This window comes from Rhinatrema bivittatum, chromosome 6 (genome assembly GCF_901001135.1).
Source record: "Rhinatrema bivittatum chromosome 6, aRhiBiv1.1, whole genome shotgun sequence".
In the NCBI taxonomy this organism is placed as follows: domain Eukaryota; kingdom Metazoa; phylum Chordata; class Amphibia; order Gymnophiona; family Rhinatrematidae; genus Rhinatrema; species Rhinatrema bivittatum.
This window is the reverse complement of record NC_042620.1, coordinates 270408855-270480943: the sequence shown is the minus strand read 5'-3', so window position 1 is coordinate 270480943 and position 72089 is coordinate 270408855. Positions and strand designations below refer to the sequence as shown.

The 72089-nt window shown below is 44.6% G+C and overlaps 1 protein-coding gene across 1 annotated transcript; it reads left to right on the top strand.

Annotated features, from left to right (window-relative positions):
• The first annotated feature begins 13597 nt into the window (after nucleotides 1-13597).
• LOC115094284 (interleukin-20 receptor subunit alpha-like) lies at nucleotides 13598-50400 on the top strand. Its single transcript, XM_029607186.1, has 7 exons — nucleotides 13598-13779; nucleotides 29789-29894; nucleotides 30664-30866; nucleotides 32038-32213; nucleotides 33675-33816; nucleotides 37829-37959; nucleotides 49111-50400. Exons 1-7 carry the CDS (start codon nucleotides 13719-13721, stop codon nucleotides 49939-49941), a joined length of 1650 nt encoding a protein of 549 aa, XP_029463046.1. The 5' UTR covers nucleotides 13598-13718; the 3' UTR covers nucleotides 49942-50400.
• Nucleotides 50401-72089: the final 21689 nt, after the last annotated feature.

Below are 72089 nucleotides of genomic sequence, written 5' to 3'. Positions count from 1 at the left end.
AGGCCCAGCTGAGCCCATTGAGAGAACATCGAGTACTCCCAACTTGGGGAGAACAATGGCAGTCCTTGAATAGTCGCAAAATATAGCGTCCTCCATGAGACAGGAATTTGAGAGCATAATCTTTTCCAAACTATCCGACAGGCCACAATATACAGGAAAGACCTCAGGTGTGGAGGTAGAGCAGTTCTTGGGGCTATGAGAAGATTGCCAATGGCTATAGGTTTACACCAGTCTCGAAGTAGCTCCCTTGGAATAAAAATACTCGTACCCCGGAGCCAATCCCGAAGGTGACACAGCAAATTGGCCACATTGTACAGATGAATGTTTGGACACGCAAGGCCCCCTTCCGGAGTAGAATGCATGAGTGTCGTCAAACCAATCCTCGCCTTTTTGTTCCTCCAAATAAAATGGCAGAGCGTTGCATGTAAGTCCGAGATGTGGGGTTTCTGAATCCAAAGTGGCAGCATGTGCATAACATATAACCATTTGGGTAATTTGATCATTTTGAATAGCTGAATCCTCCCCGAAAGCGACAAGGGCAAGGTCATCCATTCAGACAATTTTTGTTTTGTTTTCGCAAGTAAAGGCAAAATATTAACATCATACAAATGATTAATATCAACTGGTATCCATATACCCAGATATTTCATCTTGGAGGTAACCCATTGCAATGGGAAAACTCCTGGCCAGAGTGCCTTGGCTGTGCCCAAGATATCAATAGCTTCAAATTTATCCCTGTTAATTTTTAAGCCCGAAAACGCCCAAATTGGGCTTGCAGCTCAAGGACTCTGCGCAAGGAAACAGTTGGGTTTACAACAAAAATTAACACATTGTCAGCGAACGCTACAATTTTAAACTGGGTTTGTCCCACCCGTAGCCCCTCTACTGCAGAATCCTCATTAATAACTCTTAACAGGGGATCTAATGATAAAATATAAAGCAATGGGGATAGGGGGCACCCCTGGCACACTCCCCTAGAAAGTCCAAATGGTGCGGACATCAGCCCGTTTGCAACGATCATGGACTGGGGGTGTTGATAAAGTGCAGAGATGCTATTCAGAACAGTACCTTCGAAGCCGAAGCGATGTAGAACAGAAAATAGATAATCCCAGGCCACCCGATCAAAGGCCTTTTCGGCATCGAATCCTACAACTAATGCTGGGATGTGCTTAGCAGTGCAGTGTGTCATCGCTATCCAAAGACTAAGAAGGTGTTTACTTGCTTTCCTCCCTTTCACAAATCCCACCTGGCTATCCGATATTAGAGTTGGCAATACCCCGCTCATTCTGTTGGCCACAATCCTGGCGAATAATTTGATATCATAATTCAATAGAGAGATGGGTCGGTATGAGGCTGGGTGAAGTGGGTCCTTGCCACCCTTTGGGAGAATGGTTATATAGGCCATTGTAGCTTCCTTGGTTAACACCTCCCTTGGGATATCGGAAAAGTAAAGCTGTACGGGGTCCCCTACCTCCGTTTTTAGTAATTTGTAGAAATCAGCATTAAGCCCATCCGGGCCTGGTACCTTATAAGATTTACTTGCCCCAATATTATCCCATATTTCCTGCTTTGTAATAGGGCATTCAGCTGTTGTAATTGGGCATCACTTAGTTTAGGTAAGACCAGGTTCTGAAAAAAATTAGACTCAGCAATATGCGCCTGTGGAGAGAGATCATGCATATATAGGCTTTCATAAAATTTCCAGAAAATTGCACATATTTGGGTACCTGATGTGTGACGAGTTCCCCCAGCATCTTTTAACGCTGGAATGAAGTTCGTTCCCCTTTGAGCCCTTACTTGGTTTGCTAGAAGTTTCCCCATTTTGTTACTGTACCTGTATAAATTGTGAAAGTAATACAAGAGATCCTTCTGTGTACGTTGATGAATATAGCAATTCAGGGTGCATAGAAGGTCCCTGTAATTTCTTTTGGTATGTGTAGAAGGGTGGGCTATAAGTTGCCTTTTTGCCTTAGCGACCTCTCTACTCAATTCAATGATTTGTCTATTGGCTAGTTTTCGCTGCCTGATAACATAAGCGATGATCTCTCCACACATAGCCACCTTTCCCGCCTCCCAGAACAGAGCTGGTTGAGCTACATGTTGTGCATTATGTTGGGCATATTACTTCCACTTGCCCTGCAGATAAGTACGTAACCCCGCATCATCCGAGAGATGGGCCGGGAACCTCCAGCATGGCTGATTTGGTTTGGGGCCCCCTAGTTTTACATCTATCCAAATCATGGTATGGTCGGAGCATTCCTCCGGTCCTATCTCAGCCTGCTCATTGAAGCATTGAGGAGAGACAAAAATATAGTCGTCTAGCCATGGAAAGATGTGCCCTAGCTATATGGGTGTAATTGCACAGCTCTGGATGGAGGACTCTCCACAGGTCCACAAGTTGCAATTGCTGACATAGGTATGGCAGACCCTTATTTCGCCCCTGTCTGCGTCCTGCACAACTTCCTGTTCTATCCAGACTCACATCCATCACTTGGTTAAAGTCTCCAGCTAAAATCAACAAACCTTTTTGGTGAAGGTGTGATTTCTTCTTAAATAGCTCCTATAAGGGCTTAGGTTAAGTAATTAAGACTTAAGTACCAATCTAACAACTTGTATATTAGTCAGTATTAACAGAATGTCTTTAATTCAGTGTAACAATTGCAGTGCTTATGTCCCAAGGCCTGACTTTTTGAGACTTAAGGGATGTTCAATTTGCTTTCAGCTTTCTGCAATGAAAAAGCAGCTGACTCAATTGAAAGTGGAATTGCTCTGGTTTCAGAAAACCTTCCCTCCCTGGCAGCATTCAAAATATCTCCCCCACAACCCACAGAGGATTCAGAAACCCAAGAATAAATGGTTTACAGTGTGCTCTGATAGAGCAAGACATGTGACTACTAGATACCCAATTTCCCCAATTGTGCTGCTTCCTGAATATCTATCCACAGTCCCACAGAGAAGTCAAACATCCAGGATTCAGAAACCCAGGAATAAATGGATTACAGTGGGCTCTGGCGAAATAAGACCTCTGATGAAAAGACACCAACTCTCCCCACCGTTACCTTATATAATTCCTTTTCATTGGATAATTCCTTTTCATTGGATAATGAAGAAGCTGACAGAAATGGAAAATGAGGTGATGTCTGAAAGGGATGTAGTCACCCAGTGTACCCAGAATCCCTTAAACATGATCAAAATTCATAAAAGGAAGCTGTTTCTGCTAGAGCAGGGGTCGGGAACCCATGGCTCGCGAGCCAGATATGGCTCTTTTGAGGGCTGCATCTGGCTCACAGACAAGTGTCGCCACACTTTCCAGTCCCCCGCTGACCCAGCTGCTCCCCGGTCCTCCTCTGCCCGGGCATAAAATGCTGTCAGCCCGGGCGGAACGAGGCAGGACAGCTGGAGTCAGCGGCACCGGCGTGCTCTCTTCTTCCTGCTCCGCCCCCCCCCCCCGCGGCCCGGAAGAGGAAGTGGAGAGTATCGGGTGCGTGCGCGGGAAGAAGAGGCCACGCTAGTGCGCTCGGCATCGGCCCGAAGAAAAGAAGACTGCAGCGCGGCTCGGAGGAAAATGAAGAGGTTCAACTGCGGCCGATGAGACTCCGCCTCCGCGAGGGCTGAAAATGAAGAGGTTAGCGTTGGGAGGAGGCTGCTGCTGCCGCGAGTTCCCGGGGTGGGAGAGAGAGAGAGCAAGCTCACTCTCTCTCGCGGCAGCAGCAGCCTCCTCCCAACGCTAACCTCTTCATTTTCAGCCCTCGCGGAGGCGGAGTCCCATCGGCCACGGTTGAACCTCTTCATTTTCCTCTGAGCCGCGCTGCAGTCTTCTTTTCTTCGGGCCGATGCCGAGCGCACTAGCGTGGCCTCTTCTTGTCGTGCAGGCACGCGATACTCTCCACTTCCTCTTCCGGGCCGCGGGGGGGGGGGGGGGGGGGGGAGGGGCCGGGCGTGTGTGTGTGTGTGAGAGATTGCATGTATGTGAATGATTGAGAGCCTGTACATGTGAAAGAGAGTATGTCTGTGATTGAGAGCCTGCCTGTGAGAGAGAGAGAGAGCATGAATGTAAGTTTACCATTGGGAACCTGTATGTGTAAGTTTGTGATTGAAAACCTGTTTGTGTGAAAGAGTATGTGTGTATGATTGAGATCCTTTGTGTGTGAGAGAAATCATGTGTATGTATGATTAAGAGCCTGTGTGTATAAGTAAGAGAGAGATCATGTGTGTCTGTGTGTGACTGAGAGCTGGTTTAGGTGATGGAGCATGTGAGTATGTGATTGAGAGCCTGTGTTTAAATGAGAGAGAGAGACCATGTGTGTCTGTGTGTGACTGAGAGCTGATTTAGGTGAGGGAGCATGTGAGTATGTGATTGAGAGCCTGTGTGTGTGTGTAAGCGTGAAAAGATAGACAGCATGTGTGTAAATGTGTAATTAAGAGCCTATATAAGTGAGAGAGAAAAAACATGTGTATATGTGAGTACTGAGAGCATGTGTGTATAGGTGTGTCATTGAGAGCCAGTGTGAGAGAGAGCGCTGGTATGTGACAGAGAGGAGAAAGTTCCAAGCAAACCACCCCGCCTCCTGCTAATTCAGAACAATCTCAGGCCACCTGGATATCAAACGTTCCCAGGTATGCAGAGCAAAAACATTTTTGTATCCTTATTATTTTTCATTACTGGGTCTTTGTGTCTGCTATTTTGAAATATTTTGTTGGTATCTGGAAATGTTTTATATGAGTTTTTAATTATTGGATATTCCACTCATCAGCTGTTTCAAAATATGTTCTTTTTGTTAGTACAGTTTTACTGCTGATGATTTTATATTTCTTGATTTGTTTTATAAGGATGGGTGATGTTTCTTTTTTCCTTTGTTACACTGCATACAGAGACTCTGGCTTGTTGCAGTTTCCAATTCAGTTTTTTCTGCATGCTTCTTGTTATGCGTTTTGGTCTCTTTATTCTATGTTAGGTGAGGGACAGCACGTGATTCAGGTGAGGTTTTCTGCTGGCGTGTAGTTTCTGTGTAGGACTCTATAGCAGCCTGACTTGGTCCGTTTTCCTAATAGGAGATGTATTGGTGTCTTAAGGCCTGGTGTAATATTTTCAGAGACTTATTGTACTTTAAAAGTGTGATCTTACATAAAATGCACACATTTACTTGTATTTAATCAAATCAAATCAAAAAAAAAAATAATTAAAAATCAAATACCCAGCCTTATACCTATCACCTATTTCCTTAGCCAACATTTGGCTCCGTAGCATTTACGTTATGTTATTAACCCCATATATCTGTATCCAAGTTCCTGCTACCTGTTCATTGTAAGACATTAACTTGTCAATGTTTCTGTTTAGAATGTAAACCGAATTGATCAGTAACTCTGTTATTGGAAAGTCGGTATATAAAAGTGCTAAATAAATAAATAAATAAATATTTAGTTTTAAACATATTGTATGGCTCTCATGGAATTACATTTTAAAATATGTGGCGTTCATGGCTTTCTCAGCCAAAAAGGTTCCTGACCCCTGTGCTAGAGACTCGGTCATCAGAGGAACCAATTTGGGAAATAATTTTGATGGGGACACAACAGTTAAATGCCTTCCAGGATCCTTAGCCAATAGAAATACCAACCAGATAGTCAACCCAATTACAGAAGAGAGACTCCAGCATCAATATTATCATCCATCTGGGGACTAATGATGTTGCTAGACATGGTATCCTTGAAATACAGAAAAATTTCCAAAATCTAGGGAAGGAGATTAGACACATGGCAAAGACCAATGGCTTTTCAGAAGTATTACTTGTTCATGAAAAGCAGAAGGAAAGGCTCTGCCATATTGATAACTTCAATGTCTGGCTCAAAACAAGGTGTAAAGTAAGTAGTTTTGGTTACATTAGTGGCTGAGTCTATGTATGGAGCAGTAAGAGGTTATATTGTAAGGATGGTCTACATTTGTCCTTGGCCAGAAAGAGGATGCTAAGTGAGAAATTCAGAACATATATTATCAGGCATTTAAACTAGAGGGCAGGGGTGGCAGGAGGTGACCAAAGAAATTGCCATGTCATCCCCAAGAGATACAGGAATTGGAAGGAGAAAACAATGAAATCAATTAGATCAAAATAGTAGAAAAGATGATTAGAAAGAGCAGTAATCCTAGGGAGAAATGTTGGAAAGCTATGACCACAAAAGCTTGTAGTCTGGGCAATAAAATACCAGACCTGCAGGCTTTAATGATGGAAGTAGACTTGGATACTGAGTCTTATGATTGGGATAGGGCCATCCCGGGCTATAACTTGAAAAGGAAGGCCAGAGAAGACAGAAAAGGGGGAGGAGTAGCTCTTTATGTCAAAAACAATATCCAAGCAAGGGACATGAGAGAGAGAAGAAACATTATGGAGAGTCCTAAAAAAAATAAGATGGTGCTTCTGTTTTTACTGGTTTGGTCTACAGGCCTCCAACTCAAACAGAAGAACTAGACAGAGATTTGGTTGAAGACATCCAAAAGGTGGGAAAGAAGAAAGGAGAGTTGCTTGTTGGAGATTTAAATCTGCCAGCCGTAGACTGGAGAATCTCTTCTGCAGAATCTATGAGAAGTAGAGAGATAGTGGATGCCCTGAAAGGGGCTCTGCTCAAACAAATGGTAATGGATTCCCAGAGGGAGTGAGTTATACTCGACCTAGTTCTCACAGGGATAATGTCTCTAATGTCTGGGTAGGTGCCCACCTGAGCACCAGTGATTATTAAATGGTATGGTTTGATATCGCAGATAGAATACAGAGAAGTCACACGAAGACCTAAGATTTGAATTTCAAAAATATGTATTTTGTCAAAATGGGGATGTACTTAGAGGAAGAACTAGAAGACTGAGAGGTGGAATAACAGTGGGCCAAACTAAAAGGAACAATTACAAAGACAGCTATTCTATGTGTTACAAAAGTATGAGGAAAAAGAAACCAATTTGGTTCTCAAAGAAAGTGGCTGAAAAGATAAAGGCAAAAAGTACAGCATTCAGAAAGTAAAAAGGATCCCAAAAAGAGGAACACAGGGAAGAATATCTGGTGAAACTGAGGGAGATGAAGAAAGAAATGAAAGCAAAAGGTCAGATTGAAGAAAGGATTACCAAAGAGGTAAAACGAGATGACAAAACGTTTTTCAGATACAGAAAGTTGAAAAGTCCTAAGTGGGATAGTAATCTTGAAGGGTGACAAAAATCAATGTGTGGGAGAGACGAAGAAATGGCAGAAATATTAAACAAATACTTCGGTTCGGTGTTCATTAATGTAGACCCTGGAGAAGGACTGTCGCTGGTTGACAAGACCGTAGATGGGGTTGGAGTAGACTAAACTCTGTTTACACAACAGAATGTATGTGAAGAACTAGGAAAACAGTGGACAAGGCCATGGAACAGGATGAGGTACATCTACTCCTGGGGGAATTCTGCACAAAAAAATGTAAAATTCTACGTACAAAAACTTAAAATTCTGCAAACTTTATATTGGTCAAAATACAATTTTCATGACAGTCTTTAAGTAATTACATTTTAAATTAATACAGAAAAAAGTTATTACATGCAGAATTTTAAATATTTTGAGCAGGGGCCGACCAGTGGCACCGGTAGCCGCTGTGACATAGTAAGGGCAAAGGCTATCGGCCCCATTTTGAATACTGGCAGTTGATGGCCCGAGTGCAAAAGATCGCTCTAGGACCCCCGTTGGCCCACCAGGGACTTTTGGCAAGGCTTGGGTGGGGGGAGGGGGGATGGGACACTCCTGACCTCCCTAAAGGCTGAAAGACAGAAATGAAGAAAAAAATGCATGGGGGTAACCTGCTCGTTGGTGGTTATTACCCTTAACAATACGCATGGGGATTACTATCCTTACCAATAAGTCTTGATGTTTTTTACATAACTGCGCTCCACTTTGACAATGTGGGGGGAAAAAGGGAATTGGATTCAGAGGACAACCAACATGGGCCCCGACCTTTATGGTCTGGGGAACTGATTTGCAGACATAAGGGAGAAAGTTCAGATTGCTTCTATGTCTAAGTTCAAAAGCAAAGCATGTCAAGCAGCATTGTCTATCTGAATTTCCAAGTCTGCTCCTCAACCAGTAGAAATCTCGCTTTGTAAGGTTTGGGGGCAACTTGCACGGAGAGGCAGTTACTATTCTTAACAGAAACATGGGGGTGACAGTACGGAGTAGCAGTTGCTACCATAGGAAACTTGCTGGGCTGACTAGATGGACCATTTGGTCTTTTTCTGCCATCAATTGTATGTTACCATGTAAACAAATGTGCACGGTGGCATATATGCACGTATATGGCTGCAAACAGATTTACACATTTTTTATAACCCCCAAGTATGATATACACACATTTTATAAAATACACATATCCCTATCCTGTAACATATGCGCGTATGTAGGCTTATGTGTGAATACATGCAATGCATTGCACGTGCATACTTTTCCTCCAGTTTAAAAATATATGTGCATATGTGAAAGTAAAGTAGGGCTTATGTAGTTCCTGAATTAGACACATAAGTTGACCAGTCTTAAAACACGTGTGTGTGTCAATGAAACTAAACAGTTTGTTTATTTATTTATTTATTTATTTATTTATTTATTTATTTATTTAAAGGCTTTTATATACCGGAGTTCATGCACTAGTGCATACCACTTCGGTTAACACGGAACAAGGAACAGAAAATTACATCAAACAGATTGAACAATTAAACAAATATACAATTACATCCAACAATTGGGTATAAATAACATGGCTAACTTAGTAGGAACTTAGAGTTAGAGGTGAAGGAGAGAAATAGTACCAAGTGGTAATAGAACAATGTTAATAGCTGAATAATAAATATAAATAGTAAATACAAGTTCTTATAATAAATACAGGTGTTTACAGATTACAGTCTTCATGAAAAGTTTACGTCTACAGAATAGGGTTAAGTAAATAAGAACTGGCGGTTATTTCTATAGGAATGAAGACTTCAAAAACCAGTTTGCCCAGACCTTCCTAAATCTTCAGCCTGAACTCTCCTCAGTTCATCCAGACCTCCCAACCAGTCAATATTACACAATAAACATTTTTTTTCACTTATACCAGATAGTAGGTGTAAAGATACACAAAAGGTTGGCAAATGTCAGTGCATGTGTCTTTTAAAATAGCAATTTATGCATGTGTTAACCCCGCCCCATTTTTATACATGTATATGTGCGCGTGAAAGTGAAAATATGTGCATATTTTTACTTTTATGAAATATGGAATGCATGACTAGATGCAATTTACGCGCATATGTGCTAATTCTCATGTGTAACATTTTTCTGTTTCACCCCTTTCACTGTAGTTTTACTTTTTTTGTATTTTGGCTGCTGTAACTCACCTTGAACACAGCTGCAGAAATGCGTGCACTAACTAAAATTATTATGTTCCTATCCTGCTTCCGGATGCTGAAACAGCTGTCGCCTAATATGGGCCTCAGAGAAACTTTATTTAAATTTAACCATAGGGTGCATATTCCCCCTGCGTTGGCCTTCAAGGCGGGACTTTCCCTCGGGGGGGGGGGGGGGGGGGTGTCCCAAGTGTGCGGATCAAGAAGGATCTTTAACCCATATGTTCTGGACCTGTAGATTGGTAAACTCGTTTTGGGCAAGATACTAAGGTACCTGGGTACTGTTGTTCAGGTCCACCTACCCTTAAGTATAGAGATGTTACTGTTTGGAGTGGGACTCCCATCTACAGTAAGGCGAGAGGGCGATAAACTCTTTTTATGGAAAGCTCTGTTGCAAGGTAAAAAAGTTATTTTAGCCGCCATCTTTTTGGCAGTGGCGGAATGCGCTTCACAATATGGCATATATGGAATCCCGTATAGTGGTTAAATTGCCACTAGCTAAAAAGAAATTTCTTGCTGTCTGGGATAGCTATGTTCAAAGTTTTTCAGGGAGGGCCAGAAGCCTACTGTTAAATCATCTATAAAGTTCCTCTATATACACGTGGTTAAATCTCTAGAACTTATATCACGTTCCTGATATATAGGGTATCCTTGATGCATCTCAAGGGATTGGGGGGGGGGGGGAATGGTGCCAACATTATTGTTATTCCTTTATGATAAATGCTCTGGCTCCTCAGAGCTTTGATGGTCGTGGCTGGACCAGAACAAGACAGCCAGGCCCTGCAACTCTATAGGGATGAAGTATATCTATTCGTTGACTCGGAACGTCACTCACAGCACATCTTGGAACTCTGACCATCATGGGGAGGGGAGAAAAGTTTCTCATCTAGTTATACAAAGTTATACATATGTCTACATATTATTGGACGCCTGATATACGGTATTGGATGTACCCATGACATAAAGAGTTTATTTGTACTCAGTGTTTGCAATTGTAATTGTTTGTGATAATGTATCTTTCATTGTACTTTTATCTCTGTTTAATAAACAAATCATTACTAAAATTATTATGTTAGGCCTAGTCCCCATTTTCATTGAAACCTCGTGGGCATCAGCTATCTAGTTTAAGAATAGAGTTGTTTCCTAAGAAGGTGGTACATAGTTTTGGAGTATTACTAGATGGCTCAAATTTTTGTGTTGTACAAGCTACTTTTGGCAGAAAATTAGAAAGTTATGGCTATCTTCTGAAGACAGAATAGGATACCATTATCCATGCAGTGATAACTAGTAGTCTGGAATACTGTAAATCATTTTACCCTTAATCCAATGACTATTTATATATAGACATTTGATATTCCGCCTTTCACCAAGACTGGCCTCAAGGTGGATTACAATGAATTTAAAACAAACAATTGCATTTGAAATAATTAAAAGTGGTGATCAACTTCACAGCAGGGAATATAACTTAAGAGTTCTTGACCAAAATTATAGGGAGTTAGGTCAGGGGAAATGGGGGTCTCAGCAGGGAAGACCTGGCAACAAGTAGTGCAACAGTTATTGCTCCTTCAGAATACTGCAGGTAGGGTTCTTATTTGGGGGGGGGGGGGGCGGCGGGGGTGAAGCCAGAGATCATGTGACTCTCATGTTGAAGGAATTATCTGGAGCATCAAGTTTAAAATTCAGTTTGTCTACAGATGTTTGAATTTGTCTTCCCTTTTATATTTGCAGGAACTGTTCTCTTCGTACAGGCTTTCAAGAACTTTGAGGTAGATTTTAAAAAAACTAAGCCCACGCGTACTTTTGTTTGCACACCTGGCGCAAACAAGAGTACGCCGGATTTTAATAGATATGCGCGTAGCAGCGCATATCTTTTAAAATCCGGGGCCAGTGCGCGCAAGGCTGCGCAAAATCGGCAGCCTGCGTGCGCCGAGCCGCGCAGCCTGCCTCCGTTTCCTCCGAGGCCGCTCCGAAATCGGAGCGGCCTCGGAGGGAACTTTCCTTCCACCCCCCCGCACCTTCCCCTCCCTTCCCCTACCTAATCCACCCCCCCATCCCTATCTAACCCCCCCCCCCACCTTTGTTTGAAAAGTTACGCCTGCCCAAGGCAGGTGTAACTTGTGCGCACCGGGCCGGCTGCCGGCGCGCCATGTTCCGGTCCGGGGGCTGGTCCGGAGGCCACGGCCACGCCCCGGAACTCCCCTGGGCCGGAACCACGGCCGCGGCCCCGCCTCTGGAACGCCCCCGATGAGTAGGTGGCTGCTGGGTCGCCCCTGAACCTGTGGCACCCTAGGCGATCGCCTAGTGCTTCCACCAGCCCTATCCTGCTCGTGCTGCAGGGCTCGTCACTGCGAAACAGCCACGTGGTGCCCCCAATGGAGCAGAGGAGGCCACGTGATCAGCTAGACCGGCCCACCAGTCCCCCTATCCCCCAATAGGCCAATCCACCCCTGGATCCCGCGATGGCCTTGCAGGTCCAAATTGGGTGGGCAGCTGCCCACCCTTGGCTACACCCGTGGCTACACCTCTGACTTCTGGTGATTTCTCTTGTGAAAAAAATCAGGGACCAGGCTGTTATTCCTGCGCTGAAATCCCAGTGGGGAAGGGGGATCCAAAAAACCTCCCCACTCCTCTGTAGCTCCAAAAAAAAAACCACTTTAAGTCTTAATCTGGATACCTTCTCTGCCCTCACTGTCTCTTGCAGCAGGATCCATCACTGGTGCTTGCCTACCTAGGGGCTGATGCAAAAAGAAAAAGCGCTGAAAGCGGGTGCTGAATACTCAGCGCCCGCTCTCCTAATGTGCCCCTAGGCACCTCTCCTATGCAATATTTAAATTAGGGGTCACATTGTCAAGGAGGCGCTAGGGTCGATTGTGTGCCCCTAGTGCCTCCTTGACAACTGGCGCCCGCAGATTTATCCGCGTCCATTTTCCCAATCGATGCACAGCCACGGGTTTTGGAAATGGACGCTGGTGAACTGAGCGTCCGTTTCTCGAACTTGACCACCAGCACTTAAAAACATTTTTTTTTAAATATTTCCTTCCTCCAACTTAATATCGCCATGATATAGTCAGAGGATGTACAGAAAAGCAGTATTTTCTGCTTTTCTATACAACTTTTTGGGGTGCTCAGAAATTAACCCCTGCTCTGGGCAGGGGTTAATTTCTGCACGCAAAAATGTGCATATTGGACGCACATTTTTTTTTTTGCATTGGGAGTGAATAACTAATAGCCTCATCCACATGCATTTGCATGTGATGAGCGTTATTAGTTTCCTGGCGCATTGGATGCGCATTGTGGAGGCGCTAATCCCCTTATAGCATAAGGGGCTGTGCACACGCCTACACAACCCGTGTCCAACTGCATGTTAAACAGTGCCCTGAGCATACTGTATTGCTTCAGCCCCCTAGTGAGTACAGCAGGCTCACAGGTCTTTGGTCCCCTGATACCCAAAGGGTATCAGGCTTTAAAAGTCTATCTCACTGTAAATTATAAGAAGGAGCCTCTGGCAGGGAGTGCACGTGAGCTGTGTCTTTCAAAAGAAAACTCCTTTGGGCAAAGCCAGGAGGCTCTACCAGAGTGTGGATGAATGATGGGTTGTTGGGTTCAATTAGGTTGGAAGGTCTTTGGATTATTTATTTATTGCTATTTTTTACAATTTATGTGGGATCAGTGAGGAAGCGAGTTTTATAGTGATTTTAATTTTATTGTAATTGCTTTGTGTTGTTGATAAAAGTGGATAATCAAGTCTAAATACATAAATACAACTTGTGATCAAAATATTTCACTCTGAGACACGTCGGGCATTTTGTTGTCTAAAGTCACAGACTCTATCTCCCAATCAAGAGAAGCAATCATAGGGCAGAAGTCCCCTGTCCAAAAAAAAAAAACCTCCCCAAAACTGGACACAATATTCTAGTCTTTTTTCAAAAAGCATGACTGTATTAAGATTGCATCAGATAGATAAGTCACTGGCTAAAACCACCGGCGAGAGTTTGTGATTCAGAATGTACTTAATGGGTTAATAAGACCCACGGATCATGAATCACTCTGCCTTTTTTTTTTTTTTTTTGTTTTGTTTTGTATCTATCCTTGGAGGTAAATGCACATGAAATATAACCACAGACGTGTGCGTCATGTGACACAGCTATGTTTTCTCCACCCTTCCTATGGTTTTTGAAGAACTGGTTTTAAACCGTGTCATCACCATCACCTGCAAGTAACTACGTGGTTTCTGAGTTTCTTCTCTCCTTTCTCTGTGTTGAGTCTCGATGGCTATGATTTACAGTAGAATGGGACAGATTGATGGGACCGCTTCATCAGCTATGTGGAGGTGTACATGATGTTGAGCATTGCACTGGCCATAGTACTGTTTTCTATTGATCAGGTCCTAGTACTGGGTAAGTCTGCCTCAAATTGTTCTAAACGTGATCTATTAGGTTCATAGCTGCATAGCTTTTTTTTTTTTTTTTTAAACTTCACTTTATTGTACTTTCAGTAGGAAGTTGTCAGTATTTGTCTGCAGAGTTGAGGAGCACTGGGGCTACTCTTTGATAAAGGAAGTAGTTGTGAATAATCCACGATGTTTATGGAGGCGATTCTAAACTGCATATGTTGCAGCAAATTTTTTTAAAGGGAATCCAACCGTGTTGTTTCCCTTTGAAAATTAACATTTGTAAAGTGTGTGTATTATAAATCCCCACAAACTTTGCAGCTGTATTTTGGGCAGCGACCTAGCAGGGGCAAAATAGCGTGTGTACAATTTGTAAACCACATGTCTGCACACCCCATACTTGAGCACACCCCTGGGCTGAAAGTATGCGCATGGTGAAAGCCTTGGGTACTTTGAGCTGAGCAGAGGAGGTCAGTTTTCGGCCAGGGCATTTGACTCGGGTAAATGGCTTTGAAATGTGACCTCAAAGTATCTCTGTGGATGTTGGATGCAACAGTAAATTTTAGAACTAGGGAGCATGATGGAGATTTTTTTGTGATGACCGAGTAGGTGGGCTCTGCCTACGAATGGCCTGAATCTGCAGAGCAGCAAGGTATTGGGAATGTCATATACCAAGAGGCTGGGGGAGGGTGCCATGCTGCCCTTTTGAGACAGTCTGCAAGACTGTGAGCACACGAGCCTGAAAGGATGGAGGTATCAAAAGCAATCCTTGCCTGAGGCAACATTTTGTTGAGCAACTGCCCTTCTGGTCACTGGTAAGAAAGTCAGGAGAAGAGATGGCATAAAATGAAAGTGTATGTGTGTGTGTGTGTATATATATATATATATATATATATATATATATATATATATATATATATATATAAAATATGTGTGTGTGTGTTGGGGAAGGTAGCATTTATTTATTTAAAACATTTCTATTTGCTTTTATTTGATAATGGAAAAGCAGAATATTAAATTTGATAAAGTAAACTAAAATTGTTCAAAGTAGATTACAAGATAATGTTAAATATGGATATAGTAGCAATAGGTCAAGACATACAATAAATTCAAATTAATTAATACAATAAATTAAAATTAAGGTAAAAAAATTAAAATGAGCAAAGAATTAAAATATACCCAGAAACCATCAGGCCCTCCTAACAAGGAATTTATTAAAATGAGTTTTCAGTTTCTTCCTAAATTATAACAAACCTGTTTTCTGTCTCAAGGCTGAAGGTAATGCATTCCAAGTTTGTAGGCAGGTAAAAGAAAAGGCATGACTCTGAGTTGTCTGTTAAAAATAATCTTTAAGAGAAGGGTGAGCTGATGTTTATCAGCAGCACAATCAGGAGCAAAGAAAGTTAATAATGATTTTAGGCACGCATGATCCTCATTCTGAAATTCTTTAAATATTAAAATAAGAAGCTTAAACTTAGCGTGCAAGGCGACGGGGAGCCAGAGCAATTCAGTCAGTCTGGGGATGGGGGGGTGGGGGGTCACGTGTTCGTATTTTCTAGAACCAGTAATAAATCGTGCCGCAGAGTTCTGAACTACTTGTAGGACCTTTAATTATTTTTTTTTTTTGGGGGGGGGGAGGGCAAAATAAATTACATTGCAGTCATTTAATGAAGTTAGAAGAAAAACTTGGACAACTGGTCTGAAATCTTCTGTGCATAAAATATATCAGAGGCACCAAAGTTTAAAAAAGGCAGCTTTTAAAACTGGCTTTAATTGTTATTAATGGTTATTAATGGTTATTGTCTTTAATGGCTTTAATGGTTATTGTCTAGAAGGATATCCAGGTGACAAACTTCGGCTAAACATGAGAAAACCTGCCCTTTAAATTGTACTGCTCTCGACCTTCGAGGGTAAGGAATAGACTAATACCCAAAAAATCTGTCTTGGATGAATTTCAAAGAAGCTTATTAGTGGCCATCAGGGGGTCCACACCATTTAGACGAGACAACATCTTTAATGTGATCTATGAAAACGTTTCTGTGGGAAGGTATGTCATTGCATATAGTTTGTAGTATCCCATGAGATGCAATAAGATTTTGAAGTGGGAGCAGGTACAGATTAAATAATATCATGGATAGGGCTGATCCTTCTGCGACACCAGTGGTAATTATTTGTACAGAAGAGAGAAAATCTCCTTCACTCTGACCTGCTGAGTGTGGAAGGATCAAAAAGAATTCACTTTAAAAACAGTGCCACTAACTCCAGTCTCTACTAGCCTAGTTAAATAATCTCGTGGCTAAGGGTATCAAAGGCAAACAACATACTAAGAATGCTAGTAGAGCTGCCCTGCCTTTGTCCACTTCGTGCGAAAGAATATAAGCAACTGATGTTAGTAAGGTCTTTGTGCTATGGTTTGACCTGAACCCCCATTGATGGGAGTCTAAGATATTGTTATTGCCTATAAAATCCTGAAGCTAAGTATACATTTTTCTGTAATGTGTTAAACTTAAGAAATATTTGAGATAGGCCTATAGTTCCCTGGCTCAAAGGGTCCAAAGCTACTTTTAAAATACTTTTTTCGATAAAACTCAATAACATATCTTCTGATAGAGAGACGTTAACAATCCCCTTATATAGCTTCTGAAAAGACTTAGGGCCCTGGATGAGCCAGAATAAGCAAGAATGTTAGATACATCCTGTTGTTTTATGGAAATTAACATTTCTTCTATGTCTTTATTAGTCACCCTATAAATAGAGCGCCATCTGTACCTTCTAACGAAGGGCTAATGGTAGGGCACATGATAGGGGCAAAGGCCAGTCAATGCCATTTTGAAAGATGGTGTCTATCGGCCTGGATCCAGGGGGCACTTTGGGCTGTCACTGTCCCCTTTGAGGTAGGGGAGGTACAAGGACTTTCTGGACCACCAGGAGGCAGTGGGGGACCCCAGTAGACACCAGGGATTGGGGGGAGGGGTGTCTTTGGTAGGGAGAGGAGGAATTTTGTTCAAAGAGGAGGAATTTGGGAAGGAGGCGGGGCATCACCTTGCGAGTAATTTTTCTATTTTTAAACTTTGGTTAGGCTGCTCTGCCTTTAGTGACAGCGGGTGGGGGGATTTTGAAACTTTGCGGGAGGAATTACTTTTGGGCCGTGTTTCCCTTTAAGAGGCATTTCAGGGACATCGGGATTCGCATTAGCATCCCAATATCCCTGGAAAAAAATAAATACAACTCCTTGAAATGCGATAAAATAATGCAGCTGTTTTTTTTTTTTGGAAGGCAGCCCCATTATTTTATTTGCATTAGATTGGCTAGGCATTAGCTGCTCTGCATGCTTTAGTTACTTGTATGCATGCAAATACATGCAAAACAACTAATTTCAATAAAGGGTGGAATTAAAAAAAAAAAACGTGCAATATCATGAATATTGTGCGGTATCGGTGCAATATAGGCTATATTGCATAATAAACAGCATTTATTGTGCGATTAACACTGTTTTGCACGTTCTAGTCTTATTGCAGTTTGGTAAATCCAGAGCAATCTAGCCACATTAAAAGAGGTGAACCCATCTAGATTGCTTTGTTTGAAAAGTTCTGCCCTCAGAGTGGCTAAAAGTTCAGCCTTCCACAATGTGTATACACTTAGCCAGATTATGAGGAGTTATTCCTGGGACTGGATTTAGATTGAGGAAGAAAATCAATGCACATACATGACAGTTTAAAAGTTCATGTGCCATTTTACCCCTCTTGGCTGCCTACCCAAAATAGTAGGTGCAAAGCTTGCGGACAGTGTTAGCAAATTGCATTACGCTAATTTCCAAAGAGTCGCTCCCGGGACCCCCACTGGACCACCAGGTACCTGTAAAAAGTTTTTTAGGGGGGGTTGGGAGGGTGGGGGAAGCTAAGGGATTAGTTTTAAAGGGTTGGGGTGGGTTTAGGGGTTATTTTTGTGTGCCGTTTTTCCCACCCTCCCCCAAAACGATAAGAGAACCCCCACGAACAATATCGTGGGGTTTTCCTATCGTTGACGATTTTGAAAATATCGACGATATTTTCAGTTGTCCGAAGCCCGATTCACATCCCTAATACATAGGAAATAATCCTTGCTCTATAGAGTTTACAATCTAATCAAGACAAACATACAAACTGAGAGACTTGGGGAGTTTCATATAATAAGATAATGGTTAAAATTAATGAGGCTGAAGGCAGACATTCAGGCTTAAGATCTAAAAACAGCCTCAAGAAAGTGGGTTTTTAGATGGGATTTAAACAAAGTAAGAGAAGGAGCATGATGCACCAGCTCAGGAAGTCTTACTCCTGGGGGAATTCTGTGCAAACAAATTTAAAATTCTGCGCACAAAAACTTAAAATTCTGCAAACTTTATATTGGTCAAAATAACACAATTTACATGACAGTCTTTAAGTAATTACATTTTAAATTAATACAGAAAAAAGTTATTACTTAAAGATGCAGAATTTTAAATATTTTGAACAGAATTTCCCTAGAAATTCACTGTAAGAGTGTCCCTTCCATTCGCTCTCCCCTTCCATTTGCTCTCCCTACTCCCCTGGCCACTTTGCCCTCTCAGGCCCCAACTGTTTTAGATCTAATTCTCAGTGGAGCACAGGACTTGGTGAGAGAGGTAACGGTGGTGGGGCCGCTTGGCAATAGTGATCATAATATGATCAAATTTGATTTAATGACTGGAAGAGGAACAGTGTGCAAATCCAAGGCTCTCGTGCTAAACTTTCAAAAGGGAAACTTTGATAAAATGAGAAAAATTGTTAGAAAAAAACTGAAAGGAGCAGCTACAAAAGTAAAAAATGTCCAAGAGGCGTGGTCATTGTTAAAAAACACCATTCTAGAAGCACAGTCCAGATGTATTCCACACATTAAGAAAGGTGGAAAGAAGGCAAAACGATTACCGGCATGGTTAAAAGGGGAGGTGAAAGAAGCTGTTTTAGCCAAAAGATCTTCATTCAAAAATTGGAAGAAGGATCCAACAGAAGAAAATAGGATAAAGCATAAATGTTGGCAAATTAAATGTAAGGCATTGATAAGACAGGCTAAGAGAGAATTTGAAAAGAAGTTGGCTGTACAGGCAAAAACTCACAGTAAAAACTTTTTAAAATATATCCGAAGCAGAAAGCCTGTGAGGGAGTCAGTTGGACCGTTAGATGATCGAGGGGTTAAAGGGGCACTTAGAGAAGATAAGGCCATCGCGGAAAGATTAAATGATTTCTTTGCTTCGGTGTTTACTGAAGAGGATGTTGCGGAGGTACCCGTAATGGAGAAGGTTTTCATGGGTAATGATTCAGATGGACTGAATCAAATCACGGTGAACCTAGAAGATGTGGTAGGCCTGATTGACAAACTGAAGAGTAGTAAATCACCTGGACTGGATGGTATACACCCCAAAGTTCTGAAGGAACTAAAAAATGAAATTTCAGACCTATTAGTAAAAATTTGTAACCTATCATTAAAATCATCCATTGTACCTGAAGACTGGAGGATAGCTAATGTAACCCCAATATTTAAAAAGGGCTCCAGGGGCGATCCGGGAAACTACAGACCAGTTAGCCTGACTTCAGTGCCAGGAAAAATAGTGGAAAGTGTTCTAAACATCAAAATCACAGAACATATAGAAAGACATGTTTTAATGGAACAAAGTCAGCATGGCTTTACCCAGGGCAACTCTTGCCTCACAAATCTGCTTCACTTTTTTGAAGGAGTTAATAAATATGTGGATAAAGGTGAACTGGTAGATATAGTATACTTGGATTTTCACAAGGCGTTTGACAAAGTTCCTCATGAGAGGCTTCTAGGAAAAGTAAAAAGTCATGGGATAGGTGGCGATGTCCTTTCGTGGATTGCAAACTGGCTAAAAGACAGGAAACAGAGAGTAGGATTAAATGGACAATTTTCTCAATGGAAAGGAGTGGACAGTGGAGTGCCTCAAGGATCTGTATTGGGACCCTTACTTTTCAATATATTTATAAATGATCTGGAAAGAAATACGACGAGTGAGATAATCAAATTTGCAGATGACACAAAATTGTTCAGAGTAGTTAAATCACAAGCAGATTGTGATAAATTGCAGGAAGACCTTGTGAGACTGGAAAATTGGGCATCCAAATGGCAGATGAAATTTAATGTGGATAAGTGCAAGGTGATGCATATAGGGAAAAATAACCCATGCTATAATTACACAATGTTGGGTTCCATATTAGGTGCTACAACCCAAGAAAGAGATCTAGGCGTCATAGTGGATAACACATTGAAATCGTCGGTTCAGTGTGCTGCGGCAGTCAAAAAAGCAAACAATGTTGGGAATTATTAGAAAGGGAATGGTGAATAAAACGGAAAATGTCATAATGCCTCTGTATCGCTCCATGGTGAGACCGCACCTTGAATACTGTGTAGGGATGTGAATCGTTTTTCAACGATTAAAATTATCGTCCGATAATGTTTATATCGTCTTAAATCGTTATAGAACACGATACAATAGAAATTCTAACGATTTATCGTTAAAAATCGTTAAATCGTGTTAGTGCGCACTAACTCGAGTTAGTGCGCACTAACTCCCCGTTAGTGCGCACTAACTCGATTTAGTGCGCACTAACTGAAAATGATACAAATAAACACTTTCCAGGTCACTGAAGGTCAGTTAGGAATGAATATGTGTTCCTATTGGCTGGCTGCCCTCTTATCTATTGATATTACCAAGGTTACCACTGAGGTGATGGTTGGGGGGATGGGAAATGGAACTGGAAACTAACGAACACCAACAGAAAATGAAACAAAGTGTTCACACTTCCCAGGTCAGTAAAGGTCACTTAGGAATGAATATGTATGTATGTATTCCTATTGGCTGGCTGTGCTCTTATCTATTGATGTTACCAATATGGTTGGGGGGATGTGAAATGGAAACAGTTGGAAGCTTGACAAAAAAAGTAATGTAATGATCAGCACTCACATGACTAGAACTTGTTTGTTTATTATTTTTGTTAGCAGGCACCTGAAATGCTAGTGCATGTTGAATTTGCCAATCACTGTGCATTTTAGAAAGGTGGTCCTGGCTGGAACTGTACACAGTTCAAATATATGTAATTGATTGTTGGTAAGTGTATTTTTTTAAGTAGCCACACTGGCACCAGTATGTTTACTTTTCCTCCTACTTAACTCACTAGCTCAGCTTTGTAAGAAGGGCTTCTCTGCTTGTGTGTTGTTTTTGTTTGGTGTGAGGAGAGCAGAAACATCAGATCTTTATTCAATCTACTACAGTCATCTCTTACAGTGCCCTATCCCTATTAATACCAGGAGTGTTGTGATCTTCCTGCACACAGTGCCCTAACCCTGATACCAGTCTGAGACAGCTCCCTCCCTGCATTACTAGTGAGAGGCTGGCTTCACAGACAGGGGGGAGCTGCCTGACCCTCACTCCTGACTTCCCCCATGTCCCAGCTAGTGAATGGTATGTGGGTGAGGGGGGGGGGGAGGATGGTGAAGTCTGAGACAGCTCCCTCCCTGCATTACTAGTGAGAGGCTGGCTTCGCAGACAGGGGGGGAGCTGCCTGACCCTCACTCCTGACTTCCCCCATGTCCCAGCTAGTGAATGGTGTGTGGGTGAGGGGGGGGGGGGGAGGATGGTGAAGTCTGAGACAGCTCCCTCCCTGCATTACTAGTGAGAGGCTGGCTTCACAGACAGGGGGGAGCTGCCTGACCCTCACTCCTGACTTCCCCCATGTCCCAGCTAGTGAATGGTGTGTGGGTGAGGGGGGGGGAGGATGGTGAAGTCTGAGACAGCTCCCTCCCTGCATTACTAGTGAGAGGCTGGCTTCACAGACAGGGGGGAGCTGCCTGACCCTCACTCCTGACTTCCCCCATGTCCCAGCTAGTGAATGGTGTGTGGGTAAGGGGGGGGGGGGGAGGATGGTGAAGTCTGAGACAGCTCCCTCCCTGCATTACTAGTGAGAGGCTGGCTTCACAGACAGGGGGGAGCTGCCTGACCCTCACTCCTCCGGGGTATTGTGATCTTCCTGCACACAGTGCCCTATCCCTGATACCAGGGGTGTTGTGATCTTCCTGCATGCAGTGCCCTATCCCTATTAATACCAGGAGTGTTGTGATCTTCCTGCATGCAGTGCCCTATCCCTATTAATACCAGGAGTGTTGTGATCTTCCTGCATGCAGTGCCCTATCCCTGATATCGGGATGTGTGCAAGAAGATCACAACACCCCCGGTATCAGGAATAGGGCACTGTGTGCAGGAAGATCACAACACCCCCAGTATCAGGAATAGGGCACTGTGTGCAGGAAGATCACAACACCCCTGGTATTAGGGATAGGGCACTGTGTGCAGGAAGATCACAACACTCCTGGTATTAATAGGGATAGGGCACTGTGTGCAGGAAGATCACAATACCCCTGGTATCAGGGTTAGGGCACAAGTTCTAGTCACATTGACTGATCACATTACTTGTTTTGTCAAGCTACCAACTGTTTCCATTTCCCATCCCCCATATACTGTCAGTAGGAAACTTGGTAACATGAATAAATAAGAGGGCAGCCAATAGGAATACATATTCATTCCTAAACTGACCTTAACTGACCTGAAAAGTGTCAAATTGTATCATTTTCAGTTAGTGCGCACTAACTCCCAGTTAGTGCGCACTAACTCCCGTTAGTGCGCACTAACTCGAGTTAGTGCGCACTAATCGGAAAAAACGATTTTTAACGATTTTTTAACTAAAAAATCGTGCCTAAGACGATTTTCTTGCCCTGCCACACGATTTCTATCGTTAAGATGATATGGAAAACGATTCACATCCCTAACTGTGTACAATTCTGATCGCCGCATCTCAAAAAAGATATTATTGCAATGGAGAAGGTACAGAGAAGGGCTACCAAAATGATAAGGGGAATGGAACAGCTCCCCCATGAGGAAAGACTAAAGAGGTTAGGACTTTTCAGCTTGGAGAAGAGACGACTGAGGGGGGATATGATAGAGATGTTTAAAATCATGAGAGGTCTAGAACGGGTAGATGTGAATCGGTTATTTACTCTTTCAGATGGTAGAAGGACTAGGGGGCACTCCATGAAGTTAGCATGCGGCACATTTAAAACTAATCGGAGAAAGTTCTTTTTTACTCAACGCATAATTAAACTCTGGAATTTGTTGCCAGAGGATGTGGTTAGTGCAGTTAGTATAGCTGTGTTTAAAAAAGGATTGGATAAGTTCTTGGAGGAGAAGTCCATTACCTGCTATTAAGTTCACTTAGAAAATAGCCACTGCCATTAGCAATGGTAACATGGAATAGACTTAGTTTTTGGGTACTTGCCAGGTTCTTATGGCCTGGATTGGCCACTGTTGGAAACAGGATGCTGGGCTTGATGGACCCTTGGTCTGACCCAGTATGGCATTTTCTTATGTTCTTACCTGCAAGTATCTCTCCCCTCCAGCTTTAGGCTCAACCCCTTCCACTCTATCACGTCCCAGAGTTTGACCCTGTTCTCAGTGCTGCCCCTCACACAGGCTCCCTCTGTCCCTCCCTCTCTCACACACATGCTCCTTCTCTCTAGTACACATACACCCTCATAGAGGCCCCCTTACTCTCTTGCACACACACATTCCCTCATACAGGGCCCTCACTCTTGCATACACACCCTCACAAGTTTCCTTTCTCTCTCACACATACATCCTCACACAGACTATATCTATATCTCTCTCTCACGCACCCATTCACACAGGCTCTGTCTCACACATACACAATCCCTTCACACAGGCTAGCACTCTCACATACACACGATCCCTTTTTCATATGCACAATCTCCCAATCTCTCACACACATACACACTCCTTCACAATCTCCTCATATAGGCTCCCTCTCTCTGAAACCCACACTCAAGCATCCCCCCACCCCTCTACCTCCTATGCTCTCTCTCACACCCTCCTGCTCTCTCTCTCCCCCCTTACCTCCCATGCTCTCTCTCACACCCTCCTGCTCTCTCTCTCACCTGCATGCCGTTCGCGGTGAAAAGGGAAGGCCCCCGTGTGCTGCGAACAGGGGCCTTCCCTTTTCACCATGAACGGCGCACCCGGGCCTTCTTTTTCGCCACAAGCGGAGCGCGCCCTGCAGCACACGTGGGACGCGCTCTGTTCGCGGCATGCTAGGGTCTCCTCTGCTATTTTCTGCGCAGAGTTTGTCAATTCTGCACAGGGGGGGAATTCTGCACAAATTCTGCGCTCCACAGTAGTGCAGAATTCTCCCAGGACTAAAGTCTATTCCAAGCACATAGTGCAGCCAGGTGGAAAGCACAGAGTAGGGACTTGGCAGTAGAGACGAGCATAGATTGGAGTAACTTGTCTGATGAGCAGAGTGCATGATTGGGGTGTAGGGAGAAATAAGAGAGGAGAGATAGTGAGGAGCTGCAGAGTGAAGGCATTTGTAGGTGAGTAAGAGCTGCCTGAACTGCATGTGGAAATGGAGAGGGAGCCAAAGCAGTGACTTCAGAAGAGGGTTGTATGGCTGTAATGACTTTGGCAAAAGTAAGTTACACAGCTGAATTTAGGATAGATTGTAGTGGAGAGAGAGAGCTTGCTGGGAGACCTGTAAAGAGCATGAGTAGATGAGAAGAGCATGAGTGTTCAGAAAGGAAAGGATGGATTTGGGTGCTGGTACTTCCCTCTTCTATGACAGTTGACTCCTACTAAGTACTCTCTAAAATCCTATCTAAATGATGCTTGAGGTCTGCTACCTTCACACCAAGTTACCAAGAGATCCTTAAGCCCACCAGTCACTCATCTTATCTATATTCCTAATGATCAAATTGCCCATTATGATGACAGTCCTATTTCTACCCTCCTGGTCCCACGTTTCTGAAGACACATCCTTGATACGAGAGGAGAAAATACCTGCAGCAGTACTGTAGATGCTAAGGAGGCAGAGAGGAACCAGGCTGTAGGCCTTGTATAGATGGAGCAATATCCTGTGGCACAAAATGAGTAGCGAAGACAGACTGAAGAACGGTAGTGGCCCGAGGAATGGGGTACGCTGTGGAATCTTCAGCAAATTTGATAGAAGTTGGAGAATGTATTCACACAAGGAAGTCCCAGCAGAGATACCCGAGGAGCGGGTCAGTAAGTCCCAGGCAGGAGGGCCCTCCGAGAAGCGGATAGCCAAGATGTGGAACAGCCCCCGAGGAGTGGGTACTGAGAGCGTCCGAATGCCAGGAGAAGAGTCTGGAACAGAAGATCCAAGTTAGAGTGGATTTAACAAGAGAGAGAACTCCTTGCTAACTCATCTTAGCAATGGGCCAGTCAGTATAAGTACACTAGCGGTGTTGACATCATCGGGAGGGGACGCCCCCGAGGTTCCCGCCATGACGTATACATAAGGACACCCTGTGCGCGTGCCTAGGTGATGCCGGAAGTAAGATGGCGGTTGGCAGTGCTCACGCTGTCCTGGGGACGCTGAGGAAGGCGGCATTGGTTGGCGGAGGCTGCCATTCTCCCAATGATTGACAGTGCAGGGAAAAAAGAGGTGAGCATGAGAGGTCGCAGCCATCTGCGACTGGGCGCAACAGTCCGACTCACGCTCAACTACCACACTCATGAATATATGAAAAGTGTTGACCCAGTTATGTATGTTTTTTAAGATATTAGGTTGTTTCTCTTTAGGATCACTCCCCCATCCTTTTCCCATGCTTCTGACTCACCTACCTCCAAATCTTTTATTAACAGTGAGAATGTCAATAAATTTGTGCTTTCAGATCTTTTTCTTAATTTTCCTAGGGCTGCTATGCACTAATGAACTATGCTGCTATGCACTAATGCACACAACACCTCCTCTCTAGGGAAGGGGTCTTCTGGGGGCGAACCCGTAAGTAGGCCTGGAGGGATCCCGGCAATCGTGTCGGAGGAGGCTTCTGGGCCTGTGCCCCACACCTTTGCTGTGGAACCACCTCGCCCAGATGCTCACTTCATCTTAAACGACTTCAGGGCATTCTGCATCACCATGGCCAGGGCTAGCTCCTTATCGCTACTGTCGGAGGAGGAACCGGATTCAGATTCGATGAGGCTGATTGCTGTCTTACCTCTGTTCTGGGGGCTGGCCCATTTTCTCCCAGTGGCAGAGTCCCTCACTTCTTGGCTAGGAGGTCTAGTTCCGCTGGCTCACCCGCCTTTATCCAGTGTTCCTGGTCCAGCCATACGCTGCCTCAGCCAATCTGTGCCGTGAGACTCAGCCTGTTCGCGAAGCTCAGACATGAGCTCATCAATGTCAGATCGGTTTGCCTGAGTCGCAGCACGTCTACTGCGATGGGAACTGTGGTTCAATGATCTCTGCTTTCTGCGAGGGGCCTCATCCTCAACCCGGTTATTCTTCGGAGCCTGGCCTTTCTTTGGCACCTCCTTCTTCCGGGTCTCCATTCTCGCCTTGACAACTTGGGACTGAGGTCGCGTTGCTAACACGTCTTTATGCTTTGGGGCCATATCAGCGCCTTGAAATGTAGTGCAGTGGCTATAAAAAAAGGAAGCATGGCAGAAAAACAATGGCTGCATTCAATAAGACATATATTTGCTTGACAACAAATGAGGCAGCCCCAGATGGCCCGACCGCCCACACCACACTAGTACGCCTTCCTTTGCAACATAGCTGCACATGGCTGCCCCTTAAAATCAAGAACGCCCAGCACCCAGAACATGGCCGCCCTGCACCCAGAACATGGATGCCCCCGCACTAGCCTAGCTGCCCCGGCATGAACCTGGGCACTTGGGAGCCACTTGCAAACTTGGGGGCCCCACATAAAGCCTGGACTTCCCACTTGACGATATGGCTGCCCCATACAAAGATATGCAAAATTATGGCCGCCCCAACTAAAAATATGGCTGCCCCACGCCAAGATATGGCCACCCCATGCAAATTATGGCCGCCCTCTGCCAAGATATGGCCACCCCACGCCCAAATATGGCAACCTACACCGAACCTCATTGCCCTACACCAAACCTGAGCCACCTCACCCATGCTTAGCCGCCCCCGTCATGCCTGGGGCACAAAAAACCTGGACGCCTCTCATGGAGCCTGGACACCTCACGCAAGACCTGGTGCCCTGCTCAAAACATGGCCACCTTGTAACTTCGCCCAGCACAAAAACTTTTCTGCCTTGCACTAGAATTGGTGCCCTGGGAGAACCTGCTGTCCCACAAAACACCTGGCCACCCCACATGCCCATGGCCGATGGCCAACCCACACACGCATGGCCGCTGTAAACAAGGCAGCCTTGAACAAGACCTGAGTGCCGAACGTGGTCACCCAGCCTGCATGGCACTTTTCAGGTTGCCCACGAACGGCTCATGGCAGGCCCCGCACACTTTTACCTGCCTGATCTGTCCTGTCCTTATCGCTGCTGCGATGAGAAACCATCTCACAGCAGGAAGTCATCCCAAGGCCCAGCCTCCCATCCTTGACTCAAGAAGCTGCTCGCTCTCCTCCCCCCCCCCCCCCAATTGAGCGCCGATGCTTGCGGTTGCCCTCCCCCGCCCACAGCATGGCCCATCACAGCTAGGACACTTCACAAGGGAGGGGGGGTCTCTTCTAGCGGGTGCACCCATTGGTGGCAGCGGCGGCAGGAGGAGAGAAAGGAACGAGAAAAGACCCGGGCCCAAGCAACCCAAGAAACAAAACGAAACAAAGACAAAAAAAACCCAAAAAACAACCTACCCGCGAAAAAGAGCACCCTTGCTCACTCTCGTCAGATGAGCCCGCCCTTGGAGCACTCGAGGATGATGCAGGAGGGTAAGGGGTATGAGACCTGGCCACTGGGCCCTCGCTGGATCGGCCGGGGCAAAAGGGGAGCCTGCACGCAAGCTGCTTCCCCCTTTAAAGCCCGGCCCCAGCCAATCGTGTGCCACCTGCCTCCCCCTTTGTCCCTCTCGATCCCCCGCCCCCCCACACCCCGCCATCTAACCCTTCCAGACCCCACCCTCTACCTATTGTGCTCCAGCCCTCCCCACCCCCCCTTGTGCCCTGCTTTCATACTAAGTCGCCGGGAACTTTATGTAGTTCCTTTGTGGTAAGTACTGTGAAACCTTGAGGCCTGTTGATAAAAAAATATATACTATTACTCTTGTCCATTAGAAATGAAAATGTGTTTTTGGGCACTCTTAATATTGTATTATATAATGAAAATGTAGTATTACTTTGTGTCCATGACCACTTGAAATGGCAGCAGACTAGATATCATCCTTGCTGGTTTTGCTTCCTTTCCGGTTTGATTGTTAGGCCCAGCTTTGACTAACCAGACTGACTGATGCAGCGGAGGCTACACTCACAGACCCTAGGGGGAGGAGTCTCAGCCAGGGCTGAATAGTGACAGCCATTAACCTGGAATTAGGGAATGGAGATCTGAGGCCCCTGGCCAAAGATTAGCACTGCAGTGGCTGGGGCTAGGAAAAGTTATGAAAACTAGGGGAACTGCCCTGGATATTTGTGAATGGAGGTTCCCGAGTCCAGTTCCAATTGAGTTGGAAACCGAAAGAAGCTGGGCCAAAAATTAAAATTAAAAAAAAAAGAACTGTGGAGGCCTGGCAAACATGCACGAAAAGAAGAAAGATATTTTAGTAAATTCATACCCATGATGTGAGGAATCATGCATGTCATTGAGGATATTATAAAGTAACTGTCTCTGTGTTAATGGAGTTGCCTGCTAAAGTGTCGCATTAAATTGTGAAAAAAGTTCATTCTCTTGCCTAGATCCTTTGAAATTGTCCTCCACAGTACACAAGGTTTCTTGTAAAAAATGAAAACACCACAGCATCACCCTGCAATTTTTCCAACTTTCTAATTATGCCAGACATACCCTTCGGAATATTTTGCTGAAAGCTTTATTTTAAAAGAAAAGATATGTTCCTGTTTTTCTGTAGTTAGGAAAGCATGTTTGTAACTCATGAAAGAACAGCAGACAGTAATAAGTAGTCACTACCAAGTGCTTTTATTAATCAGGAAAGCAACTCATTTGGTAAAATGGATCCATTAATTCCAAATGAAAACAACGGTGAATAAACCTAGCAAGTCCAGGTCCGACAGGAACCTTCTGCTGACGAGAATGTTTGTTTTATCTTTAGATTACATGCTCTTCATATGTCGGTCTTCTGTCTGGATTGGGTTCCTAACGGGTAACAAGAAACTTAAAGTACACAACACAGCCTGACCAGAGCAAAATTTGACTTTGAAATGCAATTGCAAATGATAAAATGTTTGTGGCAGCCTGAAAAGTTACCCGGCTGATGTTAGCAGAAACTTTCCGCCTGATGTTCACCACACAGCTAAGACTACAGCTGGGGACCTGCTTCACATAGCGATTGAAATAGGCTCCCCCAGGCCATCCTGGAGGAGCTGGGTTTTACCTTCTCAGCCACTATTCTGACCCTTCCTCTCTGGAAGCAGTTTACGGCTGCTTGCTGGGTACACATTCTCTGCAGGGCTTCACTGCATATACAGCCTACTGTGAGGATGCACAGTCTTTGTGGGTGTCGTCTCTGCAGTGTGCAGCTGACACTGTGAAGGGTACAGTCTGTCGGAACTTACTTTACAGAACTTGTTACCATATCGGAGATAGCGTGCATTTGTAATCTTCTAGCAGCTGCAAGCTATTCACCATTCAGCCAAAGGACCCCTATCCCCTGTTGCATTACCCCATCATAGCCTTCACTACATTTACGCCCCAGACTGATAAAATAAGAACATAAGAACATAAGAAGCTGCCATACTGGGTCAGACCAAGGGTCCATCAAGCCCAGCATCCTGTTTCCAACAGTGGCCAATCCAGGCCATAAGAACCTGGCAAGTACCCAAAAGCTAAGTCTTTTGCTCCTGGCGGTACATTTTCATCTTTCTGTATTTTCCATTTCCCACTTTTCCAAAGTCTTTACTGCAATGCAACTTTTAAATGTTAAATAAGTTTAGCACGCAAAAAAAAAAAAAAAAAGACGTTTTTGTTAATTTATTTTCTTCTTTTAGCGCTCAATTTAAAGAACGTGAAACTAATTTCCGAAAATTTACACTACACCTTGACTTGGGAGTCGGATAATCTACAAGAATGTACCCACTATGAAGCAGAAATCAGGTATGTCGTAAAAAGTCACCTCGTTCTCCTGTTCTCTGAAGGAAAAGAGGGACTCATGGGGATCGCAATGTTTGTGTGTGTGTGTGTGTGTGTGCGTGAATATGTGTTTGTTTGTCCTCTTAATAACTTTTGTGTTTAGTGTCTGGTCCACACCAAATTTTCAGGACATGTCGGGGGAACATGAGGATTCTGACAGCCATGAATCCCATCCCCCCTCCCCCGCACACATCTGGATCCACCCATGTCCTGGGAAAAAAGTCCCCATAAGTTCTGAGTGTAACTTCTGGTTCAGTTTAGTCTCGCCTATAACTGTTTTTTTTTTTTTTTTTTATCTCCCTCACTTACGTCTTCATTCCGCTTTATTCCTTTGTTGCAATCTTTCTTTATTCTTTCAGGGGGAGTAGGCTTTACTGGAGCACACTTCCCTGGAGTGTGCATGTTTTGACTTCCTGTATGACTAAATCCAGGTGTGAAATATTAACGGATCCTCACCTTCTCCATTTCTCACCCTCCTTCCACCTCCACTTTCCTCTTCGCCCTCCTCCTTCCTGATTCCTGTGTGCAAGTTGCTCATTCCACATTTCAGGCATTATCATTTTAAAGATTTGTTCGCACCTTAGCTAAGAAATATTGTCTGTTCCAGTCGGAGATGGTCCTGGAAGAATGAGACTGTTGTTGAATGAATAAAGGTATAAGGTGGGGAAACAGGACTGTAAGTAAAATAACACCATGAGTTCCCTGATTATTTGTTGCTTATGCTATATTTCAGAAGTAACACAATATACAAAACTTGGACCAAAATGGATCTGACTTGTGGCAATGTCAGCTTTTCCTGTACATGTGACCTATCACAGTATATGAATGACAGTGATAGAGATATTTATGACCACTTCGAAGCCAGAGTGAGATTTATCAATAGCACCAATGTGTCTAAGTGGAAAACGTCCAATCAGCTGCACCCTTTTAATAACTGTAAGTCCATTTGAGCTACTTAAGATAGTAGGAAAATGAGGGACCTAATTTCACACTTTGTTAGATTTATATTGGGATTTTGAAAAGTTATAATGTTCTATATTTTCTTACTGTGCAGGACAACTATATCCTGCAAATCTTTTCCAGGCCTCCTAAAGATTAGGAGATCCATATTCCGAGGCATTTAGCTGCATAACTCAGAGGCTAAAATTTAGTCTAATAGCGTATGGAGGTTTGGAGGCATTTTGGGGAGGAGTTACATTAGTCAGATAAGTTATCTGGATAACTCCAATTTTTAGCGTTAGCTGGAGAACGTTTTGTGCCACAAAGCTGTCCTAAAGTGAGTTGGAGAAAGCTATCAGATAGGTTCATCCGGCTAACTATGCAGATCATGACTGAATATGGAATTCTAATTTTCTAACTTCCATTCATTTAGCAAGAGCCAGAAAAAGGATGCAGAGGCAGTGAAGTAAACCCAATTCAACTGGAAAAGCGCCAACTCTGCTCCAAAAAGTTTCAAATTCATTCTGTACAAGCAACAAAAGACCTCAGAGAAAATACATGATTGATCTGACAGCCTTCTTTTTGAACAATGTGAAAAATCAACCAACATTTTTAAATCTGTTTTCAACAAGGATATACTTACCTTTCGTGGTGGTCCAGCTTGCTCAAAAAACATTCTGACTGACCCTCTGTTGCCAAGGTCAGGGTGATGTACCCTCCATGAAGAGAGTCACAAAACCACTAATATTCTGTTGGCCAATGCAACCAGATGTAGATTCATAAAAATAAAGTGCTCATCTATGCACTGCAGGTTCAATTAAAACATCTCTATGTGCTCCAGGTTGAGGATACTTCATGCTGAATTTGCTGACAGCAATTTTTTTGTTGTTGCAGAATTGCATAGAAAAGCTTGCTGATGGAACATGAACCCCCCCACACACAAAGTTCTTCCACTTCACTGCATTTTGAAACCTCCCTCTTTCTTTTCTTAATTTAATAAAAGTAAACAGGCGAATTGCATTTCACATGGAAAGCCTTCCATTAAAGTCTAAAGTGAACATGTGCATTGATTTTACAGAATGTTCCCAAAAATTCAAAAAAATAGAAATTTGACTTTATCGGCACTCTTGAGGTCTGAACATTGAGCTCTCTCTTTTTATTCTTGCAGCAATACTGGGTCCCCCTGTCTTGGCTTTGTTTTTACAAGATCATAACCTGACAGTGAACATCTCTATGCCACTCACGCGATATTGTCAAGGAGGAGCTTGCATGGCTGTCCATGAAGTTCTCACAATAATTAACTATGAAATCATCTGGTATGAAGGTGACAGAAGACTTCGTACTGTAAGTTACAGGAATAACAAGTTATTTCAATAAATACCACCCCCTAAACAAAAGAAATAGTTTGAAGACACATCAATAGGATTTCATAGCATCAAACTGTTTTCATCCAGGCCTAACATTTTTCTGATGCAAAGAAATAAACAGATGCAACAGAGGATGTTATGTTTTCAGTTATGTTTGATAATGCATCTTTAACTCATTACTACAAACTTAGGGGTGGATTTATCAAAATGCGGTAAGTACCGCATGCGATAGCAAAAGGGGCATGTTTTATGCTAATATAGCGATACAATTTCAGATTCTGCGATAAGTGCCAGACCTGATGTATTTCCTGCATTCAACCACTGGGGGACCATTTTCAATGATGAGAGAGAGAGAGGGGCAGCCTATGAAATGACTGTATTGTAAATACAAAAACTTCAAAGCCATACAGAAATCTCTTATGGACTATCATACAATGAATCATTTCACTTTTTTGTTAAGAATGGTTCAAAAGTCTAATCATTGATCCAACAAGGTCCATTTTTTGTAATTTTGTAGTGCAAATAAAAACGCACATAAATCACTGTTTCTGTTCTGTTGGCCTTCATAAAAGTATACACATTCAAATCACTAAAGCAAAAAGATGTTTTGGACCCTAACGGAGCATACTCCTTTCTCACAAATGTGACGGTGGCCCAGCAGGTCCAGCATAAGGACCTTCCCCGCCAGTAACAGTCGCACACAGATGCACACATAACACATTCCATATAACACTGCTTTGCCCTCTCTCTCTACCCCCCCCCCCGGGGGGGGGGGGGGCGTGTCGGGTCCTCTCTGTCTTTCGTCTCCCTGTTCCCAATAGGCAGGCTGAATCCCTTCTCTCTTTCCCCAGGGGCCAAACATCAGTCCCTTTTCTCTTCCCAACTTCCCTGTCCAGGCAGCAGTCTATCTTCCCCAAGTCCCTTCTCCATGCCGATTCGAGGACACGGGAAGGGGAACGGAGTTGCGCTGGACATATTTTTTTTTTTTTGGGGGGGGGGGGATCAAAGGACAATTTAAGCATGTGGAGGAAAAGGTGTTGGGACTCAGTACCCTGAAAAAAATGCCTTGTATAAAACTGAAATCTTAAGGGGGTCAGCACTGAGCAAAAGGGAGAGTTTCTCTGGCTGAGCTATCCTAATTGTTCATGTTCATGTTTTTCATCTTTACCTGTCACACTGTCTAAAAAAAAAATGATATCTACAGTCATGGAAGGCTTCAGAGTTATTTTCTTCCATTCATTTTCCAGCTGCTAGATATGTCCTAGAAAACAAGCTGCCAGTTGAGGGTGATTAAGATTAATGGCATCGCGTCCTTCAATATGCTTCTATTGTCACGTGAAATTGGTAGCAAATGCCACAGAGCCTCCTTGTAGCTGTAACTTGTCAGAACAAGAAGCTAGAGTAAAATGTTCACTTTCCCCCCCTTTTTTTTTTTAAGGATATACGAAACTCCTTTGGCAAAAATATCACGTACTCATTTGAATACCAGAAAGCCCCAAGCAATTACTGCGTTAGTGTCGGAGTGCAGAATCAGAAGGGATCATCCCAGAAGTGTATCGAGATACCTCCTAATCCTCCAGGTCAGCATTTGCAAACCACTTACAATGGCATTTTATAGGCATGATGGGAGAATGGGCTCAGTCAGTACTCTTTGTAAAATATTTCCTGAGAGCACACAAGTACCTTTATTTTATAACTACAGATAGGTGAACGTTTGAAAAATGGATCTGAAAGCACAAGTTCTTGCTTGGTTCATGGAAATCTGTCTATTGGAATAAGTGTCCAAAATTGGTCTGAGTGCGTAGGAGACATATGTCCTGCTTGTATAAAAATGCCAAGCTTGTCAAATAAAAATCTTGGAAGAATACATGAAATTCATGATTATCTGTGGTTCGAACTGCCATAGTATCCACAAGGGGTTTTTGCTGAAATATGAAGGGTTCTATCTGAAAACTGAATTACTTGCCCATCCCTAGCTACGCAACCAAAACAAAATTAGATCGGTGTCAGGAAATACTTTAATTAAAGGTAAAAACCAGTGCCCGACTCGGGCCGAGTTTCGCCCATACAGTGTGGGCTGCTTCAGGGGCTATATATATATATATATCTATGAGCAAAGTGAGAAAGAAGATGACCATTCAAATAATGTTAATTCCTTCACAGTAACTGGTAGTGCAGTTACAGACATTAGCTTAGGCACAAAACTCAGCACCCAGTCTGTAAACCGATTGACAGCAAACAGGAAGTCTACTGTATTTGTCCACCGCAGGAATCTTGTTTAAATTTACAGTACAAAACAGCAGAAATGCACAAGTCGGCATCTCAGCATACCGGAAGTATCTAAGTAAGTTTATCCAATAAAGCAAGACAACATACCGTATTTTTCGCTCCATAAGACGCACTTTTTTTCCCCCTAAAGTGGGGGAAAATTGTCTGTGCGTCTTATGGAGCGAATATAAAAAAAAATTAAAAATCTAACAAAACCCCCGCCCCCTCCTGACCCACCCCCCAGACCTTCCAAATTAATTTACTACAACCCCCCACCCTCCTGAACCCCCCAAGACCTACCATAAGTCCCTGGTGGTCCAGCGGGGGTCCAGGAGCGGTCCAGGAGCGATCTCCTGGACTTGGGCCGTCGGCTGCCAGCAATCAAAATGGCACCAACGGCCCTATGCCCTTACTATGTCACTGGGGTCGACCAATGCCAGCGGTAGCCCCTGTGACATAGTAAGGGCAAAGGGCCGTTGGTGCCATTTTGATTGCTGGCAGCCGACGGCCCAAGTCCAGGAGATTGCTTCCGGACCCCCGCTGGACCACCAGGGACTTTTGGCAGGTCTTGGGGGGGGGGGGTCAGGAGCGTGGGGGGCTGTAGTAAATTAATTTGGGAGATCTTGGGGAGGGGTCAGGATGGTGGGGGGTTGTATTTAATTAATTTGGCAGGTCTTGGGGGGGTCAGGAGGGTGGAGGTTGTTAACTAATTTAAAGTGTTAGGATGGGGGTTTTTTTTGGGGGGGGGGGCTCAGAAGAGCCCCTTCTTTGCTTCTGAAGAGTGCTGATGGGACCAGATCATCTCAGGTCTCTACCATACAAATTTAGATGCTATCTTTTGGTCCCCCTCAGAGGCATGCTTGATCCGGGCCTAGTGATCACCCCTTTTAAAATGTTACTGCATTCATAGGCTGTTTCTCTGGATCCAGGGGGGAAATCTCTCCTCAGAGCTCCAGGCAAAATAATCCTTACCACAGTCCAAATCCTTATACACTGTCTTAATTTTTCTTTATTGATACCTAATCTGGCAGGGAATGCATAGGTAGGTGGTCTCTCAAAGTATCTGGGGTGAAGCTACAGACCTCACCAAAAAAGAAAGGGACCACTCCACTAGGGCTCCTCTCTCCTCAAACTCTCCTTTCAACTCTTCCTGAATCTAGTCCTAGTCTCCTAGATATAAGAGGGTCCACCCATTCAGCTGCTACCTCATATAGGAGGAGCTGTAAAATGGTATCCCCTCTAGCTAGTTTGTTTTTCTAAAGGGATTAGGTGATATCTTATGGTCAAGGATCTATGCGCATGATCTATTTTGAAGCAGTTATTTTTAACCTCTACGTCCAGTAGCATTGGAGGCCATTTTGAAACAAACTCAACCATGTTGACGCCTTCCACCTTTTCAGGGAGGCCCACAATTCAGAGATTTTCATCATCCTCTGTTCTCCAAATCTTCTTGTCAGTCATCCATAATTCTAAATTTCCTCTCAAGCAATGCCAATCTAGTGGCTGTATACAGTGAAGCCATCCTCTAGATCACTGACTTGAATTTTAACTATGTCCAGCTGTTCATCCTGCTTTTCGCATGGAGGAAACAAGCTGCGCCAATTTCTCAATGATGATTTTCAGTTTCAAATTATTATTTTAGATAAAGTATTGAAAAATTGACCAAACAGCTGGTAAATAGTCTATATCATGTCAGTTGGGAGATCAGGAGTTGGCCAGTTCTCACGGCCAAAGGAAGACTCATCTGCTAGGCCCAAGTCAGGTTTCTTTGAAGGAAATGTATCTCCAGATTTGCTATTTTTCATGGCTTTATCTACCCACATCTTTGGTATAGAACTCTTATTGCCACCTTTAGACCTTATTGCAGTGCTCCCAAAGCTCCAAAAATCAGTGAAAAAAGATTAGAGTAATGTGGCTAGTGGGAGCCCAGTCAATGTGCTACAGCCGGCTCTAGGGCATTGAATTTTGATCTGGATTACAATTCCATTAAAGCAGACATTAGTATAGAAATATTTTGGAGCACTGATTATTCCTTTGCTAATTGATGGAATAGTAGATTTATTTATTTTTAATAATGAAAGTTGTTCAGATCATTTCAGGTCTCTACCATACAAATTTAGATGCTATCTTTTGGTCCCCCTCAGAGGCATGCTTGATCCGGGCCTAGTGATCACCCCTTTTAAAATGTTACTGCATTCACAGGCTGTTTCTTATATATTCTTGCTTTTTCAAGTCATAGAAGTACTTTTTCTGTGGTTTGAGAGGAGTGCAGAGCTGAAATTTAGAACAAGGGTGTTTAGATTTAATAGTTACAGTTCCCAGTGCTGCTGTTCTGTTATCTGCCTTTAAGGGACAGTCCCAATGTTTTAAAATTAATTTTGCCATTATTGCAGTGGGATGGAAAAAGGAAGAGAAAGGAAAGCTTTTAGGTTACAGTAATAGCCTAGTTTGCTAGTCTGTGAAACCAGAATACTGGGTGTAGGTAGGCTGCTCTATACAGTATCTGTTTCCTGTTACCAGTACCACAAAATTGTAGGCAAATATTAGACTACACAGTTGCCAGCTGTACCCTCTTCTTCTGGGCTCCTTCTCTGAGTCAAAGGAAATGGAACATTTTTTTTTTGTTGCCCTGGCAGGAGCTCTTATGATATTCTGAAATTTCTCAAACAAAAATATTGGATGGATAGTACTTGATCAAATGTAACACAATTTAAGCTGCTCGGATTATAGTACTGCAGTACATATTTTTTTAGATTCAACATGATTCCTTTTGGAGGTAAAGGAGCACAAGGAATACCAAGACTTTAAAATTAGACAATTGCTGATCGATGAACAAACATCACTACCAGCTTGGTACTAGTTTGATAAGGTTTGTGAATTCGACATGTTGGAAATTGGGAAACGGCTTCAGTTCCTGCTTCATGTTGTTCCTGGGGATGGGTGGAGGTTATTCCTGGGCTTCTTATCATGATACATGATTGATTCTAGTATAGTATCGGAAGTAGGCATCCTCAACGGGAGGAAAAACTATGAGAAAAGTGAGAAAACAGGCCATCTATAAAGGCTTATGGTAAAACATTTGATCTTTGAGAGAGAATTTCTTATTCTGAACCATCACTAGGAGATACTTGAAGTAGGATGGTTGGTTGAAAATTGGTTATGGAAATAGACTTAAGACTGCTAAAAACTGGGGGGTTGAGAAGGGCATGTCATCTTCATAAGTAGTCCTTTGGGTAGGTCTTGTTTCCATAACAATTCTAAAAACATGCTTTCATATTTCTTTTTCTGTTTTTCTCTTTCTCCTCTCTCATGTTTCTTGTACAGATGTTCAGCTGATCTGTGTTATGATATTTGCTGTTCTAATAATAATCATCCTGAGTTTTGTGGGATTTATATATTTTACCATAAAATATATACATTCGAGTCCTTCCAAAATGCAGCTCCCAAGAACACTGGTGAGTAAGACTGGATGTTTGTACTGTTTAGTATTTGATGAAGATGTGTATTTATTTATTTATATTTATTGTCACACTTATAAACTGCTCCTCCCAAATAGGATAATGTACAACAATCAAATACAACAAAGAATAAAATAAAGAACAACAAACAACAATACAGCCAAGAAACATAAGCGCCTTGCTGTCTGCGCTGCTCATCATATTAGGGCTTCACAGCCTAACCTGGATTCCAGCTTGTGTCAGCACTATGAGGAAGCCCAAGGGGAGTTGGCCTCCCCAGACTTTGCTAAGCCTGGCTCCTTTCATTGAGATGATAGGTTGGTCACAGCCTTAACTAAAGTACTCTGGACCTGAGCACTCCCTTGATTGGGTCATCTGTGGGAGAGGGAAACTCAGCTGGACACACCCCAGTTGTCCCTGGGCTAGGCATGGACCCGGCTGCCTTCTCTTGGGTGGAATTCTTTCAAGGCCTTCAAGCCTTCCTACAGGCACAGTCTACTACCTCGCTTTCCCCTGTCCAGACAGAACCCCAGCCGGTAACCTTTCCTTCTCCCATTCCTATCGGCAGACCTCGAGGTATGCCTCGCCTGACCAAGGGTATCCCTAGAAGGTTCCCTGATGGCACAGACAAAGAGGAAGAGCCAGATCCGTTGGAAGAAGGGGAAACTCCCCTGGGTTGGAACTGTATCGAACCATGTTATGATTCTTTCATAGACACGAATTGGTTTCCCAGACCCTGAAGATGCAGGAAGTTCCTGGGGCGGACTCTATGATGGAACCAAATAAGAATCCCATTCTGATTTCCCTGCGGAAAGCCTCTTGCTATTTTCCAGTACTGGAAGTCATCCAGGAGTTGATTGACCTGGAATGGGATACTCCAGAAGCAAGTTTTAAAGGGGGCTGAGTGTTAGAAGCTCTATACCTGCTGGACCCAGCAGTGAAAGAGCATTTGCATTTCCCTAAAGTGGATGCACTAGTCTGCGCCGTCTCCAAATGAACAACAATCACAGGAAGGAGGAAAGGCCTTAAAGGATGCGCATGATAGACGGATGGAGTCCATCCTTAAACAAGCCTTTGACGCAGTAGCAATGACCTTACAGATTGCTTCTTGTGCCCTGGTAGCTCGTTCGAGCCTACTTCTCTCTCAGGAGATGGATGACTCGGGGGTGAATCCCAGAGCAGTTATGGAACCACTGCCACCATTTTAGCAGACGTGGGCTCTGATTTAGTTCATACTTTAGCCAGAGGAATAGCCTCAGTGGTAGTGGCCAGAAGACAGCTATTGCTGCGGAACTGGTCAGCTGATGCAACCTCCAAGGCCAACCTTACAAAGATGTCCTTTAAAGGATCAGTCCTATTCGGAAACAAATTGGAAAAACTGGCCAGTAAATGTAGCGAATCTCCAGTCCCCTGGCTCCTGAAAGATAAGAGGAAGCAGTTGCAGCACCACTCGTCTATAAGGGGCTGGTCCAGGAACTCCCAATGTTTCTGCCTCTATAGAAACTCGACATTTCAGAGATCTCAGCCCTTTAGGAGAACTCAGTCCTTTCATAATCAACAGCCCAAAGAGGGGCAGGTTCTGGTTCAGGCTCATCCCAAACTTCCCAATGAAATTTTATCGACCTACCTCCAGAATAAGAAGAACATAAGAATATGCCATACTGGGTCAGACCAAGGGTCCCATCAAGCCCAGCATCCTGTTTCCAACAGTGGCCAATCCAGGCCATAAGAACCTGGCAAGTACCCAAAAACTAAGTCAACCTGCTATTAGTTTTGGGTACTTGCCAGGTTCTTATGGCCTGGATTGGCCACTGTTGGAAACAGGATGCTGGGCCCAGTATGAATATGTCATACTGGGTCAGACCAGTATGACATATTCTTATGTTCTTCTTATTCCGGAGGTGGGTTGATAAAATTTCATTGGGAAGTTTGGGATGAGCCTGAACCAGAACCTGCCCCTCTTTGGGCTGTTGATTATGAAAGGACTGAGTTCTCCTAAAGGGCTGAGATCTCTGAAATGTCGAGTTTCTATAGAGGCAGAAACATTGGGAGCTCCTGGACCAGCCCCTTATAGACGAGTGGTGCTGCAACTGCTTCCTCTTATCTTTCAGGAGCCAGGGGACTGGAGATTCGCTACATTTACTGGCCAGTTTTTCCAATTTGTTTCCGAATAGGACTGATCCTTTAAAGGACATCTTTGTAAGGTTGTATGATAAAGGTTGAGAACTGGTTAACTATAAATATGCTTTGTTTAAATCAATCAAAAACAGAACTTTATTTAATTGTAAATAAAATATAATTGAAACTGGACTTTTATCTCTTAGCTGAGTGGTAAAACCTTGGAATGTAATAATACTTAAGGTTGAAAGATTGTTAGCAAAGGATGTCTCACCCACAAGACTTCCTTTTTTTTCTTTTCCAGTTTCAATTATATTTTATTTACAATTAAATAAAGTTCTGTTTTTGATTGATTTAAACAAAGCATATTTATAGTTAACCAGTTCTCAACCTTTATCATACAACTAGTGGAATAGCCCGTCAAAAATAATAGGATGAAAATATATACAGGTAAATGGGTCGCGTGAGCGCCCATAAATGCACGTATCTTGCTGTGAGCAAAGATATGTGCTATTTTATAAAGGCTATGCATAGGTTATAAAATACTCTTCATGTGAATATGTTTGCAGCTCTATGCACATATCTTGTGTGTGAGAGAGAGAGACTCTCTATAAGGCTCAGTCTGATACTCTTTGTTTTGGGGTATGTTTTCGGGAGGTGGGTTAGGGTTGGGAGGGTAGTGTTTCAGACACATTCAGAGGTATCCATTGTAAAATTGACATCATAAAATAATTTTTGACCTTATATGTGATGATGATTTGTACAATTTGGCTAGCAGACACTTTTCTTTTATGTCAGTTTTACAATGGATATAAAATTGTGAGTCCATGTGCACGCGCCAGGTAGTGCGCGCACATGGAGGCGTGTGCGTATTTTTTTAAAAATCTACCCTTATGTGTCTAAGGGAGACAGGGAGTATGTGTGAGAGCATAGGCATGTATATGAGACAGGAAGTGTGTGAGAGAATCAATGTGTTATTGTGTGTGGGTGTGAGTGAGAGAGAAGATAAAATTTGTACGGCCCTATCTCCCCAAATCTACGAAAATCTCAGGATGACTAGTAGAAATCAAAAGATCCTAGGTATGGAGAGCAGGATATTTTTTTTAATCCTTATTAGTTTTAATTATTGGGTGTAATTTGATATTTTTGCTGTATCGAAATATTTTATTGTTTTTTTGGGGAAATATTAGAACATTTTTTAAAATATCGTATTGGTGTTTGGAAAATTTTGGATATTCTATTCATTATTTGGTTTGAAATATTTATTCTTTTGATGAGTATGATTTTACTATTATGTTTTATATTTCTTGATTTTATTATTTAATGTTTTATGAAGAATGGTTATGTTTTGGTTTTGCATTGTTGGTCTGCATATAGAGATTGGCTTATTGTGGGTTCTAGTTCAATTCTTCTCAGCATGTTTCTATTTATACTTTCTGGACTCTTTATTCTGTATTTGGTCAGGGACTGTCTGTATTCTGCATGTGTGATAGAGGTGAGGTATTCTGTTCACATGTAGTTTCTGTATAGGAATCTATAGCAGCCTGGCTTGTTCTGTTTTCCCAATAGGAGGTGTATTAGTGTTCTAGGGCCTGGTGTAATATTTGCAGTGCTGCCTTTTCATAGATAAGGTTGCTACTGTTTGAGTGCTGGCAGGTAGGATTGTTTTGGTATGGGGGGTTTACTATATTGTAATGGTAATTACATTTATTCATGGCTTTCTGAGGTGCCATTATAAATTCCATGTTATGACCATCGGTCGCAGATGGCTGCGACTGCTCTTACTCACTTCATGTGCTGCAGCCCTCTCTTCCTTGGTGAACTCATGGCTGTGGCTAGCTGTTTCCGACGCACATTGTCCTGTCCAGGGACCCCACATGGTGGCAGGGACGCTGCCAACTGCCATGTCTCCTCCAGGCCTTCCTAGGCGCGTACGTGCACTACTTGGCCCTCCTTTAAGGACGCTAGGGCAGGAACCTCAGGGGCGTCTCCTCCTGATGACATCACTAGCCTTGGACTCTTAAGCACCACTGGGGCCTGGCTCTAATCGACTTGGCAACTAATTCCCTCCTTGCTAATTCCTGCTGATCCCTCCTCGGACTGTGGTTCCTGTATCCTGCACTTCCTGGCGTGATATGCTCTTCGAGTACCAGCTCCTCAGGGGCTCATTCCTGTCTTTGGCTATCCGCTCCTCAGAGGGCCCTGCGCCTCAGATGCTTGCTTGACAGCTTCCCCGCTTCTCGGGGTCACTTCTGGAACTACTCTGCTTCGTGGAGACTCAACGTCTGTGTACCCCGCTCTGCGGGCCATTGCCTCTACTACTCTGCTTTGTGGAGACTCAGCATAGGTGTACCACGCTCTGCGGGCCATTGCCTCTTACTTCAGTGATTGTGCCACACTTCCCTGCTCCTCGGAGCAGCTTTCTGTGTTTCTCAGTAACTGTGCCGCGCTCCCCGCTCCTCGGGGTAGCGCCTTGAGTACGTCAGTGCCTGTGCCGAGCTTCCCCGCTTCTCGGGTTAGCATCTTGTAGACCTCAGTGACTGTGCCACGTTTCTCCATTCCTCGGAGCAACGCTTTGTCTACTTTGGCTCCTCGGGCCGGCGTTCTGCTTCAACGTCAGAGACTGTGCTCGCACTTCCCCTGCTCCTCAGGGTAGTGCTTCATGCATTGCCAGAGACCCTTGGGGCTTCCCCGCTTCTCGGGTAAGCCTACATCATTCCTCCCATGCTGACTCACCCCGTGGCTCCGCCCCCTGGGGTTGTTTCCTCTGCACTCCTCTATACCTTGCCTTGCATTCCCTGCTCCTTGGGGCCTGCTCTGCACGTCACCACTGGCTTTTGTACCCACACCCCAGTCTCCTGCTCTCTCTACACTCCCTGGGCTGTGTCAGCTGCTGCTACAGACCTAGTCTCCTGACGGTGAAGCCCAGTTGGGTTCCTCCCCGTGGGCGGTACCAACTCTCACCTCGGGCCAGGGGTCCACTAACTCATGAATCCTAACAGATTGCCAAGTACTATCTTCCTCGAATACCTCCACCCCCGGATCAAAGATGAGCTGGCGGCCCTTGAACTGCCAGAATCCTTGGACTCCCTGATAGACCTCACCGGTCACATCGACCGCCACCTTTGAGAACCTTCACAAGAGGTGAGAGTGTCCAGGAGGATTGCACCAAGTTCACCCCAAATCAGTCATATGCACTCTCCTAAGCCCGACAGCACTCTGAGTAAAGAAGTAAAAGAGCCAATGCAGATGGGTCGAAGTAGGTTTTCCCTGAAAGAAAAACGCTGTCGCCAACAATCAGTTCTCTGCTTGTATTGTGGCCAACCTGGACATGCCATAGCTTCGTGCCCAGTCTGTCTGGGAAACTCCCAGGCCTAGGTTCTGCCGGAGGACTACTCCTAGGCCTGACTTCACCCTTTCCTCTGTTAACCGTTAGCTAGTCTCCATTAAACTAGTCAATCAGGAATTTCATATTCTGGCCTTGGTGGACTCTGGGGCCGATGGAAATTTTATTCTGAAACAATTTGTTAAACATCTCCGAATACCCACCATCTGCTCCCCAGTGCCCTTACTTCTGTCCTCCATTCACGGAGAATCTCTGCCAGGCGAGGTCATTCACTCCACGGCTCCTAGCCAGCTCTGTACTGGGTCTCTTAATGTGGAGTCCATTTCATTCTTCGTTCTGGATAAAGCAATACATCCCATAGTCTTGGGACTGCCGTGGTTACAGCTACACACCCCGCAGTTTGACTGGGTCACATTACAACTTTCTCGATGCCGCAACAAATGCCTGGAGTCTGTATCACCTGTGCCTTGCCTAACCAATTCTGCCTCTCTTCCGGGCCTTCCTCTGCAATATTCCTCCTACGTGACCGTTTTCTCTAAGATCGTTCCTTTGACTGTGCAATAAATTTGCTGCCTAACACGGAACCTCCTCTGGGTAGGATTTACCCATTGTCCTTGACCGAAATGCAAGTCATGTTGGAATATATTCGTGAGAACTTGGCCAAGGGCTTCATCCGGCCCTCCAAATCTCCCGCTGGAGTGAGCTTTTTTTTCGTGGGGAAGAAAGACGGCTCACTCCTTTACCCTTGATTTCAGAACACTTCAACAGATTTCAGGGTGCTAAAATCTTCATCAAATTGGACCTTAGAGAGGCTTACAACTTGGTCCAGATCCGCCAGGGCAACGAATGGAAAACCGCGTTTAACACTTGTGACGGCCACTTTGTGATGCCGTTCGGCCTATGTAATGCTCCAGTGGTTTTTCAGAATATGATGAACGAGGTCTGCAGAGACATGCTCTACCGATGTGTACGTGGATGACATCTTAGTTTTCTCTCAAGACCTTCAGATCCACCGTCAGGATGTCTACAGTGTTCTTCAGCGTTTGTGGGACAACCAGTTGTATGCCAAGCTGAGAAATGTTGTTTCAAACAAGAGTCCGTCCCTTTCCTTGGCTACGTGGTTTCCAGCCTAGGCTTTCGGATAGATCCCCAAAAATCCAAAAGTATCTGCGACTGGCCTCAACCCACAGGCCTCAAGGCCAAGTGGAGATTTCTCGGCTTCACCAATTACTACAGGTCATTTATACACCACTATTATACTCTGACTGCCCCCCTCATGGCCATGACTTGCAAGGGGGTCAATCCGTCTCAGTGGTCACCCGAGGCCATGACCGCCTTCCAGGATCTCAAGACCACATTCCTCTAGGAGCCATGTCTGCACCACCTGGACCCCCGATGGCCGTTCACCATCGAGGTCGATGCCTCTAACGTCGGTGTAGAAGCAGTACTCAGCCAGTATTTGGCCCCCCCAGACCTTACACCCATGTTCGTTCTTCTCCAAATGCTTCTGTCCAGTGGAACATAATTATGCAATTGGGGATAAGGGGTTGTTTGCAATTAAACTGGCTTTCGAGGAATGGCATCCCTGGCTCGAGGGAGCACAACATCAGATTACAGTATTTACTGACCACAAAAACCTTGAGTATTTGCACCGTGCTCAACGTCTAAACCATCGACAGGCCCGTTGGGCCTTTTTTTTTACTCGGTTTAACTTCCTGTTACGATACCGTCCAGCCAATAAGAATTGCTGTGCCGACACACTTTCCAGGTCTTTTGACACAGAAGATGTTCCCGATGTTCCTCGGCACATTATTGATCCAGCTAAAGTCCTCCTTTCTGCTACGTTCACTGTGCCGCCTGGGAAAACTGTGGTTCCCTGACAACTCCAATGAAAAATTCTTTGGTGGGCTCATGACTCCTTAACTGCAGGCCACCAGGGCCAGTTTCGAACCCTCTCCACTCTCCAGAGGTTCTACAGGTGGCCCACCATGAAGAAGGGCACACAGGTCTATGTTGAGTCCTGTCCCATATGTGCTCATCATAAGCCCCCAGCGGGTCATCCTTGGGGTCTCCTGCAACCACTTCCCTTGCCTAGTGAACCGTGGATGCATATAGCGACAGATTTTATTGTGGATCTTCCTCCTTCGAGCGGCAATAATACCATTTGTGTCACCGTGGATCGATTTTTGAAAATGACTCACTTTGTGGCTCTACCTGGCTTTCCCTCAGCACCAGAGCTAGCGAATCTGTTCATCCGCCACGTATTCCATCTCCACGGTCTCCCTAGACACATCCTCTCAGATCAGGGAGTACAATTCACCATGGGTGGCATTCGCTTTAAATTCCCACCAGTCCGCATCCACTGGGTCATCGCCCTTCCAGGTGGTTTACGGACACCAGCCGCTGTCTCCTCTCCTGCTCTCACTTTCTGTGCCATCCCCAGTGACGCAGGCTACAGCGCAGGAGTTACTTCAACTCTGGGATCACACCAAACAACTTCTTCAGCAAGCCGCTCAAAGATCAAATAAATTCTACGATGTTCATCATCGAGAAGCTCCTCAATTTAACCCGAGACACTAGGTGAGGCTCAGAACCCGGTTTATTCGTATCAAACTGACTTCGGCCTGCTTCGCTCCCAGATATATTGGGCCTTTCCTCATGCTTCGCCGGCTGGGCCCAGTGACCTACAGTCTTCGACTGCTCTCTTCTCTTAAAATCCACAATGCCTTCCATATATCTCTACTAAAACCTCTGATACTGTCTGACTTCTCCAAGAAGCCACATGAGTCCCAACCTCTGTCTTCAGAGGCGGACTTCACCTTTCAAGTTCAGGATGTCTTGGATATCAGGAAGCGTGGAAAGAGGTGGGAGTATCTCCTCTCATGGGAGGGCTTTGGGCCTGAAGAAAACAGTTGGGAGCCTGCGGCCAACATCCTTGACAAGGATCTAATCAGGCAGTTCCATGCCACACATCCTAGGAAACCCAAACCCCCGGGGGTGGGGGTGGGGGGGGGGAGCCTTAAGAGAGGGGGGGTACTGTTATGACCGTCGGTCACAGATGAGACGACCACTCTCACTCACTTCATGTGCTGCCACCCTCACTTCCTTGGGTGAACTCGCGGCTGTGGCTAGCCACTTCTGACACACGTTGCCGTGTCCCAGGACCCCACATGGCAGCAGGGCCACCGCCGACTGCCATGTCTCCTCCGGACCTTTTTAAGCAAGTGCGCATGCTACATGGCCCTCCTTTACGGACTATAGGGCGGGTACCTCAGGGGCGTCTCCTCCTGATGACATCACTAGCCCTGGACTCTGGCTCTAATCGACTTGGCAACGAGTTCCCTCATTGCTGATTCCTGCTGATCCCTCCTCGGACCGTGGTTCCTGTATCCTGCACTTCCTGGTGTGAGACACTCTTCGAGCACCCTCTCCTTGGGAGCTCATTCCTGTCTCTGACTATCCGCCTCTTGGAGGGCCCTGTGCCTCGGATGCTTGCTTGCCAGCTTCCTCGCTTCTTGGGGTCACTTCTGGAACTACTCTGCTTTGTGGAGACTCAGCGTCTGTGCACCCCGCTCTGCGGGCCATTGCCTCTTACTTCAGTGACTGTGCCACGCTTCCCCGCTTCTCAGGATAGCACCTTGAGTACTTCAGTGCCTGTGCTGCGCTTCCCCGCTTCTTGGGTTAGCATCTTGAGTACTTCAGTGACTGTGCCGCGCTTCTCCGCTTCTCGGAGCAGTGCTTTGTGTACTTCAGTGACTGTGCCACGCTCCCTGCCCCTCGGGCCAGCATTCTGTTGCAACATCAGAGACTGTGCTTACATTTCCCCCGCTCCTCAGGGTAGTGCCTCCTGCATTGCCAGGGACCCCTGGGGCTTCCCCGCTTCTTGGGTAAGCCTACGTCATTCCTCCCGAGCTGACTCACCCCGTGGCTACTGCCCCCTGGGGTTGTTTCCTTGGCACTCCTCCATACGTTGCCTTGCATTCCCCACTCCTTGGGGCCTGCTCTGCACTTCACCACTGGGAGTTCCTAACTCTGGCTTTTGTACCCACACCCCAGTCTCCTGCTCTCTCTACACTCCCTGGGCTGTGTCAGCTGCTGCTACAGACCTCGCCTCCAAACGGTGAGGCCCAGTGGGGTTCCTCCCCGTGGGCGGTACCAACCCTCACCTTGAGCCAAGGGCTCACTAACTCACAACTCCTAATATTCCATAGGAGTTCCAAGTGTCTTTTTTTTTCAGAGTTTTCTGGTTGGCAGCACAGCAGTGCATGTAAATATAATATATATGTTGTAAGTGATATTTTGCCTCAGAAGACTGTACTTGTGAGTGTTCTTTTTCATGTAAAATTTTACAAGTGCATAATTACATTTTACGTGGCTATAGAGGGTTGGGGAGGTGTGTGTGCAAGGTTCCCTAAGATATGTAATACCCTTCCCTTGACCATGGCTTCTGTGGAGGAGTGGATGGGTATCAGTTTTTTAAAATATTGATTTCTGGAGGGAGCTGGGCCTTATTTAACCGGCCTGGGACAGAGACTGAGTGAATCAATGGGGGAGGGCAGCACAGTAATTGTTTGCAGAGAGCAGCAGCAAAGCTAGCACCGACCCTCACCTCTGCCCACTTGGGAACCTCATTTTTCCAAGCCCTGTTGGGTGAGTGTTTCCCTTGCCTGGTAGTAAGAGGCCCTTGCACAGAGAGAAACTGAGAACTGTAAAGGCCACTTTGGGGGAAAAAGAATTGATGTGAACGGTGCCATTCATTTAACAAAAACACCAACAGTAAAATTAAAATTTGGACATTCCATCTGAGTCCCCTGTGTGATTTATTGGCACCAACCTCACTCGCAGTGGCAAAAGAAGGCATACATCCCCAGGTAAAAGAAACAGTACCACCCCTGCCACTCGGGGTCTTCAAGGAGATATTTTCCCCCTCCCCCCTCCACCAGCAAAGAACCCAGGCCCTTGGCAAAGAGACTTACACGAGAGCTAGTGTGAGTGGATCCAGCCCCAAGAACTATAAACTCTTTTATGGCCCTATCGGTAGTGAGTAGCTATCTGAAGATGGGGTTACACCTAAACGCAAGTAATTTCAGGGCATCTTGTCTACAAGTGAAAACCTTGCAATTATAAGCTCTGAAGTCATGTCCACTTGGTTATGGAAGATCTGAGTCTCTGTATGTATTGCTGAAATAGTTCTAATAAAACAAGTTCTGCAAGGTTGAAAGACTCAAATCAGGGAATCCTCACATACAACATGCAGTTTATTCTTTTCAGAAACCAATTACATCATTGTCAACTGAGTGCTATTCTTTGGGCATCCATTGAGGGCCTTTCAGTGTCAAATAATTTGGGTACTTGCCAGGTTCTTGTGGCCTGGATTGGCCACTGTTGGAAACAGGATGCTGGGCTTGATGGACCCTTGGTCTGACCCAGTATGGCATGTTCTTATGTTCTAATTATCAGAATAAACTTTCAATGATGCTTAAATATTTGCACATGGGCACTTGCTTTGGAGCTGCAGTAAGATTATAGGACCCCATTACAAAGAAGAAAATATTAATCAGAATCATAATTGTATTGGTTATATTGTATATGTGTCAGTGATCTGTCAGATACTCAAAATGATCTGATTTAAAACAGAGTAAAAAATAAAATGGCATTTTATTTTCTCCTATTATTTTTTCCAGGAAATTATAAATGAAGAAATTACAATGAACCTTTGTACCAAGAATGACCTCGACTTTCAAAGCGATTCCATCTCCATAGTTTCTATGGTAGTGTATTACTTGGAGGAAGACTCAAAACTTGAGCAGAAGATATCCAAAATCCAACTACTTCCAGAAAAATATGATGTCCAACAGGGTGACAGTTACCAGAACAATGGCTTTGGGCCAGGTTATTGTGACAATGATGCGTACACTCATCGCTCCTCCTCCTGGTCTTTCAGCCAAATGGATTATACTGGAACCATGGATGTAAATAATCCTCATCCAGCTTTGTCAGTGGAAATGATGAAAGATAACTACTTGGGCAACAAGAACTACAGTGTTGCCTCTGCAATTCAGCCACCTTTGGGCCTCCATGTTTATTCAGAACCATTCCTTCCGGTATCTAGTACTCTTCTCCAGGAAAATATGAAAAAGGATCTCTGTTATGATAGGGCAAGGGAGTTACTGACATATCAACTTAATATTCCCCTCAATTCTGTGAAATTTCAAACTACTGAAGACACACTTAATTTCATAGCAGAAGACTACTATGATCCCCTGAAAGATGATGCAATGAAGGATAACAGTCCTGATACATCAAGTGTAGATTCAACATCTGATGGGGGCCTAGAGTGCATACATAAGCCCCAAGTGGAACACATGTGCTCAGCTGGACTGGATGCAAAAATTCATGACTGTGATACGTGCTTAAAAACTCAAGATTCACAATTTTTGACGTTCTCTGGTTATGAGTTACGTGATATCCCTCTATCCATCTGTACTGATCATGAGACCTATGCTGAGACTTGATCCTCCTGATCAAATGCATTCTCTTCCCTTGATACCTCAATTTCCAACCCATTCTTTGGTGAAAAGCTGGTTACAAAAGATGAAATAGATGTTTTGAAGTTTTACTGCCTTAATCTTTTGTGGTGCTTTTGAATTGAATGCTAATGTAAATTCTATTAACACATGAGAATATGATTTCATATATGGTAGAGCAGGGCTTCCCAAACATTTAGTCGATGTGACCCCATTTTAGCACTTGAAAATTTGCATGACCCCAGATGATGACCAAAATAAATTGTCAGGAGTGCAGACCCCTCCATCAAACCCTCCTTCTTACCTTTCCTGCACTCCAGCTAATTCCCTCTCATGACTTCCATCCCTTCCAGAGGACTTCCTCTCCCCAGTGGAACCCCCTCTCTCTGTGAAGGGTAGTGTGGGTGTGAGTCCTTTGTGCTGTGGTGTAGTTGACACAGCCTCATAGGTGAACCTACTTGGCCTATGCCAGCAGCTGGCAAATGAGCCCTGTAGTGGAGCTTCACCTATACTAGCTGCCTTTCCTGGAAGTTGAGCCCTTGAGTTCTGGCAGCCAGCAGGCCCTAGGAGGGTCCTTATGGCAGTGAAAAGAACAAGTCTAATGGCTTGCTGGAGTCAGGGTATGCAGCAGACTAATGGAGTTGGAGACAGCCAAGATCGGGGCAGGCAGCTAACAAGGATGGTCAGGTCCAGTCGGCAGACAATCATGGTCAAGTCCAGGCAATAGGTCAAGATTTGGAGGGTCAGGCCAGGGGTAGACAAATACACACTAAAGACACTGGATGATACAGAAGGACAAGGGAGGCTGAACATGAAGACAAGGGTGAGGCAAGGCAGTATAAAGAATCAGGAACACAGGAGACAGGAACTGGGAACTCAAGGCAACACACGCTGCAAAAGCAGGAGATATGTTCCTGAGGCAAAGCAGGTAGGTCCGAAGAGCATTTATATAAGACTGGGCTGCTGACATCATCCAAGAGTGCCTCTTCTCCTCTGACCTTTCTCTCACATTCCATGCAGCATATCCCCCCTCTTACCCCACTTCTTTTGTCATTCCCTCCCTCCCTTACCCTCCACAGCCAATCCCTCTTCACTTTATCCAACCCTCAAACCTCTCCTGCTTTTCATCCATCTCTTCAAATAGTCCTTTTGCCAAACATCTCCCTGACCAGGTTCAGTGGCAACATTTTCATTTGGTTCCTGGGCCACAGGTAAATGACAACTGGTGGGAATAGAAGGCAAGCAACATTTTACTTGGGTGGATTCAGTGAGGGCTGAGGAGAAAGGAGCGGTGGCAATCTCCTCCTCTCCCTTCATGGCTAGTCCCAAACCTGACTGATCTGCAAGTGGCAGCAGCTTTACTATTGAAAGTCAGCATGGGACCTGCAGCAGCCCTGATCCTTCCTCACGCAGGGCTTTCTGTTACCACAGAAACTCATGCAAAGCCAGTGCCACTGCAGGACCTAGGAGCATAGGCTCACTCATAGGCCTCATGCTGACTTCCACTACTAATGCTACTGGTACTTGAAGAGTGCTCACATTTGAAGCACTTGTGACCCCCAAGTGAAGGTTTGGTGACCCTTTTTGGGGTCCCGACCCACAGTTTGGGAAGCCCTGTGGTAGAGGTTATTTCTAAAATTTCAGAAACCAAGATTCTTTAAATATATGAATCAGTTTTTCTTGTGCCCTTGTACTGCTTGTATTCCAATGGATGATGCTTATAAGCAAGTTTGCTTACCGTAAATGGTGTTTCCGTAGATAGCAGATGATTTAGCCATGCTGTATGGGAGCGTGTTGCGAACTTCGTAGGCGGAGCTTCCCTCAGTGAGTCACAGAGCTTGAACTCTGTGCATCTGCGTGATGTGTTCCCGCGCGAATCAGCCATCTCTCCCTCAGTTTCTTTGTAGCCAAGATAGAATGAAGTCATTAAGTCCCTTTTTCTTCTTTTGTTTTATTTTGTTTTAATTTTTTTTGACTGTCTAGGGAGGAGGGCAGGAACGCATGGCTAAATCATCTGCTTTTACGGAAACACCGTTTACGGTAAGCAAACTTGCTTTTTCCTGTTGATAGCAGGCTGATTTAGCCATGCTGTATGGGAGTCCCAAGCTATTGATGGTGTCCTGCTAGTGTTTGTTGGAAAGTTCAGGACATCCATTGGTATGACGGTAGACAGTCTTATCAGTGTTGGAGGTTTGACAAGGCTGCTGAACCCAGTGCAGCATCCGAAGCAGATTGTTGTTGTAAACAGTAATGCAAAGTGAAGGTGTGTAAAGAAGACCACGTCGCTGCTTTGCAAATGTCCAATAGTGGTACCTTTCTGAGGTGGGCCACAGATGCAGCTGTGGCTCTAATCTGATGCACTTTAGGATTTGTATCAAGTTTTAAGGAAGGTTTGGTATAACAAAACTGTATGCATTGTGTCAACCAGTTAGCTATTGTTCTTTTCGAAACTGGTTGTTCTGGCGTATTAGGATTGAAGGAAAGGAAAAGTTGAGAAGGTCTAGTCTTAGAGTCCGTTCTCCGATTATAATAAGCTAGAGCAAGCTTGCAGTCCAGTGAGTGCAATTGACGGTCCCTGTCTAATTGATGTGGTTTTGGTTTGAAGATTGGTAGGGTGATTGTCTGATTTAGATGGAACGCTGATACCACCTTGGGTAAGAAGTTTGGATGAGGGCGAAGAGTTACTTTATCATGAAAGAATTCAAGGTATGGAGGGAAGTGAACTAATGCTTGAAGTTCGCTAACTTTGCGTGCTGATGTAATCGCCACTAGGAAGACTGTTTTCCAGGTCAGGTATTTTATATGGGAAGTGTCCAAGGGTTCAAACGGTGATAACATTAATTGCTCTAGACTGACATTCAAGTCCCAAGGGATTGGTGGTTTAAGTGTTGGTGGTCGCAAGTGGAGCAATCCACGCATGAATCTTGAGATTAAAGGGTGATGCGAAATTGGAACCCCTTTGTTCGTGTGATGGAAAGCAGCAATAGTACTGATGTGGACGCGAACAGATGACGTAGCCAGACCCGACTGTAGAGGTGATGTAAGTAGTGAAGAATGTCCATTGCCTCTTACAAGGGGAGCTTCCCGTCTTTCGCATAGAGTGTCACATGTATGATTTTTTACCCGCTGGTGAGAAATTGTACATGTGCATGCGATGCAAAGAGCTCCTGGCTCTCAGAGAACGAGTCCGATCTCTGGAGGCTAGAGTGGCAGACCTGGAGGAGCTGAGTCAGACAGAGAGATATATAGATGAGACCTTCAGGGACATAGTAGCCAAGTCCCAACTTCAGACTGGCAGCCCTGGTGCTGCCTTGGAGGAAGAAGGTCTTATGATTGAAGAGCATCAACATGGTGCAGCAGGAAAGGATCCTGTAGCAAGGACCTGCTCTCCAGGTGGTGCATTGTCCTTTCGCACTGAGGATATCTCCCCAAGGCCAACTGCCCAGGAGGGGGAAGGGTTAGGTCGGCTGGTGGGAATAAGGATCGCCTGGTAACATGCCTATCGGGTGCGAAGGTGGCGGACCTCACGCGTCACCTAGATAGGATTTTAGACAGTGCTGGGGAGGAGCCGGCTGTCATGGTACAATTGGGCACCAATGACAAAGGAAAATGTGGGAGGGAGGTTATAGAAGCCAAATTTAGGCTCTTAGGTAGAAAGCTTAAATCCAGAACCTCCAGGGTAGCATTCTCTGAAATGCTCCCTGTTCCACGTGGAGGTCACCAGAGGCAGGCAGAGCTCCGGAGTCTCAATGCGTGGATGAGACGATGGTGCAAGGAAAAGGAATTCAGTTTTGTTAGGAACTGGGGAACCTTTTGGGGAAGGGGAAGTCTCTTCTGAAAGGATGGGCTCCATCTTAACCAGGGTGGAACCAAACTGCTGGCGCTAACTTTTAAAAAGGAGATAGAGCAGCTTTTAAACTAGAACAAAGGGTTAAAGCAGACAGTTGCTCAGCAGTGCATGGTTCAGAGAGAAGTATCTTCAAAGGATACTAATGATGCATTAGAATTAGGGCATCCCGACAGTGAGGTTCCAATAATAAGAAAAGTAGTCCAAGTGCCTGTAACTAAAAACTCACCTGAGCTAAAAAAATTCTAACTTATCCCTATCAATTAAAAAGCAGAATGAAAATACAAACAAAAAACAAACTTTGAAATGTTTGTATGCTAATGCCAGGAGTCTAAGAAGTAAGATGGGAGAATTAGAATATATAGCAGTGAATGATGACATAGACTTAATTGGCATCTCAGAGACATGGTGGAAGAAGGACAACCAAAGGGACAGTGCTATACCGGGGTACAAATTATATCGCAATGACAGAGAAAAGCACCCGGGAGGCGGTGTGGTGCTTTATGTCCGGGATGGCATAGAGTCCAACAGGATAAACATTCTGCAGGAGACTAAATGTACAATTGAATCTTTATGGGTAGAAATCCCTTGTGTGTCAGGGAAGACTATAGTGATAGGAGTATACTACCGTCCACCTGGTCAAGATGGTGAGACTGACAGTGAAATGCTAAGAGAAATTTGGGAAGCTAACCAAATTGGTAGTGCGGTAATAATGGGAGACTTCAATTACCCAATATTGACTGGGTAATTGTATCATCGGTACATGCTAGAGATATAAAGTTCCTGGATGGAATAAATTACATTTTTATGGAGCAATTGGTTCAGGAACCAACACGAGAGGGAGCAATTTTAGATCTAATTCTCAGTGGAGCACAGGATTTGGTGAGAGAGGTAACTGTGGTGGGGCCGCTTGGCAATATTTTGATCACTTTTGAATTAATGGCTGGAAGGGGGACAGTAAGCAAATCCATGGCTCTCGTGCTAAACTTTCAAAAGGGAAATTTTGATAAAATGAGAAAAATTGTTAGAAAAAAACTGAAAGGAGCAGCTACAAAGATAAAAAGTTTGCAGGAGGCGTGGTCATTGTTAAAAAATACCATCCTAGAAGCACAGTCCAGATGTATTCCATACATTAAGAAAGGTGGAAAGAAGTCAAAACGATTACCGGCATGGTTAAAAAGGGAGGTGAAAAAAGCTATTTTAGCCAAAAGATCTTCATTCAAAAATTGGAAGAAGGATCCAACAGAAGAAAATAGGATAATGCATAAGCATTGGCAAGTTAAATGTAAGACATTGATAAGACAGGCTAAGAGAGAATTTGAAAAGAAGTTGGCCGTAGAGGCAAAATCTCACAGTAAAAACTTTTTAAAATAAATGCGAAGCAGAAAGCCTGTGAGGGAGTCAGTTGGACCGAGGGGTTAAAAGGGCACTTAGAGAAGATAAGGCCATCGCGGAAAGATTAAATGATTTCTTTGCTTCGGTGTTTACTGAAGAGGATGTTGGGGAGGTACCGTACTGGAGAAGGTTTTCATGGGTAATGATTCAGATGGACTGAACCAAATCACAGTGAACCTAGAAGATATGGTAGGCCTGATTGACAAACTGAAGAGTAGTAAATCACCTGAATCGGATGGTATACACCCCAGAGTTCTGAACCTAGAAGATGTGGTAGGCCTGATTGACAAACTGAAGAGTAGTAAATCACCTGGACCGGATGGTATACACCCCAGAGTTCTGAAGGAACTAAAAAATGAAATTTCAGACCTATTAGTAAAAATTTGTAACTTATCATTAAAATCATCCATTGTACCTGAAGACTGGAGGATAGCAAATGTAACCCCAATATTTAAAAAGGGCTCCAGGGGCGATCCGGGAAACTACAGACCGGTTAGCCTGACTTAGGTGCCAGGAAAAATAGTGGAAAGTGTTCTAAACATCAAAATCACAGAACATATAGAAAGACATGGTTTAATGGAACAAAGTCAGCATGGCTTTACCCAGGGCAAGTCTTGCCTCACAAATCTGCTTCACTTTTTTGAAGGAGTTAATAAACATGTGGATAAAGGTGAACCGGTAGATATAGTATACTTGGATTTTCAGAAGGCGTTTGACAAAGTTCCTCATGAGAGGCTTCTAGGAAAAGTAAAAAGTCATGGGATAGGTGGCGATGTCCTTTCGTGGATTGCAAACTGGCTAAAAGACAGGAAATAGAGAGTAGGATTAAATGGGCAATTTTCTCAGTGGAAGGGAGTTGACAGTGGAGTGCCTCAGGGATCTGTATTGGGACCCTTACTGTTCAATATATTTATAAATGATCTGGAAAGAAGTACGACGAGTGAGATAATCAAATTTGCAGATGACACAAAATTGTTCAGAGTAGTTAAATCACAAGCAGATTGTGATAAATTGCAGGAAGACCTTGTGAGACTGGAAAATTGGGCATCCAAATGGCAGATGAAATTTAATGTGGATAAGTGCAAGGTGATGCATATAGGGAAAAATAACCCATTCTATAATTACACGATGTTGGGTTCCATATTAGGTGCTACAACCCAAGAAAGAGATCTAGGTGTCATAGTGGATAACACATTGAAATCGTCGGTTCAGTGTGCTGCGGCAGTCAAAAAAGCAAACAGAATGTTGGGAATTATTAGAAAAGGAATGATGAATAAAACGGAAAATGTCATAATGCCTCTGTATCGCTCCATGGTGAGAACGCACCTTGAATACTGTGTATTGTTCTGGTCGCCGCATCTCAAAAAAGATATAATTGCGATGGAGAAGGTACAGAGAAGGGCTACCAAAATGATAAGGGGAATGGAACAACTCCCCTATGAGGAAAGACTAAAGAGGTTAGGACTTTTCAGCTTGGAGAAGAGACGACTGAGGGGGGATATGATAGAGGTGTTTAAAATCATGAGAGGTCTAGAACGGGTAGATGTGAATCGGTTATTTACTCTTTCGGATAGTAGAAAGACTAGGGGACACTCCATGAAGTTAGCATGGGGCACATTTAAAACTAATCGGAGAAAGTTCTTTTTTACTCAACGCACAATTAAACTCTGGAATTTGTTGCCAGAGAATGTGGTTCGTGCAGTTAGTATAGCTGTGTTTAAAAAAGGATTGGATAAGTTCTTGGAGGAGAAGTCCATTACCTGCTATTAAGTTCACTTAGGGGCGGATTTTAAGAGCCCTGCTCGGGTAAATCCGCCCGGATTTACGCGAGCAGGGCCCTGCGCGCCGGTAAGCCTATTTTACATAGGCCTACCGGCGCGCGCAGACCCCGGGACTCGCGTACGTCCCGGGGTTTTCGGAGGGGGGGCGGGCCCGGTCGTCGCGGCGTTTCGGGGGCGTGTCGGCAGCGTTTTGGGGGCGGGTACGGGGGCGTGGCTACGGCCCGGGGCGGTCCGGGGCGTGGCCGCGCCCTCCGTACCCGCCCCCAGGTCGCGGCCCGGCGCGCAGCAGGCCCGCTGGCACGCGGGGATTTACGTCTCCCTCCGGGAGGCGTAAATCCCCCGACAAAGGTAAGGGGGGGGTGTAGACAGGGCCGGGTGGGTGGGTTAGGTAGGGGAAGGGAGGGTAAGGTGAGGGGAGGGCAAAGGAAAGTTCCCTCCGAGGCCGCTCCGATTTCGGAGCGGCCTTGGAGGGAACGGGGGGAGGCAGCGCGGCTCGGCGCGCGCAGGCTATACAAAATCGATAGCCTTGCGCGCGCCGATCCAGGATTTTAGTGGATACGCGCGGCTCCGCGCGTATCTACTAAAATCCAGCGTACTTTTGCTTGAGTCTGATGCGCAAGCAAAAGTAGGCTGATCGCGCTTCTTTTAAAATCTACCCCTTAGAGAATAGCCACTGCCATTAGCAATGGTTACATGGAATAGACTTAGTTTTTGGGAACTTGCCAGGTTCTTATGGCCTGGATTGGCCACTGTTGGAAACAGGATGCTGGGCTTGATGGACCCTTGGTCTGACCCAGTATGGCATTTTCTTATGTTCTTATGTTCTTAAGAACTCAAAAATGAAATTTCAGACCTATTAGTAAAAATTTGTAACCTATCATTAAAATCATCCATTGTACTTGAAGACTGGAGGATAGCTAATATAACCCCAATATTTAAAAAGGGCTCCAGGGGCAATCCAGGAAACTACAGACCAGTTAGCCTGACTTCAGTGCCAGGAAAAATAGTGGAAAGTGTTCTAAACATCAAAATTACAGAACATATAGAAAGACATGGTTTAATGGAACAAAGTCAGCATGGCTTTACCCAAGGCAAGTCTTGCCTCACAAATCTGCTTCAGTTTTTTGAAGGAGTTAATAAACATGTGGAAAAAGGTGAACCGGTAGATGTAGTGTACTTAGATTTTCAGAAGGCGTTTGACAAAGTTCCTCATGAGAGGCTTCTAGGAAAAGTAAAATGTCATGGGATAGGTGACGATGTCCTTTCGTGGATTACAAACTGGCTAAAAGACAGGAAACAGAGAGTAGGATTACATGGACAATTTTCTCAGTGGAAGGGAGTGGACAGTGGAGTGCCTCAGGGATCTGTATTGGGACCCGTACTTTTCAATATATTTATAAATGATCTGGAAAGAAATACGACGAGTGAAGTAATCAAATTTGCAGATGATACAAAATTGTTCAGAGTAGTTAAATCACAAGCAGATTGTGATAAATTACAGGAAGACCTTATGAGACTGGAAAATTGGGCATCGAAATAGCAGATGAAATTTATTGTGGATAAGTGCAAGGTGATGCATATAGGAAAAAATAACCCATGCTATAGATACACAATGTTAGGTTCCATGTTAGGTGCTACCACCCAAGAAAGAGATCTAGGCATCATAGTGGATAACACATTGAAATCGTCGGTTCAGTGTGCTGAGGCAGTCAAAAAAGCAAACAGAATGTTGGGAATTATTAGAAAGGGAATGGTGAATAAAACGGAAAATGTCATAATGCCTCTGTATCACTCCATGATGAGACCGCACCTTGAATACTGTATACAATTCTGGTCACCGCCTCTCAAAAAAGATATAATTGCGATGGAGAAGGTACAGAGAATGGTGACCAAAATGATAAGGGGAATGGAACAGCTCCCCTATGAGGAAAGACTAAAGAGGTTAGGAATTTTCAGCTTGGAGAAGAGACGGCTGAGGGGGGATATGATAGAGGTGTTTAAAATCATGAGAGGTCTAGAACGGGTAGATGTGAATCTGTTATTTACTCTTTTGGATAATAGAAAGACTAGGGGGCACTCCCTGAAGTTAGCATGTGGCACATTTAAAACTAATCAGAGAAAGTTCTTTTTCACTCAACGCAGAATTAAACTCTGGAATTTTTTGCCAGAGGATGTGGTTAGTGCAGTTAGTATAACTGTGTTTAAAAAAGGATTGGATAAGTTCTTGGAGGAGAAGTCCATTACCTGCTATTAATTTAGAAAATAGCCACTGCTATTACTAGCAACAGTAACATGGACTAGACTTAGTTTTTGGGTACTTGCCAGGTTCTTATGGCCTGGATTGGCCACTGTTGGAAACAGGATGCTGGTCTTGATGGACCCTTGGTCTGACCCAGCATGGCATGTTCTTAAGGGGTTAAGTTTTCGGTGGTGGCACCACTGTGAATAACTGTGCCACTTCTCCTTATTATTACATCTGGTGGAAGGCTTTCTGGAAGAAATAATTACGTCCTCTATGTGGCTTGGAAGTGCAAGATGACTTAATATTTGCCTTTCAATCTCCACGCCATTAGGTGAAGGGAATGATGCATCAGGTGGAGTAGAGCACTTACTTCCTGCATTAGGAGATCTGGGTCGGTCCCCAGAGGCGTTGGGGAGGCTATGGATAGACGGAGGAGATAGGCATACCATGGCTGTCGTGGCCATGCTGGAGCTATTAGAATCATATCTGCTACATCCTGAATACACTTCTGAATTGTCCTTGAGATAAGAGGAATGGGAGGGTGTGCGTATAATAGGCTCTCCGTCCATGGAATGAGAAAAGCATCTGGAGCGTATCAAAGTTTACTGAGATAAATGGAGCAAAAGCGAAGAACTTGCCGATTGTCCTCTGTTGCAAAGAGGTCTATGGTTGGATAGCCCTATTTGTTGAAGAGAGCTGTCACCACTTGCTGATTGAGCATCCATTTGTGTGGATGAAAGATTATGCTGACGCGATCCGCTGTGGTATTGTCTGGGCCTGGTAAGTAGGTAGCCTGCAGAGATAGGTTCATCGTTTCTGTCCAATGAAGAATGCAAAGGGCTTCCCGACAGAGTCCATGAACCGGACCCGCTTTCTTTGTTTATGTAGAACATGGCGACCTGGTTGTCCGTGTAAACCATGAGTCGCTTCCCTGCCACGTGAGCGGAGAAGGTTTGGAGTGCATTCCAGATCGCCCGAAGTTCGAGTAGATTTATGTGGGGTTTTGATTCCTCAGGGGACCATAAACCCTGAGTTTTCAAATTTATTTATTTATTTATTTAAGTTCTTTTAATATACCGATGCTCAAGACAAGGTCTTATCGTACCGGTTTACAATAAACAAGGGGAAACCAGTTAACATATGAAGAGAAAAAGATACATTAAAACAGGGAAATCAAACATGGTTGTTGGAAGAAAAGGATAGATAATTACAATTCTAAACATAAAGAAGAGTCGATCAATAGGAATGGTTGCTTCTTAGATAAACTTAAATACATATTTACATGGTGTAGATTCAATTGCAGTGTTAATACACAAATGCGGTTCTAGAATAGTGGGTACTTAAAGCAGCTGGGAGAAGACATCAACCGGGGGGTGGGCGTCCTGGCGGGTACCATGGGTTTCTTCAGCGATAGGCCTGGGCGAAGAGCCAAGTTTTCAGTTTTTTTCTGAATGTGAGATGACAGTGTTCCTGGCGTATGTCTGGAGGGAGAGAGTTCCAGTGAAGTGGTCCCGCGGTGGAAAGCGCTCGCTTTTCGATGGAGTTATGTTTAGTGGAACTGCTGGGAGGAACTTGTAGGGAGCTTCTGTATGCCGATCTAGTGGGTCTTGATGAGGAGTGTAATTTAAGGGGTATGGTTAGTTGCAGAGAGGATTGGTGATATATGGCTTTGTGGATGATGGTTAGAGTCTTGAAGAGTATTCTGGAGTGTATGGGTAGCCAATGAAGTATTTTTAGAATTGGTGTGATGTGGTCCATCTTGCGTGTGTTAGTAAGGATCCTGGCTGCTGCGTTTTGCAGCATCTGAAGAGGTTTTGTGGAGGAGGCCGGGAGACCAAGCAGGAGGGCATTGCAGTAATCAATTTTTGAGAATATTATGGCTTGAAGGACAGATCTGTAGTCGTGGAAGTGGAGGAGAGGTCTTAATTGTTTTAGGACCTGAAGTTTATAAAAGCCTTCTTTTGTGGTGGTGTTTATGAATTTTTTCAGGTTCATTCTGGAGTCTAGGATGGCTCCAAGGTCTCTCACTTGATTTACTGATGGTATATTTGTGGTGCTGGCTGGTGTGTTGTTATCGTTGGGGGAGATGACCAGAAGCTCAGTTTTGGATGTGTTGAGAACCAGGCTGAGGCTCATGAGAAGAATATTAATGGCGTGGAGGCAGCTGCTCCAGTAGGTTAAGGTGTCGGAAATGGGATCTTTGATGGGGATAATGATCTGTACATCGTCAGCATAGATAAAGTAGGTGAGATTGAGGTTTTTGAGAAGTTGGCATAAAGGGAGGAGATAGATGTTGAATAGGGTCGGGGAAAGCGAGGAACCCTGGGGAACTCCTTGCTTGGACGCAATGGGTGAAGATTCTTTGTTGCTTATTTTTACTTTGAAATACCTGTCATTTAGAAAATTGATCAGATGTGCTCCACAACCCTTGCTGGAGGCGTTCGGGGTGAGTATCATCTGATAAGGAGGCATTCTGAAAGGGGCTCCCATGGAGAGATTGGATCAGAAAAGCCACCATCGAATGTCCTGCTTCATTATTATGGTAATTCAAAACCGTGTTGCTAATGGTTGATTTGTACTGGCACCACTGGCTCTTGAGGCCCCATTGTAGTTGTCGCATGTGAAGCCTTGTGTGAGGGACCACATGAATGGCTGCTGCCATGTGGCCTAGCAGTTGTAGGACATGTCGTGCCGAGGAACGTGCTTGACTGTGCATGCATTGTGCTAGACTCAAAAGGGTACGAGACCTGTCCTGGGGCAGGTAAGCTCTGTTGTGTATGGTGTGAATTACTGCTCCAGTGAATTGCAGTAGTTGAGTGGGCTGGAGATGTGATTTTTCATAATTGATTATGAATCCCAGCTTGTGGAGACTGTAACGTCGTAGTTGTTGTTATGGATTTGAGGTGTTTGGGTGGATTCTTCGGTACTGTGGCAGATGACCATGCCCACGGGGAGGAGCCTCGTGGGGAGCCACAGTCCTGGGCTAGACTCAGGACGCACAAACACAGAGTTTTGTCTTTTATTGTACAGCTGATGTATACCACCAGAGGTGGCAGTAGTGAGGTGATCCAGAGGTAGCAGTCCATGGATCCTCGGCAGAGGGAACCTGTCTCACCAAGATGGTATAGGGAGATCCAGGTGTAGGTTTCCCAGCACGGGAGAGCTGTAGATGAGGTTCCCGCCATGACATGGATAAAGACGTGGGTGGCATGCGCACGCGTACCCTAGGAGGCCCTTAGGAGAAACATGGCGTGAGGCTTTGCCATAGCCATTCCAGGGACGCTGGAGAATGTGGCTTGCAGATGCGGTGATAGCCATTTCCCCAAGGCTAGCGGGGAGAGCAGAGAAAAAGGTGAGGCACAAGGATTAAAGCCGTCTGAGACCGACGGACGGAACAGTCATGTGAGCTTTGAGTGTGATTGGGTTTGAGGCTACTATCAGCCAATCGTCCAGGTAAGGAAAGATTTGGATTGATTGTTGCCTGAGATGGGCCACCACTACCGCTAGACCCTTGGTGAATACTCTGGGTGCTGAGGAAAAGCCAAATGGCAGTACCTTGTATTGGTAGTGAGTGTTCTGAACTCGAAAACACAGGAAATGCCAGGAGGATTGGTGCATGGGAATGTGAGAGTACGCATCCTTCAGGTCAATGGAACACATCCAATCGTTCTGTTGCAAAAGAGGAAGAATGTTTTTTAGAGAGGTCATTTTGAATTTCTCTTTCTTGGATGTGTTTGTTGAAGTCCCGAAGATCTAGAATGGGTCAAAGGCCACCTGATTTCTGGGAATAAGGAAGTAAGGGGAGTAGAATCCTTGATCTTTCTGAGGATTCGGCAGTATTGTATCGATCCGTTTAGTAGAAGTTCTGAGACTTCCGTTTTTAAGGATGGCATTTGGTGTCCGAATCCCTGAAGAGGTGACGTGTGAGGTAGAGGGGGGGTAATGAAGTTTAATTGGTAACCTTCCCTCATTATTTGTAGTGCTCATCGATCTGAAGTGATGGATTCCCAACTGTTTTGATAGTACTGCAGGCGTCCTCTGATCTGTAGCGGTGATGGTGGCTTGACCGATTTCAAAAAGCCAGGGGCTGTTTTTGCTGGCGTGTTGAGCCTTGCCTGGCTGGTTGCTGCTGATGGGAACGTTGGCAAGGAAGTGAAGATTACGAAGAAGATGACCTCGGTTGTGCAAATGGTTGTGGTCGGAAAGAGGAATAAGGGCGAAATTGACCTCTTGGGTATGATTTTCGTCGATAAGTTGGGTTGTACCTTTTGGAGGTAGAGTGGCACTCCATAGGTGATGTGAGAGACAGTACTACTAAGTTTTGTTCTTTTAACTTAGAAACAGTCTCTGTGAATTGGTCACCGAAAAGGTTCGGAGCTTTGCAGGGAATATCAGCCAACTTTTCGTGGACATCGTCCCGGATAGCGCTTGGGCGCAGCCAAGCTATGCAACGAGCTGCGATTGCTGCCGAGGAGTTCCTTGCAGAGGTTTTAAAATTCTCATAGATGGAACGCAATAAATGCTGTAATCCTTCCTCTATAGCAGTAAACGATTGAGTAAAGGCAGAGAGGCTGTAATTTTTGTAAGGATTCAAAGAGATATTGTGTAATATAAAATTGATGAGTACTAATTTTGGAGGACAACATTGCTGAATGATAAGATTTTTGGCCAAATTCGTCCAAATACCTGTTGTCTTTACCTGGCAGCGTGTTAGCGTGAAGTATGGGTCGCTTTGCTTTAGACATTGCAGATTCCACAACTATTGAGTTGTGAGGAAGCTGTGCTGAGTTGTATATAGGCAAGTTCCTCATATGGAATTTCAAATCCGTTTTCCTAGAGGTGGAAGTGGTGGAAAATGGCGTCTCCCACATTTTTTGAAGAACATTCTCTAGAACCGTATGTGCAGGTAAAGCAGTAGATTCATGAGGCATGTCAAAGATCTTTAAAATTCCAAGTGTTTCAGAGCGGGGGTCTGACACTTTCCCAGTTTCCACATTTAGGAGTACCCCTACTTTTTCAATAAATTTCAAAAATGTAAGGTCCTCTGGTGGGGAGTAGGGCTCTGGCAGGGTGTCTGGCGGGTAGGCCCGTTGACGAACTGGGTGATGAGGCCGATGTGATTGGCGATTCCAGGTTGTAAGGCGGATCCGGACTAGGCATAGTAGGAACCTGGTCATCTACAGGGGGGGTCTCCTGAGGAGAAGATGGTGGTGGAGAATCTTGTGGTGGAATATTATTATATCCTTGCAAGGATTCTAAGTCATCGAAAAATGTAGATAATGCTTGAGAGATTCGAGACATTGCCTTTGATGCCAAGGCTCCTCTTGGCATGACAGTGTGCCCTGCTGCGGAAGGTGGGCAGGTAGGTGGTGCTGGTAGTAGAATGCCTTCATCATGTGCACCTTTCAATAGTGGAAACTCATGAGAAGTTTTTTGTTTCTTAGGCAACGGTTCTTGCAAAATCGGGGAATGACTTTGACGATTGGAAATCGATGACATATCAGAATAGATGGAACTCACCTTTGACGACAGAGAAGGTGAACCAGAGAGATACTCCACATCCACATCTGAAAGAGTTACTTAGGAATGAGAAGAGTGAGCCGAGTGCACTAATGCTGATGTTGGCTTGTGCTTATGCTCACGATGACTATGTGAACTACATGGTTTCTGCAGATGTTTGTGATGATGCATCTTTTCCTTGTGTTTTAATGAAGTTGGTGGTGCTAAAGGCATCATAGGATCCCCCTGCATCGATGGCGTCATGGATGGCGCCGTATGCATCGATGATTTCTTAGACAGTGCAGAATGCATCGATGGCTTCTTGGGTTGCGCATGATGCGTCAATGGCATCGTAGACGGCGCATGATGCGTCGATGGCATCATAGGCCAATGGCGTCATGGATGGCGGATGCGTCGAGTGCTTCACGCATCGATTATGCGCCATATTATCCAACGGCGACGGCACCACTGGTGCGAAGAGTTGGAGACAGATCCCTGTGATCCGGACGACGCAGCCGGTCCTTGTTTTTCGATAGGGGGAGCTATGGTCGACCCCTTTTTTGCCTGTTTGGGCACTGTAGGTGCATAATACCTGGGTCCCAACTCTGCTAAGTCTCGAGGCTTCTCCCATGGTCTCAGGGAGGAGGCCCGCTTGTGGTGCATTGTCGGTTTCTTCACCTGGCCGGGCGAAGACTACATCGATGGAGATGGGGCATACAAGCCCAATGCCCTGAGCCGGTCCATGTGTTCTGCTCGTTGTCGGCGTGCTCGGGGGGACATCTGTCCGCAATCACGACAGGATCCCTGGTCGTGATCGGGCCCGAGGCAAATATAACAGTAATTATGTCCATCTGTGATGGACATAATTTTCACGCATTGGCAGTATTTGAAACCAGAAGGTTTTAGTGCCATGTTGCTGAGAAAAAATGCTGAAAAAATCGCGCAAAAACGGGTTGAGAAAAAAGTTTTGCTGAGAGAAAAAAGCCCGCGTGTGTTCGGCCCGCGGAAATAAAGAAACCGAGGGAGAGATGGCTGATTCGCTTGGGAACACACCGCGCAGATGCACAGAGTTCAAGTTCTATGAATCACTGAGGGAAGCTCCACCTACGAAGGTCGTGACACGCTCCCATACAGCATGGCTAAATCAGCCTGCTATCGACGGGAAAATGAAAGAGTTGATATATCTGGACTTCTGCAGTTAAAACGTTCAAAATATGCTAGCTCTTTGTTTTTGACAAAATGCTTACATCACTAAAATATTAATATGTATGTGATGCACAGAATTTTTAAAAGTGATTAGGTCACTTCTAAATTGGAGGGAGAGAGAGAAAGAGAGGGAGCTCACCTCTTTATAAGGCTCTTATTTATGTCAACTACCGGTATTTATATTATTGTAGGAGAGTTAACTAGTAACTCGAGGTGAGGTTTTAGTGGTAGTCTAGGGTTTTGGGGCCAGTTTTATCGAAGACAGTTACACAAAGATGAGATTTCTACTATGTACTCTTGCCCTAGCTTGATCCACTCTCTACCTGGGTGCTATCAAGCTAGGGTGAGAGTACATTGTAGAAATCTCATCTTTGTGTAGCAGTCCAAAAATTATCAGGGGCATTTATCAAATCGCGTTACAGTATTTTCGCATACGAAAAACGCCTTAATGCAAGCAATAAGCACCATAACGCATGGTGCGATGCAAATTTTTAAAGGGGGAGGGATTTCCAAAAAAGTGGGCTGGCTTCGCAAAGTGCGAAGCCATAACACACAATATCACACAGTTTTAAAAGCTGAAAATAACCACACTGTTTTCAGTTGCGTTAAGCTGTGTGATATCGTGCATTATGCATTATGCGATCTTTTTGCAAATTCCATTTTGGGCATGGAGAGAGATAGAGCTTATTGTTTAAAAGCAGTTTATGGACTTCTGCTCTAGGAACTTATCCAAACCTTTTTTAAATCCTCAAAGGGATGTGGTTACAGCAGTTAGTGTAACTGGGGTTTGTTTTGTTCTTTTTATAATATTGTCCTATTCGCTCCCTATGTCCATACCCCATTTCCCTCTGGAGCATCATGCTTGGCATTTCAGGTTTTCTTTCTAGCTGAGGACAAAACAGAAATTCTTTTCCATGACTGAATCCATCACCATTTCTCAAGTGCTAGTATTTTGCATGTGAATGTGAAAGCATGGCGGCAGCCTTTGGTTTCAAAGAGGGTGCCGGAGGACAGGAAAACCAGTCTGGACTTTAGCCTTTCTCAGACAAAACTCCTTTTTATTATTTACAAAGCAAAACATCCAAAGTTTGCCTTCCTCAGGAGCTTCAGTCTCAGAAGTTAGGATATTCATACATACAAGGTTCTAGCGTATTATCTGGTACTTCTCCTCCTGTCCTAGGCCTGCTTGTTCCCGCCTGGGATTTAATTTTCCTCACCAAGGAAATGTCCTGTGGTCAGGATCCCCACTCTGGGTATTTAAGGTAGACCTGGGTAGAGGGAGAGTCTCGGTCTTTTAAGGGTTTCCAGGGGTCTACCCTTTGTACCCCTTCAGAGTGTATTAAGATGAGGCATAGGCCCATGTTATCTTTTGCAAGAATCACATACAATTTATTACAATCAAACTTTTTATGGTTTTACATTTTTTAAATGTGTTATCCTATTTTGCTTCATACAATAGAAATGAAACATATTTATCTCACTTGGTATTTTTTAAGTCCTTTTTCAATACTTTTGCAGTGGGTTTTTGTTTTTTTTTTGTTTTGTAATTTTTTTTATTTTCAGGATTCACAAATAACACCAGAATAATAATATACAGCTTTGAATAGCTTTACAACAGTATAGGCAGTAATGCAAAGTAACATTAAATACATTGTAACTGTTATAGTCAGATTTGTGCCAAGACCAGTATTTTCTCCAGACCTGCTCATATCCTTCAGATTTATCCTTAAGCAAATATGTAATCTTTTCCATAGAAGTCCTCTTCCATGTGCCAACTGCGCCACGCTCTTGCAAACGAATGTGAAAGCTATTCTTACTGCGTGCAATAAGTTAGACATTAATTTTTATTTTAGCCATGTATTCTCGTTTCCCAACTCCAAATTAAACAGAATTGAGCTGTCATAACAAGTGAATGTCCTACTATTGATTGTATATTTGTTTGCATGTATGACTAAAACTTAACTACTAGACATTCCCACCACATTATGTCATAATGCCTCTGTATTGCTCCATGGTGAGATCTTACGCTGAACACTATGTGAGATTCTGGTCACCACTTCTCAACAAAGATATAGTTGTGATGGAGAAGGTACAGAGAAGGGCGACCAAAATGATAAAGGGGATAGAATAGCTCCCCTATGAGGAAAGGCTAAAGAGGTTAGGGCTATTCAACTTGGAGAAGAGACGGCTGAGGGGGGTATATGATAGAGGTGTTTAAAATCATGAGAGGTCTAGAACGGGTAGATGTGAATTGGTTATTTACTCTTTCAGATAGTACAAGGACTAGGGGACATGAAGTTAGCAAGCAGCACATTTAAAACAAATTGGAGAAAATTCTTTTTCACTCAACGCACAAATAAGCTCTGGAATTCATTGCCAGAGGATGTGGCTAAAGCAGTCAGTGTAGCTGCGTTTAAAAAATGTTTTGGATAAGTTCCTGGGGGAGAAGTCTATAAACTACTATTAATCATGTTGACTTAAGGCCCGATTTTAAAAGGCCCACGTGCATAAAAAAACGGGGGTTACACGGGCACCCGGGCCTTGTGTTCGCTGTGCGCATTTTAGAATGGGTCCAGCCACGTGCGTAACCCCCATTTGGCGCAGAAGTGCTGGGCCAACAAAAAGGGGCAGGTCGGGGTGGGGTTTGGGTGGGGGCCAGCCGGGACAGCGGCCATTAGGCAGGTGAGCATATCATGGGAATAATGCCTGATGTATGAAAAAGATCATTTATAATGCAGCTAGTCCCCCATTTGTGCTGTATACCTCGTCCAGAGTTACCAGGGTCCCACTGGGGGAGGAATTATCTTTCTGGGCTCCTGACAAGGTCCCCACCTCTTTCATACACAAACTCACATTCCAGCTGGATAATGCCCAGCAAGAGTGCAAGGAAACTAAAATTACTAGCAAAAGGGTTAAGGTGCAATCGACCCAATGTCCATTCGTACAGAAAAAGGAATACTAAAAAAATAACCAAACAGTCATGGGTGGTATTCAAAATAAACAATTTGCTTTAACTTGAAAATAAGTATCCAAGCCAGAATTGAAAAACAAAATAGCATCAAAAAAGATGAAAGTGATGAAAACCATTCTTTCCCTGTCCATTCCAGATCTCCTCTCTCCTTCACCACCATCCATGATAAGGAACCTTCTTCCTTTGAAGGGTAGAGTAACCGGAGTGTAGTTCCAGCATACACCTGTCAAAGGTTGGGAAAAAGATCTCCCAAGCTCAAAATCTGAACCAAATTAAACTGGTGAGAAAAAAACCCCTCCCAAACGGTAATCCAGTTCTCAAACCATCCAGCTCTCTTGAGTTCTCTGGTCAAGAAACCCAACTTCTTCTCACCCTTGCTTTCTCTCGAGCCAATAAAGTAAAAAACGCGGGAGTGCGGGCGAGCGCCAGCTCTCCCAGCATGCGCACAGGACACTCTCCTGTGCACGCGATACAGTAAATACATTTATTTAAATTAGGCCTGGCAGTAAAAAGAGGCGCTAGGGACACTAGCACATCCCTAGCGCCTCTTTTCGGACAGGAGTGGTGGCTGTCAGCGGGTTTGACAGCCGACGCTCAATTTTGCCGGCGTCGGTTCTCAAGCCCGCTGACAGCCACGGGTTCAGAAACCAGATGCCGGCAAAATTGAACATCCGGTTTTCAACCCGCGAGCCGCGGGCCTATTTCAAATTTTTTTTTTACTTTTTTAAAATTTCGGGACCTCCAACTTAATATCGCCATGATATTAAGTTGGAGGGTGCACAGAAAAGCAGTTTTTACTGCTTTTCTGTGCACTTTCCCAGTGCCCGGAGAAATTAGCGCCGACCTTTGGGTAGGCGCTAATTTCTGAAAGTAAAATGTGCGGCTTGGCTACACATTTTACTTACTGAATCGCGCGGGAATACCTAATAGGGCCATCAACATGCATTTGCATGTTGCGGGTGCTATTAGGTTCGGGGGGCTTGGATGTGCGTTTTGGACGCACTAGCTTTACTCCTTATTCAGTAAGGGGTAATAGTGTGTCCTGGAGATCTTAGGTCGAAGATCTATTACCCCTTATTCAGTAAGGGGTAATAGCGCGTCCAAAACGCACATCCAAGCCCCCCGAACCTAATAGCGCCCGCAACATGCAAATGCATGTTGATGGCCCTATTAGGTATTCCCGCGTGATTCAGTAAGTAAAATGTGCAGCCAAGCCGCACATTTTATTTTCAGAAATTTGCGCCTACCCAAATAAGGGGTAAAGGTAGCGCGTCCAAAACGCGTGTCCAATCGCGGGGTAACAGTGCACTCCAACGGAGCGCACTGTACTGTATCGACTTGTCTGTTTGTTTAGGATAAAAAAAGAACTTTGACTGCAGCCTTTCAGGATCCTGGTGGGACGCCCTGCCCTGAGTGCCATCCACAATGAATCAATCTTCTTAAAACTCTCTTCAACTGTACTCCAAGCACAACTCTTCCACTGCAGATCGAAACACCCAGGGATGAGGCAACGACCAAACCTCCAAGCTACTATGCCTTCTCCTCTCTAGCTGCCTTCCTCCTAAATTACTGAGTAGGCTCCAAGGGGTTTCCCTCCCCCCCAAAAAAAGTGGAGTTATGGCAGGGGGAGGCATCCCAAATATCAAAACCCCCCTCCCAGTGCCCGTTGCTGGAAAAATAACTTAGGAGCAAATATTAGTGACTGGCAAAGCCCTGTTGCATTAAATTAAAAGAATCCCAGATCTAGTTTCACAGCTGCAGGCTCTTGAAGGGGAAGACCTCCGTGGTACCAGAGGCTGCTTCATAAAAGTTTAGCAATTTTAATTATCATTTGCAGAGAATGAGCCACCAGTTTGCCAGGGCAAGAAACTGAGAAGAGGAATACGAGAGGGTCAGAGCCCAGTTCCATGGGGTCACCGTAGAGGATCTGATTGCAGGGGCAAAGAGAAGATTGAGCTTGATATTAAAAGGGTTTTGTCCAGGTAGCCAGGGTTTAGTTTCACGTTACTCAGACAAACAGAGGCATACCGAACATCTCCAGGTGGTGGTGGTGGGGGGGGGGGGGGGCAATGTATTTCTGATGCCTCCCCAGTGCCCTCTCCCATCCCCCCCCCCTCCTCGTTGTAGAAATGCTCGAGGGCAAGAAAGTGACACTGATGGAAACCACAGAAATGAACTGACAGCCTATGGGGCAGAAGCTTCCCTGCCTGGAGCCAGGCCGCCAACATTTCACACTCTTCCCCCCCCCCCCCCCCCCCACCATCGGTACAGCAAGCCAACAAAATCATTTTCTGATAAAGAATAAGAGCAAGAGTCAAGGACTGTGATGTAAAATGTATGAACTCTTCCAAAATTTCCAATTCTTCCACTTCTGAACATCAGAAGAAAAAAAAAAAAAGGGAAAAACCATTCTAAATTAAGTCCTTTTATCCAGACCTGCGCACATCGCTGCAGTCTCGTTACAGCACACTGCCTGCCCCCTCACCAAATACAGAATCACCGGCCACAAATCCAAAAGAGGAACATGGAGACAAAAGCTGAACTGGAAACTCCCAAAAGCCAGACTCTGCCTGCAGTATAACACCAGAGAAATAAAAACCTTTGCATTATCCCTGTACAGTAAAAGATACAGAAATATTCAAAGGCACATTTCCCAAAAATGACACAGAGAAAATCAAATTCTTCCCACTTCCCATCTCGGAGAAACAGAAGCAATAGGAGTCTCAGCCTCCTACCCTCCCAGGCCCCGGCAGTCTTGCTCTCCAGCCCCCTCTCCCCTCCCAGACCTCCCAGGCCCCGGCAGTCGTGCTCCCCAGCCTCTCGTATGTTCTTATAATCAAATAACATGCAATAATTAAATTTAATAGGGCAGCAGGAGTCAGGTTTATCGTGACATCATCGCCTGCTGCCACGGGGCCGGTCTCACAGCTCTTACCGTGAGATCAGTACTGCGCAGCAGGAGATGATGTTCAGATAAATGCGAATCCTGCTGCCGCTCACCCCGCAACCTAGAAGGCCACAGCGCAGCCTGTTCAGCGGCAGCTGAAGAGAGAGAGAGAGCGAGAGAAGACATGGAGGCCACCAATGGACCCCATCCCTCTGGCAGCTGAAGACAAGGCCCAGGTCCTGTGTGTAACTATATATATATGTGTGTGGATGGGTGAGAGCCTAGGTGGAAGGGTGGTAACTGCCTGT

Coding starts and splice junctions, on each gene's coding strand:
- LOC115094284 (XM_029607186.1), top strand. CDS start 13,719: ATGATGTTGAGCATTGCACTGGCCATAGTACTGTTTTCTATTGATCAG. Junction 29,895..30,663: donor CACTATGAAGCAGAAATCAG/GTATGTCGTAAA, acceptor GCTATATTTCAG/AAGTAACACAATATACAAAA. Junction 30,867..32,037: donor GCTGCACCCTTTTAATAACT/GTAAGTCCATTT, acceptor TTATTCTTGCAG/CAATACTGGGTCCCCCTGTC.